The sequence below is a fragment of the Sceloporus undulatus genome, chromosome 5, assembly GCF_019175285.1.
Source record: "Sceloporus undulatus isolate JIND9_A2432 ecotype Alabama chromosome 5, SceUnd_v1.1, whole genome shotgun sequence".
NCBI lineage: Eukaryota > Metazoa > Chordata > Lepidosauria > Squamata > Phrynosomatidae > Sceloporus > Sceloporus undulatus.
The window spans coordinates 94,260,842-94,330,720 of NC_056526.1; the positions used below are offsets into that span (position 1 = coordinate 94,260,842).

General features: G+C 39.2%; 2 protein-coding genes across 5 annotated transcripts in view; one reads left to right on the forward strand and one right to left on the reverse strand.

Moving 5' to 3' along the window:
- LCORL (ligand dependent nuclear receptor corepressor like) overlaps positions 1–8,051 on the forward strand; it is an 85,788-nt gene extending 77,737 nt beyond the window's left edge. Inside the window, exon 8 of one of the 2 annotated variants that reach the window (XM_042468023.1) lies at positions 3,368–8,051. In XM_042468023.1, the coding sequence (XP_042323957.1) occupies positions 3,368–3,477 (110 nt within the window). In that variant the 3' untranslated portion in view covers positions 3,478–8,051. The remainder of the gene's footprint in view (positions 1–3,367) is intronic. The other variant, XM_042468025.1, reaches the window with a different exon arrangement.
- An 11,156-nt stretch (positions 8,052–19,207) lies between these two features.
- On the reverse strand, positions 19,208–52,417 carry NCAPG (non-SMC condensin I complex subunit G). 3 transcript variants are annotated; one of them, XM_042469994.1, is made up of 22 exons: positions 52,307–52,417; positions 48,459–48,568; positions 45,839–46,063; positions 44,213–44,441; positions 43,407–43,552; positions 40,181–40,265; positions 39,394–39,586; positions 37,404–37,547; positions 36,411–36,551; positions 35,544–35,667; positions 34,184–34,273; positions 32,826–33,005; positions 32,261–32,371; positions 31,531–31,650; positions 29,450–29,668; positions 27,650–27,831; positions 26,889–27,063; positions 25,023–25,184; positions 22,687–22,882; positions 22,207–22,278; positions 21,104–21,179; positions 19,208–19,713 (listed from the first exon to the last, which is right to left on the reverse strand). In XM_042469994.1, the coding sequence occupies exons 2-22, from the start codon at positions 48,564–48,566 to the stop codon at positions 19,599–19,601; spliced, it is 3,093 nt and encodes a 1,030-aa protein (XP_042325928.1). In that variant the 5' UTR covers positions 48,567–48,568; positions 52,307–52,417; the 3' UTR covers positions 19,208–19,598. The 3 variants fall into 3 exon arrangements, with proteins under 3 accessions (XP_042325928.1, XP_042325929.1, XP_042325930.1); XM_042469995.1 differs by lacking the exon at positions 52,307–52,417 and adding an exon at positions 51,005–51,302; XM_042469996.1 differs by lacking the exon at positions 52,307–52,417 and adding an exon at positions 48,688–49,629.
- Positions 52,418–69,879: the final 17,462 nt, after the last annotated feature.

Consider the following 69,879-nt stretch of genomic DNA (forward strand, 5'->3'; position numbering starts at 1 on the left):
GAGGAGGATCTTTCCCAGAGATCCGGCTGGAAAGGAGTCCTGGGGGGATGGAGGCTCCTCCTCTGTTTGTTTGCCCCATCGTCCCCAGACAGCCCAGGGAGTAATGGAGCAGGAAAAGGGTCCCGGGGGGATGGAGACGACTCCTCTCTTTCCCTGCCAGGCTGCTGCTTAATCAAAAAGGAAAGAAACGGAGTTGGCTCCTGGGCTTTTTTTCCTGAGAAAAGACCAGGAAGGAGGGGAAGAAGGAATGCCCAGACAAGTGGCCTTGGCCTCGCAAATAATCAAGACAGCAAGTCTCAAGACTGCGAATCTGGAGGGCCAACTGTATACCTCTCCTTGAAAATACACTTCGTTATATCTAACCTCTTACCAGGCACGTTCCTTACTTTGCTCCCTTCAAAGTGAACCCCTAAACCCCCCTGGGGTTTCATGAATGTCTCTTCTATCCCCCTTCCTGCAGTTCTGGTCATTTCTGGCATAATACGAATTCTGCAGGACATCACGGGATGGAATAATGTTCCCACAGGGATTTCTTTCAACTTTACAGTGTTGAATCCTTTTATTTTTATAATGCTGTGACTAGTTTTCTAGACATCAGACCAGCCACTGTTATACTTTTTTTCCGACATTTTCACCAAACACTGCACATTTTCATGCTGGTAGCCTAAAACATTAGGTTTAGATGCAATGTGTCTTGTGTGCCATGGACAACTGAATCTTGCAATCTTCTCACTGTTCCTTGTTGTCAACGTGTTGTTACAGCTAGACGAGATACTATTCTTCCTCTACGATGTCCAACATAGTTCCAGAAATTGTTACAGGCGTTCTTCAGTTCGACGCCATTAGGCTCTCTCTGGATGGGATAGACTTTCCAGACTTTGTAGTATGAGCACTTTCTTTCTGCTGCCTTTGCTGGTGATGCCCAACCATCTCGTTGCCGAGCACACATTGTCTATTTCACACTCTTTGTTAAAGAGGATGCTTAGCCCTAGACTACTTTAGCCTTCTAGGTTCTGTCTGTTGATGCCATAATGTTTCATACAATGGCTTTGAGTGGTTTTATCAGGTCCCTTTTCCCAATTTGAAGATTTCTTTATTGATACACCTTCATTTTTTTGAGGGCTTGGTAAGCCCCTTTGTCCTGATTACTAATGTAACAACATGTGCAGTCTCACATAGTTACAAGTCTATTGCCCTTCTTGTTGGCATATATTTATCTTTTTAGATCAGATAGTGTTTGTATACCATACCGTTTTATTTTTTGTATTTGCCTACTATTCCTATAAACACTTGCAGTTGTCAGCTTCTTCCTGCTTTCCCGCCACCTATCTTCTGGATAGCTTTTGGCATAAATCTTCATTGTCAACGAACCTGTGCCCTCTGCTGGGTCAGAGGTCTCCCTTGACCTTAGTTTTACATCTGCCATTCCATTCAGAGGCTACTTAGTTCATTGCTAAACAGTATAGAGAATAGCCATCATTGCCAGTCCCAGCAGCTGGTGAGGCACCCTCCCTCCATTACAACTGCCACTGCTGTGGGCTCTGAGGAAGAGAACAGCATAAAACATCCCAGCAGAGAGAGAAGGAGGATCACAGGGACTATCAGGAGTCCAGGAGGAGGAAGAAGCTGCTGGTTCTACTGGTATTTGGACCTCTGCCTTCCAAATGGATTCCTCTCTTCAGGACTGAGGCCCTGACTCAGTAGGCACTGTGTTTGCCACCACTCACAGCTGCTTTGCCTGCTAGGGCTATAAAACCAAGACATGACAGGTCTCTGCTGCAAAACATCCCAGCAGAGAGAATAGGAGGACCAAAGTGACTGTCTGGGGCCAGGGAAAAGAAGAAGCTGCTGGTTCTACTGTTATTTGGACCTCTGCCCTCCAAGTGGCTTTTAAGGAGCAGAGCCCTCCCTCCAGTCCATCCCATGCCATCCGGCCATGGAGGTAAAGATGCAGGCCCAGCTCCATCAGGCCTGGCCTAGATAAAGAAGCAGAGACCTCCCTCCAGTCCATCTGCCTTGGTCCAGGCCTCAGAGGGAGAGAAGAACTGCTGGACCTGATCCCCTTCCCCACCACCATTCCCTTCTCCTTTTGTGTCATGTATTTTTAGATTGTACACCTGAGGGCAGGGAGCTCCCTAATAATAATAATAATTATAAGCTGCTCTGAGAGCCTTTAGGGCTGAAGGGCAAGGTATAAATACCGTAAATAAATAAATGAATAAATAAATATATTGATTTAAATGCTATAGCTACTGCTCTTGCCCTTTCTGTACTCTTTGTCTGTCTTGGTACCGTCAGGAGCTAGCCTCCAGAGTTAGTCCTTTCTCACTCATCTACAGAGTAGAGATGGCCAGTATCTACAAAGTGTCTTTGTCATCACGGTTTACATACAGGTTAGCAGGCAAGCCTGTTTTTTTCTGCCACTGTGCATGTTCTTTACCTGCATTGCTCACTGTTTCCAATATGTCTCAGTGTTGTATTTTCAGCTTGACTCATGTAGAGTCATATGAGCAGGACTGCTTGTTCTTATGTCCACGTGCCCTTGGGCACAGAATCACAAATAGTGATTCTGTTTGAGAGCAATGTGCCTTTCTTATGTGGCATGGCACTCCCTCCCCCGTTGACCAAAGCTTTTCAGTCTAACCCATTTGTGTGTGTTCACAGAGACCACAAAGAAAGAGGACAGGTTGCTTACCTGTAGCTGTAGTTCTTCAAGTGGTCATCTGTGAATTTACACAAATTCCGCCCATCCTCCCCTCATCGTGCCCTGCCTCTCCTTCGATCCTGGGCTGCTGCTTGGTGTCCATGGAACTGAGGGTTTAGGGAGGAATACAGCTAATAAGGCAGTTGGAGAGTGGGCAGGGCTACCGCCAGAAAGCTTCTAATAGCTCTAGAAAGTTCCGAATATGATCTTTGCAGGCACAGAATAACCCGTTTATGTGAATTCACAGATGACCACTCGAAGAACTGCAGTTACAGGTAAGCAACCTGTCCTTACCCATCTTTATTATCTTTATGATCCTTTTTCAAATAACTGGCAGACTGTTTCTAAAAGTTTAGATAAATTTTGAGCAATGTGTGGCCAAAGTGAAGCTCTCAAGCCCCATTGCTCCAATGGAAGAGACTGAAATGGATGCTTAATTTTCCCATTAAAATGACAAGAACCTCAAGAGCATTTAACTTTGCAGGAATGTGTCTTTAATTTCTTAAAATAGTGTTTGACAAAAGATGTACAATAAAAAGAATGAACATATTATTATAGATTAAACATGAACGCTCTAACTGTCTCCTAACAGATGTGTAGTTATTGTTAAATACACAAAAGTGAAACAAGTCAAAGTTTTAATACCTTATTTCTTTTTTGTAGGGCCTCTTAAACCTGTTGGATTGCCTTTGCTGGGTGGATTTGCAAGCAGAGCTGTTGAATACTCCATGATCCCATTTCAGTTGCCTCTTCATGGAAGCTCCCATGTCTGACAGCAAAACTCATGAATTATCAAGATGAGTCCCTTTATCACATAGTCTTTGATTAGCATGCAGTACTGTGAATGATTGTAAAAACTTGAGCAAGTCATTGCTTGTAGTAACTAAGCAAATCTGCTTCAAAGAGCTAGACACCTTTCTGGAAAGAGGTAAAGAACTAAATTCCTTTCTGGAACCTGTGATTTAATCATGTTCCTGTTGAAAGTCTTGCAAGGCAGCATGATCCACTTGGGTAAGATCTTCTGATATTTAGGCACAGTCTACTGGAAAGCTGTCCTGGGAGATTGGGCCTGTTCCTGTTACAGGAAAGCATCTTATGACTTCATTTCTGAATGTGCATGCCAAAGTCTCTTAAGGATGGTTAGCCATTCCATTGTGATGCCCAGAAGTTGCATGTTTGGCAATCTAGTTTCCAGATTCCCCCCCCCCCCCCCCCATATGATTAAATTGTTGTCAAACGGTTTTTATGTGACATTCTGCATGCATCTTTAAGATGCATGTCTGTCTTTTAAAAAGAAAGATGAAAATACCCGTGCTGAAGGTATTTGTTATAGCAGCTTCAAAAATCTTTCTGGTGTAATTGAGACTGCTACAGTGAGCCCTTTGTTTTTATATGTATATTTCCTTTGTGTTATTATTAGCTTTTGGTCTGCAGAACTTCCTTAAAATTTCCCCTTTGGTGGGGAACTTGATCAGCAACCTGTTTGCTACAAGGGATCTCTAATTGACACTTCTGCACTGTTACCTCACCTGAGACAGACTCACAGGAATCTAACTCTGGAAGCTGTTGTTTTACTAGATACCACAGAGAAGACAACTTCAGCATTCCTGAGAGACTTAATGGAGAAAGTGAAGATAAGATTTTGATTGGGATTAACCTTGTTTGAATCTTATTTTCCAATGCTGGGTTTTCTCTAACCAATTTAGTCAACCAATTCAGTTTGTCTCAGATAAGCAAGGCTGGCCCAAGATGTTTTGCTACCTGAAGTGAAGGGCAAGATGACACCATTCCTCTTATTCCAAGCTGCTAGCAGTATCAAAGCTGTTGGCAGTTGCATCTTACTGCAGTCCTATCAGTGAAACAGCATTTTCCACTGTACTTGAGGATAACAGAGCTTAGGAAGTATAGACCACATGACACACATAGCTCTGTTTATCAGTACTTCACAATTCCAGCCCAGCACCTGTTGCCTGAAGAAGCTGCCTTACTGCTAATGGTTGGCCTAGTCTTGTTTTGGCTATATTAGCAGAAGCCTGCTTCTATCCAGAAATCTCCTTTATTGGTCTGGGACATCCATCTGTTGAACAAAATATGACATGTAACTAGGTGCAGAGGGAGCTGGAGTCTCTTAAACCAGGGCTCTTATCTCCTGGTGATGATCTTAGTGGAGCTTGAAATATGTAGGGCTTCCAATAATAAACCAGCCCTTGCATCCAATTATCAGTTTGCTATTCATGGCATAGAATAGCAGTCCATAATCATGTGCTTATCTCCTTTCATATCAGTTCCAGAGGACAGGAATCATGTGGTTTTTCTTTCATTGTGACTTTCATCTAAGTGGGAGCCATAAAGGTGGGTGAGGTTTCTTTATTCATTCTTGCTCCTATTCATATTTGTATATCTTCTGTATGAAGGTTATATAATAAAACCAAGGAACAGAGAGAAAATTTAGTGATCATAGCTAAACAAAGGCCTGAAACAGACAGGCCAAAAGTGCCAATTTCAGTCAAATCCGAAGGCATGGTGTTCAGATGACGCACACCCCAGATGCACTGTGGCTGCCTCAAGTGGTTCACACCCAGCACAAATAGGAGCGCAAAAGAAGCACTCCCTTCTGGTAGTCCATTGTGGACCGCGGAGGCAGCCAGACTTGGGACTGCGGCATCTGGTTGCCACAGTCCCATGCTGAACAAGTGATCCTCTGGCTGATCCTTTTGCCCCATCTGCTCAAGGCCAAAGATCACGTGACTCCTGCATCTGGAACTGGCATGAAAGGATGCAACCCAGGTGACTATGGATTGCTCCTCTGCAAGTTTGACTATTCACAGTGAGTACCAACATCATATTATGTATCTCATCTTGGTTGTGGGGCACTTTGGGTGGATTATACAAATTTCCAAGAGATTAGTTTTGGAAAATTTTCTTAGGCTCAAGGGAAAGATGAAATTCTTCCATGAGGTTGAAATATTTCCTTCTCTTGCCCACCCCTAGAACCAAACTAGTGAAGCCTACAACTAGCAAAGACAATCATGTATATCTGGACTCATGGTGTAGTCTGCAAGCCTTTCCTCCCAGCCTGAGATATCTGTAGGGGAGCAAGAAACAGTGTAGCAAGAAGAGGTGTATGCACATGTATATTATTTGAATGCTTCTTTAGTACCTGAGATATACAGTCTGTTGTTTAGCTTTGCTTGATAAACTGATTATTTTAAAGGTCATGGCATATTATATAGCATATAATAAATAATACTAGGCAGTTCTTAAAAGAAGTCTGTAATTATCTGTTCATCTGCTCATTTTTTCAAATTATATTTTAAATAAATGTATAAAAATGTCAGAACATTTTAATGATTTGTAATGATACAATGTAAGTAGAATAGACAGCATATTGCAAAGTTACAGCTGGCAAAAATAACTGTAAGATAAATCTATTTTAGCTGCTTGCTACATTACCTGTTCCAGCTGAGCTATGTCAAACCTTTGCACTATAAGGTATAATTATGCCATCTGTAGTGAAAAAAGGCATCTATATACCTTTTTAAATTGTTAATTCCTTTGTGTTACTGCCTTGGGGTTTCTACATGTGCACCCCATATTCTTGCTGGCCCAATAATTGATAAGAAAAAAGAGAGAGAATTGCCTTGATTGCATTCCTTTTCCCCAGAAGAGAGGATGATGACAGATTTCAGAAGCACAATATGCACAGGTATAAGGGGGGGGGAATAAAAACAAAAATAAACTACACAGAATAAGAATAAATACAATAATGGGAGTAAAACAATTATACACTTCAGTTAAAGGCATGAACATTTTAAAAATATTATCCACGTGGAGTTGCTGTCTGTATGACACACAACTAGATGCTGAAAGGGTTGAAAAAATAAGGTCCTCAGTCAGTTGAATAATAGGAGATGGACATGTTTTCTAAGTGCTGGAACATATGCCTTTTACTTATAGTAATGGCATGAAAAATGCATTACCACTGACCACTAGTTAATTTCCAAGAAACAGGCAAATAGTTTAAAAGCATAATCAAAACTCAAGCTGACTTTAAATTCTCGAATCCAAAAGCTGTTATAATTGGACATATCTGGATTGTGTTTAAAAGCTGTACCAGGTGATTTACAATGCCAGCAATAAGAACACTTTACTGAAAACTTTACTGAAAAGGACTTAAGGTATCAACATACCGGAATATTTTTGCTGAGTAAGAGGCTGTACAGACTGGCGTTATATGCTGGCCTCCGGGCAGAGTGAGGACATGGCATACGCATGATGCACACTCTAATACTGCCATCATGCCGTGCGCCTGACTACACAGTGGGTGGTGTCACGGCATTCCTTTGGCGCTGCGTCCAGATGACACAGCACCAAAAGGAGCAGCTGAAAGTGCCACTGCGGCAGCAAAGGCACCTTTCCCCCAGCACAAAAAGGAGCGGCATTTTGCCGTTCCTTTTAGCATTGGGGAAAGGCCAGATTGGGTCCGCAGCATGTACTTGCTGTGGCCGTGATCTGGTGCTGAAAGGGTCGGCAACAGGCCGCTCCAAAGGGGCAATCTGTTTAGCCACTCAGTCACAACTTAAGATTGAACAATAAGTATAGAGGCCAAGATCCCAATCCATTGATTAGGCAAAATAGGGTAGTAAACAAATATTTATTTAAAATTTTGTGGCTGTTGTTTTTCTGTATGGATTTCCAAAAGCAAATTAAAAGCAAGGTGTTCAAGGTTACCAGGCAATATTTAACAATGTGAAGTCTCTCCTCTTCTACTTCTTCCTTTTCCCAATTTGCTCCAAAGACATGTTGGCTATCAATTAATTCAGTTTAGCAGAATAGCCCTACAGATTAATATTCCACAACAGGTAATGACATCTAGGCACCACCAGGATAGACAGGCAGCAAATGAATTGTGACATATTGTTTTCCATTGGCATCAGCTCCGATTTTTATCAACTAATTAAATACTTAATTGATGGGTCTCCAAAAGCATTAATTACCTGAATGTTTGAGACTGAAAAAATGAAAAGTAAATTTCATCTCCCTAAAGAATAGTTAAACATTCACAGGAATTGTACACAAAGCCATGGATGTTACTAGTCTGTCTAATGGCATAGATAAAAGGTCCTAAACATAACTCAAATATACAAGTAGAAAGAGAACAATCCTCTTTCAAGGAGAAATAGTGGAAAAAATTTGTAAATATCCACATCTTGGAAGTGAATGAGGAATTACAGTGGGCCCTTGGTATCAACTGGGATTTGGTTCCAGTATCCTGCGTGGATAACAAAATCCATGAATGCTCATGTCCCATTATATTTAGTGGCACAGTAAAATGGTGCCTCATATAAAATGGCAAAATCCAGGTTCGCTTATTGAAATTTATGTATTTTGGGGAATATTTTCAAGCCGTGGATGCTTGAATCCGTGAATAAAAAAATCTGTGAATATGGAGGACCAACTGTATAATTCATTTCAAAAATTACACAGGAAAATATAAGTAAGCCAATGTAGTGAAGATGAATTACCAATTTTTTAAAATCAAAAACTGATTATTATTATTATTATTATTATTATTATTATTATTATTATTATTAGACAACCATACACTCTGATTCAAAATAGCATCAACATATAGGTACCGTAAAAAGCAGAGAAATGTTAACATCTTTTTAAAAAGACAGAACAGGTTTATGTAAAAGTTTCTGTAAAATCTGCAAGCAGCAACCCCTGCTGCATTCACTGTCAGAGCAAAAGGACATGAAATTTGATTGATGAGCAAGACCCCCAAGCTGAGAAAACCAGGCAGACACAACATTATGTGAAGCTAACAGTGGTGCAACCCATTCTTCCAAAGCAACTATTCTAGTCTCTGCCAATTGAATCCACCAACCTGTCAAACTGTTGAATCAAGTTATTGATAGTCTTGTTGTTAGTTGAAAGTTTCCTATGATCCAAGTCATAGGGAATAAAATAAGCTACAAATAACCCAAAAGAAAGTAAAGCCAGTTACCAAAGAATCTAGAATCTAAATCCAGAATCTAAATCAAAACTTAAGAAAGGAGACACATAAAGCTCTTCTGATTGTTTGGCTATCTTCAACAAATGTCTTCTATCATAGATATGATAGACACTATAGGATTTTTTAGTGAATATTAAAACTCAACAGTTGCTTTTTTTAATGGCAAGTAGTTGCATTACTAACGTAGCATGTAAGCGGTGAGAGAAGAAACTGGAGAATGGTGCAGTATTGGTCTTATTTATTAAGAAAAATTTGTTTCTGCCTCTCCCAAATCTTGAAGTGGTTCAGAATATCTTAAAATCACGAACTAAATGTAGTTGTTGTATACCTTCAAGTCATTTCCAACCTATGGAGACCCTAAGGTGAACATATCACAGGTTTTCCTGGGCTGAGAGTGTGTGACTCACCCAAGATCACATAGTGGGTTCCCATGGCTGAGCAGGGAATCGAACCCTGATCTCCATAGTCCATTGTTCAAACCACTACTCCACACTGGCTCTCACTAATAAATATGCTTGAGGGTTGGCCACAACTAGATCTCTGCAATCTGACTTCCACATGCATTAGCTCTTCCCACTCCCTGAAAATACAATATAGATAGCTAGAGCACCCTACTCCATATAGTGATCCATGATGGGTGTAGATGAAAGGAGGTCCATGGTGCCTTAGAGAAGGGGAACCCTTCTGTACACAAAAAGCAGATTGTCGCTCCAACTCTGTTGGCATTGGTGGCTTAACATGATTAATGTGCATTTTTAAAAATACTGTTAGCAGAGTGCAGTATAGTCAATGTCTTTTCTATAAAGTTTTAACTTTGGATTTTCCTGAAGGGCTATCAGAGCAGGTGCTTACAAAGCATGTTGTTGTTTTTTGGGTCTCACCCACAGCCAATATATTCTGAATATTGTCTAGTAAGCAACATTTTTAAGGGAGGAACTGCAGTTATTTTGGCTCACTTGATTATTGCTTCTAGCATCCTGTCAAATGACAAACACATAGTCATTCGTGATAGATGTGTGAAATTATACAAGAAGTTTGGACAATTTCCTGTAGTATAATCTCTATATTTTTGAGCAGCGCCTTTTGTAAGCATGTGTGTTGATTAAGAGGATGCATCTCATATGTTGGATTTGTATCACAATTAAAATACTAGTTCTGTCTCTGATCTATTCAATAGCAATTTTCAGTAGGCACTAGGCTGCATGTAGGTGTTGTAAGTGTCATTACAAGCAATAGAAAGTGCACAACAACCAGCAGTGGGAATCCCCATATGGGGATGTGCATCCCATTATTCCACATTGCAGTACTTGTTCCCACATGGAGTTCCTTTGCTCATAGAGAAGCACAGTGTCTGAGAGAAAATAGGCATAAACTTAACCTCCATCCAAATTGTGTCCCTAACCACCTTCCTGATGGAGCCAATGTCTGGCATAAACAATAGATGTGAGGTGCCGAGATTTAACTCAGTGGGAGATGCTGTCTTGTGGATCTTCTTCATTGTTGCAATTTATTTTAATCCTTGCTACTGGTAACTGTCATTGAGGTCTTTTTGGAGTATATCAATAAAGAACTGGGAATGTGTGCTAGAAGAAGGTATGTAGAAATGCATTCTATTTTTAATCACTGGGGTTTTGAACAGGCTCAGTTACCCAATGTAATTTGCAGGCTGCTTAATCCATTGTGCCACCTGGGCTGTCGCTATGTAGAGATGCATTTTTAGAACACTTGATCATGGCCTTAAAAACACCCAGGCTTTTGACCTACATTCACATTCCTCAGTTCCAGCTCAGCTTCAGTTTTTATGTCCTGCCAGTGTTTTTACTTAAGTAGGTAGAATGGTACAACTGACCTTTCCATAGGACCTCTGGAGCATTTGCAGCAATCACATTCAGGAAATGAACTCTCAGATCATCAGTCTGTGCAACTTAGATTAGTTGCAAAGAGAACTAATCATTCTCTTCCTCTCTGAGCTACTTCCAACAGCTCAAACCAACATGGTAAAGGCAAGGTATCATCAGCAGATTAAAAACTAGAGGCACTGGCAAGATAGGCCCTATGCTTAAAATACCAAAAGCAAAATACAGTAGATTTAGTTTGCACATGTCAGGGCCAGCAAGAAGTATTTTGTCACTGCCAGCAAAACAGGTTCTTTGGAATCAGGGAAGTGTTGAGGATTTCGGGACAGATGACAAGCAAAAAGACACCGAGAGACCAAATTTGGTTTTAAATCACAATGCATGTAACATTTATTAAAACACAGAAACTTTAACAATCATTATCAAGAGCTCTTTTATACACTCACACATTCACCCAATACTCACTTATACGACCCTTCGCGCTGAAGACATTGGCCAAAAGCTGCCAGATCAGGAAACCACAAAATGAGGCTGGAAGGATCCTTTCTTTATACTTTTCTCCTCTCTGGCTTTTTGGCTGCTGCAGTTTCACAATATTGCAGCCCATTACTCAACTTCTTCTTTCTAAAGAAGACATGTTCTTCTTGTTCAAAACAGTCCATTGTTCTGTCAGTTCCTCATCTTGTTCCCCTGCATTGCAGCTCAGGGTATAGCACACACCTGGCCATATCCTTTGTTTCGGTCACACTTGCGCAGTGCCTCGCTTCAGCTTCCAAGTTAATCAGCATTTCTTGTTTTGGCTTCCAAGTCCCTCCTTTACATTAATACATTGCACAGAATCCAGTTTCTTTGGTTCTTTAACTTACTTTAAGGCCACGTTATCAGTTTTTTGGTTCAGTTCTTTGGTTGTTCAGTTCTTTGTCCAAGCCAAAACCCATTCACTCCTCTTTCACACGCATATTTATAAATATATTATTTGCACTTACAAAATTGCACCCTGTGTCTAGGTGTTGCACAATAAATATACTAAAATTTCATATAAAAGAAGGATTCAAATCATACACAATACACCTTACAGTGAGCAATTAAAGAGTGTCCAAAAAAGTTAGAACCTTTGGCACAACGGACCAGTTTTTACTGCCCAGGTAATGCAGAATGGGGGGCGGGATCTGACCTCCATCAGGAAGGAGATCCACAACTGTAGCTATTCAGTAGCAGTCCTATTCAGTATGCACTAGTCTATAGGTCTGGGTCTGAGAAATAACTAGATGGGAGATGGTTCCAGTGTGCACTGCATGTCATTTTGAGTCCCATCATGGAAGGAAGGCAGGTTGTACATACATTAAATAATATTTCAGCTTCACTGCATTGATTGAGAAACTCACAGCCTTAATAACATAGTTGAGCTATCAATATTGTTGAGCACTGTCTAGAACCTGGATGAACTAATACAAGTAGTCTTGACCTAATGGAGGAATATTAACCAGAAGAGGTAGACAATAGGTTTATGCTTCTAGAATACCCCATTTTGAACTTACCCTAGTTTTTAAATGATTAAAATTATCATTTAAACCACTACAATTGCAGCCTCTTAGGTTTATTCTATATAGACCAGAGCTAACCACTTGTGAAAATCCCCCTTTTTACTGGAAAAATAAAAATGTATTGCCCAAATGGGGCATGTGCATACTGACATAGCTCAGCCCAAAAAGACTATTTTCTACTAAAGCAGCTCTTTGAAAAGCCAATAGGGATAATTCAAGATGGATTTAGTTTGGATTTTAGACAATGCAATAAAAGTCACATGTGTCTATGTCAGGTTTTACTAGTATGTAAATTGAACTGTCCTCCTAAAAGCATTCCTATAAGTGAACGTTACTGAGAACTGGAATATATTTGACACAAAAGATAACCAACCAACCTTTGAAAGTAATGATGTGCCTTAAATATACCCCATGGATTTGAAGCTAAGTTCTGCAACAGCATCTCTGGTCAGCTGTAGTTTTTAACCAAAAGCTCAAAAACGAAGAGAACGAGTAGTTTTCAGCTCTTCTTGCACTATTGTTTTGTACATTGTGTGCAGTTTTACTTTTCGGAAACAACATTTTGGGGTTATAGCTTCATAGTAAACCATGAACTTTATTCATTGGCTGTACTTTTTTGCATGTATATACACAACACAGCTTCAGTATAGGTCACATAAGAATCAGATACTGTCTTTTTAACAGTATGTTGTAATTTTTCTATCTTTTTGCCGCTAATTATATATTCTCTCTTGTTTTACCTTGTGCACAGATGTTAATATATTTATGTAATGTGATGTATAAAAGTTATTCATGAATTCAATAGTTTACCATGTTGTAAAGCTGTATAAAATGCAAAGGGTTTTTTAAAATCATGCAAATTGTAATTATCAGACCATATTGTATGCTTTCTAAATCATATTTTTCATTTATTCTATGAAATACCTGTGTGAATTGTTGTTGTTTTTTTAATTCTCAGAGGCCATTGATTGTAAAGGAAATAAACTCTTAAGGAGACATTTAACAAGCCTTTGCTTTATCAACATTTTACTAAATGTTTGGTGGTGGGGCGACACTTTCTAGGAAGTTCAGATTAAAATGGTTGTAAACTACCTACTGTTGCTATTGCTGTTTTTTAAAATTGGTTTGGTTCTAAGTATACTCTGCTGATGGCTATTGTACCTTGATAAGGAAAGTGATACAAGTTTTAGTATTGGGACTTTCAAGTAACTCAAGGAAAAAAAAAAGGGAGGGGGACAGGAAGGTAAAGATAGCTCAGATAACTATGTTCTTAAAAAAACAACACCAAAACCAAAATTAGCAATGTCAGGAGTGTGTAGGAACTAATTAAGAGGGAATGGGAATCTCCAATAAATACAATTTTTTTGTTGAGCATTTCTCAAAAGCAGCATACATTTGAGATAAACTGGAGTGAAGAGTTAGAGCACATGGTGGCAGCAGAGAAGCAGCCGCAAAAAGAACCTTTCAAATTTGGGACCCTGATCAAGATTCATGAGCTTTGTTGAGACTTGGGTAGCAGGTTGGAACTGTGCTGCTGCTCTTGATTTCTTTTGTCAGACAGGCTGAGAAAAGAAAGAGGTAGCAAAAGAAACTGTCAATAACAACAGATCAAACGGTGTTGCAAGTGCTTCAGCAAAGTTAGAACATACTACTTGCAAAACAGATTGAAATACAAGTAGTTTTCTTCTCCAGTTCTAAGAAAAACAGCACATAGCAGTTGGGGAGACATACAGTGCTCCCTTGCCTTATGTGGGGGATCTGTTCCAGGCCCCCCTCCGTGTGTAAGGCAAATACCCCATATGCTGCAGCCCCACTGAAAATAATGGGGCTTGTACATGTGGTGCGGTGCATGCGCCATTGGCGGTTCCGTCACATAGCTTTCAGTGTACCCGCATATGACACTGTAATACCTTCTGCATATTGGAGCAATAGAACAAACTCCTATATTTCTTGAGGTCTTATGGCGTTTACTACATTTTCTTTGTTGTCTTGAAACACAGCAAGGATTTTCACCATTTGGGGTTTGAAATGTTGAAATGATTATGTGAAAGATCAAAAAAATTCAAAATGGAATCCCTTGAAATTATCAAAGACAATAAGAAAGAAAACAATTATTTTGCATCAGTCACTTTGATGGCAGCATGTTTATATTTTCCAATGGCAACAACATGCAGGAGGTTTCAGACATTTTCAGACATGACTGAGAATTCAGAGAGAGGAGGAGGAGGATAAGGACAGAAATACAGAAACTGTCACTGATTAAAGTGACAAATTTCATGAACTTAGCAAAGAGTTTGGGCCAACAATTGTGTGGTTACACACAAGACAGCTTCTATTGCAGCTGAGACCACATGAGATGGCAGTCATAAAAAAGTATAATAAACATTTTGAAGGATGTGAAAGAGGAACTTCTCTGGTGAATTCAAGGAATGTTTTCATATTTTTAAAATATTGTGATAACCACCAATGCAGGCTCAAGTGGTTTGAAGTTAGAATTCAATTCAGACTGAATTGGTAAAGGCCAGAGATAAATCATAGCATGAAATTTCTGGACTTGTGAGGCTACCACTTCTGAAGTGTGTAAAGAAGATTAGTGGGAAGCATGAGTAAATAAGGATAAACAGCAACATAGTGGGACATCAGTAAACAAGGGGTCTCATTTCCAGGGCCAGATGGAGGAGGCATACAAATTATCATATTGGGTGAAGTCTCTACATCAATCACTGCAGTTTATTTCAAAGGCTCTCAGAATATTCAAGCAGATTATCTGACTTGACACAAAATTCATCCAGTAGAGTGGCTGTTAAATCAGAAAGCATTTCAGCAACTACAGGATCCACTTCAGGCATATGTTTGTATCAAGCATGAATCTGAAACTAAAGTGTTGTTTTTCAATAATGAAAGTCCCAGTACAGAGGTGCATGACCCGTTGGCAATGATATTGCCAAAACTTTGTCTTTATACATTCCCACCAAATTCCAATTCTTTGAAAAAGTAATCTAAAAGATGTCAGTGAAAGCTGAAGTTGTATTAATAACATGCAGTTCTGGTTTCCGGAGTTTCCACAGCATATTCAGATGAAAGAGAGACCTCCAATTCAATTACTTCTGAAGGCCAAGGCCTACTGCTGCAAGGTATGATTGCTCATCCAAATCCTTCCTGGTTTAAATGGACTGTGTGGGTACTGAACATAAGCAACTTACTCAGCTATCTCTTCTGTGACATAACCTTGGCACCAAAGAAGGAATAAATAATAATATATGAAATAGCATTTAAGCTGTGGGGCAACATGTATAGTGTCATGTCATCAATAGGAGTTAAAATGGGATTTCTTTCCTTTTTGCAAGATGGTATTTCAAAAGTTAAAAGCATCAGGTTGCTGATTAGTTAATAATACGTCATGTGGATGGGATGTCAGCACATCCACATGTGATTTCTGAGATGAGCAGTTTTATAGGTTCCTAGAACTTTACATAGATTCCCAGTGTGATTTCAATGTAATGTGCACTGTGTTATCAAGAGCACCCTTTGAATCAATGTGTCAGGCCTAGGACTACTGAGCTGAAACATGGTTTTTAGGTTGTCAGTAACCTCTGCTGTAAATGAATACTTGAGTAGAGGATAAACTAATTTTGATGATAGACCCAACTTCCTTCTGTAAAACATTGAAGCAGCTGCTGTTTATACTTTGCATTTGACACCTCCTGTCGAAAGCCATCTCTTCTGCTACAGAAAATACACAATCTAGATGTAAAAACAGGGAAAAACGTATATTCTGAGAACTAAGGTTTGCCAACTCAGAAAGGCTTTATTTCCTACAATCCACAATCTATGGGAAACGGCCTCTAAACAAATGATAGAAAAGTGGTTAAGGTATACATATTTTTGTGCTGTTCCACAAAGCCAAGGCCTGAGAATGAAAGTATGCCATAAATCAGTTTGTCTTGTTTCTGGTCACTGTGGGCCTCCCTGAAATTGGTCACATTGGTTGGGACAGTGTTTGGAGTTAGCTTATGTTCAGAGCTATATGCCAGTGCTAAAGGGGATGCAGGCACACTCCACTCATAGTGCTGCTACTTCAGCAACCCATACTGGAGATTTGTAGAGCAGCCACTTGGATTTCTCCATCCTCTTTGTCAAACATAAGATCGACAAGTTAGCTTCAGCAAGAGTGTCTTTTGGCATACATGTTCTGGAGCAGGTTGTGGCTCCGCAGTAGGTTATGGTCTGCCCTGGGGTATAGCGACTTTTTGTTTTGGTGCCAGCTTGAAGGATTCTTTCCGCACACTGTTGGAAAACAGCACACTGGTAGTTACCATGAAGGTTCTTTTTCAGCAGAGAGGAAAGAATTTCTTCCCACTCTAGTTGGTGATTTCATATGGTTCCTTGCTGCAGGTGGCAGATTTCTTCCTATCCAGAGATTTCTCATTCTAACACTGGGAGGGGTGGGACTGGTTCTCCCCCTTAGTGTGATGGATTTTGACAGACAGGTTAGTTACCCTGCCTATGAGGAGTGAGGGAAGAGTTAGACCTAGCTTGAAGGAATTTCTCCCGGTCGCTGCTGGGAAAGAACCTTCACAGTAAGTACCAATGTTCCAATTTGATTTATTTTAAAATATTAGGCTGAGTGAACCCAAGCGTTTTCCTTAAACTTTCAAGGTCCTATGTATATCCAATCTGTGCCACTCTCTTCTGTGGAACTCTGGGATCCGGACAAATCAAGGCAGGAGAATCTGTAAATGATGAAATGTGAAGTTTACGTTCGGAACAAGAGGGGTCCAAGCACCAGGAATCCTGATAGAAACGGACAACAATCTTATATGCTCTGTGAGATGAAGCAATGACTCCCAAGAATAATACCTTAAAGGTAAGGAATTTCATGTCCACCAATCTCAAAAGGCTCAAGAAGAGACTTCAGCAGTGCCTGTAGCATCACATTCAGGCTCCAGAGGAAAACGATGGCTCATACTACTGTTGAGTTAGGCTACCCCCTTCAGAAAATTCTGCACGAGGATGGGAAGACAGTGGCTTACCTCTCTTACCTTTCAAGCTAGAGCTTAGGGCAGATATGTGTCTCTTGAGAGTGTCTGTGCTGGGTTCCTTATTTAGCCCCTTTAAAAAGTCAAACCAACTCCTGATGCCATTTGTAGGTATGCTCCCTTGCACCAGCACCATTTGCAAAAACAAAGGTGACACATACAAAGTGACTCATACAAGCCCTTCATAGAAAGTCTGGTCACCAGGGTGATCTGAATGACTTCCTCATAACCTCTCTTTATCAGCTCTTCCCACTGACCCTCCAGGCATGTAACTGTAGCCAACCTAGATTGGCATGCAGGAGAGCTCTTTGCTGCAACAGATCCAGCCAAGGAGGTAGTGGCCAGCCTTCCAGTCCCTGCATACTATCTTGGAGAATCTAGGCCCTCAAGCTGTCCGGAAGCTATCAGGATTGCCTTTGCCTTCTCCATGCTGACTTTCCTTAAGACCTTGGACAGACCACCAAAAGAAACGAATAGCATAACACCTTGGGCCAATCCAATGTGAGGATGTCAGATGCCAATACCCACTCCATTCAAAACCGTAACACAAAATGAAACGTGATTCTCTTGTGGGAGCACAGAATGCCAAATCTTTATATTATTATTTCATAAACTAGTGAATCTGCCTGATCCAGATTCTGTCTTAGCCAATTGACCTGAGAGTTTAAGTTGCCTTTCAGATACTCTCTCTTGATGGTAAAAAAAAAGGCAAATCTCCCCCATCCCTTTAGACAAGTTGCCTTGTGCATTAATGGGCGGCACTGCATTCTTCCTTGCCTGTTTATGTGGGCCCTTGCGGTCACGTTGCCCATCCAGATCAACACATTTCTTGCTCTTTGGGACCAAGAAGGGCTGAGAGTAAAGGGGAGAGGGGGGTTACTGGTTCTATGGCCCTTATCTGGTTCAGCTGTTCTACTATTGGTCAAAGCATTTTTCATGGTTCTTCACCAACCTGGGACTGAGATTGAATGAAAAACTGCAGGGGCTTTTGAGTTATATCAGCGATATAACCCTATCTCACTGTTCTGCCCACCCAAGTGTTGGAGGAAATTGCCTCTCAATAGTGAGCTAAGTGAAATAAGTGAATCTCTACTGGGAGCTGGTCCAAGTAAGTAGAAATGCCTGCTCCCCCCCCCACCCCCACAGTTTGTTGGCCAGAATGGAGCTAGCTTTATTAAACCCTAAGGGCTGATGCTATCTGGTCTGCTGCTTTAAAGTATTTGAGTTTTGTCTAAAGGGTCTTTACTTTATTATATTTCTTGTCTTTCGCCCCACACTGAGGGTTCAAGGCAGTTCACAAGATTGTTGCTGCTGTATGCCTTCTTGTGTTTCTAGGTTATGGTGACCCTACAACAGGGTTAGCAAGATTTGTTCAGAGGGGTTTGACACTGCCTTCCTGAGGCTCAGAGAATGTGACTTGCCCAAGGTCATCCAGTGGGTTTCCCTGGCTCAGTGGGGATTCAAACCTTGGTCTTCAGAGTTATAGTCCAAGTGATCAAATAATCACTACACTATGCTAACTCTCACAAGATTACAATATAAATAGAAAGGTATTATATTTCAGCACTGTTATATTAAATACGCATCAGTAAGTAGTATAATACCAGCATTGGCAGAAGCACAACAGGAAAAAAGCCACTCTTCGCCTCTTCTGCATGGGAATTTCACAGGTTGGGAGTAGCTGAAACACATATCAAATACATCTTGAATGAGAAGTATAACATTTAAGATTTTTTTTTTGAAAAAGGGGGGAGGAATAGAACTATTGATAATGCTATAATTCTAAAATAGTCAGATTCTACCAAATATGTGGAATATAACAACCTAGTTCATTATCTTTTATTTAAAACATGGCATTAAAACATGACAATCACCCTTCTCAGAAGCCAAAATAATCTTCACATATTAAATATTTGCCAGTAAGGAATATTTTTAAAACTTGTATTTTACATGTTTTATAGTGTTTTAACTTGGACTGTTTTAGATTTGTTGATCGCCTTGAGTCCCTGTACTGGGAGGATGGTGGGATATAAATAAACATAATATAACCACTGAATAAATTTTATTTATTCTGTTCTTTCAAAGTTTACTTTCAAATGCATCTTTCTTTTGCAAGATAAAATACATTTTGCAGGGTAAAACTCAACTGTAGTCCAAAGGCAGCTTTCCATCTGTGCCATATGTAAAAACTATGATGCGGCCTCAAATTAAGCTAGATGTGCAGTAAAGGTAGGATTCTGATGCATTATGTAGTACAGCTTAATTTATTTAAAAGATACACTGTCAGAACAAACACTAGTAGCAAAGGACAATACAAAAGCAAGTCTTCTTGGAAGCTCTAAATCCAGAGATCTTGTCTTTATGGAGAAAACAAAGGTGTGGGGTCAAGGAGATCAACCAGAGAACCTTCGTTGGTCTCCTTTTCAATTGATCAGTTCATTCTTTGTCAAGAAACTGAGATAGATTCTTTCTAGTTTTTTCAAAAGCTGATGTTTTTGCTCTGCGGGATGGTCTTGAACTTGCCAGTGAAACAGGTTGATGAAGTTCTTCACTGTTGAAGAAAGATGTATTAGTTCCAGGTGATTACATTCCATTGTTTTAAAACTAGAACCTGCCCCAATTATTTGACTAGTTATCACAAATCAGTGTGAAATACTCAACCTTCTTTACTTAGGTACCACTCCTCCCTCTGCTCATTTTCTCTTCCAATCCTATATCACTTCCCACTCCACTAGATCTACTCCCTTATCATGCTTCATAGAATCATCCACTTCTGGGCAGTTGCCCTAGTCAAGAATCACAGCAGGTTAACCATAGTCAAAGTGCTTCTGCCTGCTCCATTCCAGACTACCCCAATGTTTACGTCCAGCACCTTTCCTTGGTACTGTAGTAAATCTGAGGACTAATTAACAAAACAGAGATCTAAAAGAAAGACATACACTGAACAGGAAAACACAGTATACTAAGAGGGATGCCTGAGTTATAAATATATCAGAAATGCTTAGAAACCAAAACGAGTATTTTAAAAACCAAGCGCTAAAAAGCTGCTCATGTGTATAGGTGCAGGCACAGTTGCTTGTGCATACACTGTTGTTATTTAACTAAAGAAATCTTTGGTGTTGGCTAGATCAGGGGATGACAAAGTGTTGCTTTGTGGCCCAAGCCTTCCAAAAGAACCATTCCTTTTCTGGTCATAAAAAAAACTTACCCTGTTTTGAAGAGTCCAGGAATAGCAATTCACTTTTGAATGTTACAAGGGCTTAGTATCATAGAATACCTGTTTTTTAAATATCAAAGGTGGATCTTTGGTCCCCTCCCCCCCCGGTGTAGGTTTTAGGAAAGGGACCTTTGGCACCTGGTCGTTCCCAGGAGCAGAAAATCAATCCCCCAAATTGCCAGTTGCCTGACATTGGACTATATATGAAGCGCATTTTTACTTCTACCTCCCCCAACCTTTAGTATAACAGATGCATAGAAGAACAAGACTGAGCACACAGTGTCAAAAACTACACAGAGAGCATCCCAAAGGTTGCATGTAGTCTTGGGATTTCAGGCTGTATACCCTTCATATTATGGTGTAGGGAGATGAAAACCTCTTCTGTTTTGATTGAGAGTGATCTTTTACAGCAAACAGCAGCTATAAAAGGGCAGTTGTCCTCCATCATCCAGGTAGTCAGCTGGATAGTGGGGGAAAGTGACTGTACCTCCTTCACTCTCACAGGGAACATCCAAATGCCAACCCTGGTCCCAGAAATCCAGGCTGTATGCTCCTGATGTAAGCAAATGACCCAGTAGGTTAGTTTAGAGCTATTTAGTTAAAATCAGTTGCCTTCCTTGGAAAGGGAAAGAGAAAGTAAATTGGAGTATCTCTGTAAAAGTTTAATTCATCCACTTAAAAGAGTAACAGCAGGAACAATCTTTGCTCACACACAAAAAGTTACCTTTCACTTTCAGAATCTGCAGTTCTACAATCTCTTCTTCTTCTGGGCACAGATTTTGTTTCCATTTCTCCTAGATCTTAAAGTAACAAAATTTATTTTCTTTCACCAAGTCCATCCTCAAACTGTAGAGTTGCTTATTCCACTCATGTTTTCATGCTTCTCCACCCCCCCCATGCAATTATTTTAGAAAGAGTCACTGCATTTGATGCACCTGACACAACAGTATCATGAAGATGCCTTTTCAGACCCTTTGAGGGTGCCCTACAACTCCATTACCATCCAGAGAATAGCAAAAAGCAACAAAAATGGTATTTCCTTATCCTAAATGGCTGATGGATATGGAGGCCTCAATTAAGGAGTTTCCAAAGAGTGGAACAGAGTGACTGATCCCTGATGAATTGCCTGAAAACAAATATACATAGCCACATATTTGGGTGCACTGAGCAGCATGCTTACAGTTACTGTTTGTATTTATATCACATTTTATCCCTTATAATTAAGAAAACTAGCAAATGAGCATAAGGGCATATGTTCCTTTGAGGATTTATCCTATGGATTCATCTTCTTTGGAAGACTGTCATAAAACTGATGTTAGATTGAGGAGGGAATGAGGTGGAGAACAGGAAGTAAAATCACAGCATGTACTGAGTAAAACAAAAGTAAAGCCTGTCCACAGAGAATCTTGAATTCACTGTAACTTGTTTACATACAGAAACACAGTTATGATCCCATGACACATAATTTATTCATACAGCGTACAAATGAAAACATTATTTGGCATAAATGAAGTGACTAATTAACCCCATATGCCAATTTGTGCTTTGAAGTGTACTGCTGCGTGTGAAGAAATATCCTACAACTTTTACAAGGCCTCATAAGACCTCTCTGTTTTCATGCCTTAGTTCATTGATGCAGAAAAGGAAGCAAGAATTATGCCAAAATTTGTTGCTTTTCAATTGGTGGCAAACCTCAGACTATAATGACAAGTATTTCAGAAAGTAAAAGGGTGAAATTTTTTAGTTCCTACACACTGGTCTCAAAAAGTAAAAACTTATTCACATGCCAAACTATTATTATCTCTTCTTTAAACTATCATTAAGTACCTTTCATAACTCTGCTTCTTACACGTCTTGACTTTGTAGTTGTGTTCCCTCTCTGTTCAATGGTTTTATTTTCTGTTTATCAATGAGCAGTAAAAGAATTCAAATCAGTGAGGATTAATGCAAACACATTACTTACAAATTCCATTAGGACGCTACACATGTAACACACATAATGCTTCTATATGATATGCCAATACAGAGGGACCTGTCCACATACAGCCTATCATTTTATATATTAGATTTATACCCTACCTTGCTAGCAAAGAGTGGCTCAAAGGAGAATGGAAGCAAGCTGTAACCCAAGGAGGATGAGCACCCTCTGGCTGCACAGATATTGTTTAACTGCAACTGATAATGCCTCATCACTGACTATGCTGGAAATGGCTAATGGGAGTTGAAATCCAAGCTTTCAGATTTGACTATTTCTAGAACCTGGCCTATGTAAAGAATTCTTAAAACGCACTAAACTCTGTTCTCTACCTTCTTCATGCTGGTCAGGGCGAGCAGATGTTCTGTCACTTTCATGTATAATGCTGGAACTACCAGTGTCTTGAGATTGGCGAGAAGGATCAATTTCCTGTGGCACTTCAGAGATATCCCCACCATTGTGGATTCCCCCATCTAAGTTGTTCTTCACTTTTTCAATCATTCTTAAACATGCTTTATCCTTCACTTTCTGCAATTGTAATATGGATCATTAGCAAAGCTTTGATGTAGACATTTACTGTATAATAGACATTTATGAACCCCCTGTCATGCATTTTTTTCCATCCTAGACTCCGGATAGCATAAGGTACCCTCAGATTAAAGAAACACATTAACATAAAGAAATGTGAAGAATAAATTGCTATTAACAGTAAACAGCTACAAAAAAAAAAAAAACCAATTAGAAATACTACAAATGCATAAACGATGCCTAAAAAGACTTTTTAAAAGACATTTTAAGAAACAATGAAAACATGTTAAAAGGCTATCATATTTTTAAAATGTCACTAACTTTTCTGAATAGATTTTTCTGAACAGATACAAGAACACATCAGGATGATGTGGGTCCAAAATACACCTCTGTTCTTGAGGGTTTAAAGGGACAGTATTTTGGCATACTGTAGTTTAGGTGGCTGTATTACCAGAATCTTGGGACTTAGTGCCAAGACTTCCTTAGAATGAGGTTTCCAGTTGTGTACAGGAAACATTCCTCTTTTATTATTATTTCCTTTTTCAGCCTCCATTTGAGCGGATACAAATAATCCAAAATTTCATCCAGTAACTTGGCCTTAGAATCTGTTTCTGTTTGTTTCTCAGTGTTCAAACAAACAAACCAAATTTAGTAATTCTGTGTTATGAGCCTTGGAAACAGGCATAAAACATCCTCTTGTCACAGAAACCAGACCCAATTGTTTATACCCCCCTGTAGTGACTATCACCATGCTGTAAGGAACCAAAACATTAAAACTTAATCAGCTTAACCAAACCCCACTAGTAAAACATAAAACCGATAGCCCTACCAGAACCTGCCACTGCTGTTGTTAGCAGTAAAGAAAAACAAAATGAGAATCTAATGAACAAGAAAGTAATAAACAAAAGCAGACTCAGATTGTCAAACATTTAAGCAAGTAATTATAATGCCTTAACAAAAACATTCTTTAAAATTCAGTACATACATAAAACAAAACAAAACAAAAGTTTTCACTTTAAAATAATAATTGTAATAGAATACTTATAAAAGCATTAGGCAATTATAGGAGGACAAACCTAGTTTTATATTTTAATAAGTTATTTTCAAATATGGAGTCATATATTTAAAATCAAATTTAATGTGCAATTATTCTTCTTTTGTCCATTTGATGATACACTTTTTATGTCTTTTTTGTGAGATGGAGGACAGCTTGATTGTAATAAGCTACATCTTGCTCCTAATAGCAAATCTTTCACAACTCAAAATTATTAATTCTTAAGGGGCTTAAAATTGTGAAAGTGTGCTTTCCAAAACTTCTGTCGTGCCAGTCTGTATCACACTGGTTTCCTGATATAATGCTATGATTTGAATCACTGACTCTAAGGCAGCTTTCCTTAGTGAGCACTTTCAGGAACCCTATGAGCCACTTAGAATCAATGAATAAAATAATAACGTTAAGACTCATCATCAACCAAGTGTGCTCTTAAAATGAGCTCTTCCAGGAACCATTCACTAGTTACTTGAGTCAAAGAAATACTGGGTGGTTGGGAGGCGAATGGAGTAAAGGCCCTGAACCCTTTTGTGATAACATTTATTTCAGGGGCCCAGTAACAAAGGAATAGTCACACATGGTCCTATTTCTGTAATCCTGATCCTGTTCCAAAGGAGCTCCAGCTTCTAACCACATTTGAACTCACTTTAATTAAAGAGATCCATGTGCATCCTACCTAAAAAGAGCCGTGGTTTTATTTATACCATTTTCTGCATGTTTACTGGCTGGGATGCTGTCCTTTTCTTTCCCCTAGACTTTTGTCTGGAATATTATTATCAGTGAAAAAGAAGTTATCTCAACTTCAGGCTCAGAATTTCATTCACAAGATCAGCTTAGAATGCAAAATTCTAAAATGGTTATCTAGGATGTGCTAAATTTAAGATAAGCAAATGTCTTCTTCTTCTCCACCTGCTAGGTACAGCAAAGTCATATTTCAGATAAATTGTATTAGTGACATAGTTTCTGCACACCAATAATTCCATATTTAACATGGAACTTGGCTAACATTTAAATACTGTTCATCTCACATCTCCATTTTCAATACCAAAATTAAACAAGTTCAGAAAAGGAAGCAAAACTATTATGTACCTCAAGGACCTCACCAAGCAGGACCAGGAGATCTTTTGTCAAATCTTTATTGAGTTCTAAAGAACTCAGTGCTTTTGCATAGATACGGACATCTGGTGCACTTGGATCCTTCAAAATTTCATTGCATATTTTTATTGCTAAATTATCATGAACTGTCAAATCCTGGAAAAAACAAAACAGTATTGTGATATTTGGCTGCAGATCTTTTAAGGAAAAATCATCTATGGCCTGAAACGCACAGGCCAAGAGGTCTGGCTTCCGGCTTCTTTGGAGGGGGGGGGGGGGGGGAGGTGGTGTGCAGATGATGCATGCCCCAAGTCTGCCAAAGGTGGTCCAAAGTCACCAGAAAAAGGAATGGTAAAAAACGCTCCTGTTGGTGGTTCATTTGGGACTGCGGCGGCGGCCCACTTTCAGAGCAAGCCATCCAATTGCTGCAGTCCCTGGCAAATTGGGGCTAGAGTGGCCAGAGGCCACTCCAAGCCACCAGTCTACTTCATCCCTGTAATAATAATAATAATAATAATAATAATAATAATAATAATAATTTATTTACACCCCACCTCTTCAATTAGATTTGAGGTGGCTGACAACACTAAAAGAACATTAGAATACAATAAAACACAATATCCCACAAACCCACCCACCTACAATAAAAACAATACAATTAAATTATTAAAACAAAGCAGGCAGTTGATGGGAGGCAACTGAGATGCTAATCTGGAAAGGCCTGCTGGAAGAGATTCATCTTCACTGCTTTTTTTAAAGCAGTCAAGATTAGCAATATCCCGGATCTCCTCCAGCAGGCGCCTCTCTCTCTCTCTCTGTCGCACTCTCCACTTTTCAACATGGGGTTGAGCCCAACAGGCCTTGGGAAGGTGAAAGGAGGAGAGCTGGTCAGACCATCTGTGAGGACACCATAGCCCGCATGGGGTCTGTGGACCACAGGTTAAAAATTACTTATGCAGATCCTTTTCACTCTGATTTCAGGCCTGGTTATTGGACAGAGACGGCTTTGGTAGCCTTGGTGGATGATCTACAGCAGACAGTAGGGATATTGGAAACTGACCAGCAATTTTCCAGTACAGTGGGTATGAGGAGAGCTACTTTAGTTAACAGTCTCGCTACTGCCTCTGAATGCATTTCTGCTCTGTCTAAAAGAGCCAGAAACTGGGGAGCATTCAGTGAAATCTACAGAAGAAACGGTAGGCATGTGTCAAGATGCTCAAAAAGCCAAATGCAGTCTGGCCTGTATATATTCTTAAAGCCTTCTCCAAAGGCTATTTAAAACCAAACTTGAGAAATTTCCTGACCAGAAGCTCTCAAACCCTTTACTGGACAAGTGAAAATGAAGCATTCACCACTCCTCTTACCCACTCGGACACTCCTGACTGCTTTTATGGTTTTAGGTCCAATATGCAAGTCATGGCTCTCATCTATCCTATGATCCTATCCACATCCTTAGGATGCATAGGCTGAGATGTATCTAAAGGCACAGGATAAGCAGGAGCCAAGGTTACTTTTACTGGACCTATATCAACTACAGCACCCATGTTAGAGCAGACACAAGCCATTTGTCTGAAATATATTGTGCAAATTCTACACAGCAAGTGATGTGTTCCCTCCTTATTGAATACAGCATAGAAGACCCCTAAGCACCATAGACAGCCCCATTTGATGACGCTGTGCAGAAGCAATGGTGGCAAAAAAGTATAATTTCTTTGTTGCCATCATCACATCAAACTGCTGCAAATATCAAGGGAATCTAATACTAGCAGAACGTTAATAGACAAGAAACCAGTGGCGTTTACCAAAATAAAAATATACAACTCAAACAGAAGAAAACTCAATTGATAAGATTGAACATACTGGGAAATTCTGGGAACCTTTAGTATGTTGATTCAGTCCACTTGGTCTTGTCAGATCAACTAACAGCTCAGCAACATTAGTGACATCAACTTCAGATAATGGTGATGATGCAGGAGCATTGAACAATATTTGCAAAGTTGGAAGAAAAGCTTCTTCAAAGCATTCTTGATTAGCCCTGGATTTTTGAAATATGCAGGATGAAACATTAATATAATCCATTTCACATTTACCAAAATCAATTATATCTAAACTTCGATTAGACCTTTGAAAGTTCATGTCTTTTAAAGCCAATAGTCAAAAAGCAATGAAAACCCAATATAACATTTTGATCTGTAACAACACATGGCAGTAGATATTTGCTTTGCTCCAGGCACAGTAATGTCCTAAGTATGGCAAGCAGAGAATTGTAGGTCTTGCTGCTAAAAAAAAAAAAAAAACTCTTCCTTTTCTAAAAACAGGACAGAGAGATGTAGAAAAAATGTGGCAGGGAGAAGATACGTAACCACAGGCTTGGACTGCAATCCTACATGTGCTTATCCAGCCCATTGAACACAGTGGGATTTACTTCTGAGTTGACACATGCAGGATTGCAATGTTAGGCATCTTTTATTAATCAAGCAAGAAAATGACAAGATCTCCCCCCTCCCATTTCTGTTCAATTAAATTCAGTTCAAACACAAATTAAATGTCTGAAATATTTCAGAGGTAGAAAAAGAAAATGCAGGATAGCAAAAAAACAAAACAAAAAACCAGAGCCATACCTATTTGAGTAAGCAAACAAAGGGAAGAAAACTCCCAAAGAATGTCGGAGGCGAATATCTTCTTCAGTTACTGGATTATACCATAACAAAATAAGTCGAGAAAGAAGCTTGGCGCTGATCAGCCGCCCAGTGAATATGAGCTTGGCTAGGCCCTCAGCGGATACTGTTCTAAGTTCTGAAAACTGATGAACAAAAAATTGTTAAAAGTTGCTATCAGTATTTGAATTTCATTCAAGATTAAAATTTGGGATCACTTATGTGATATGTTTCTTGTAGCTATAAAATTATTGGGTTCGATGTAGACTGTCATAGCTAAAAAAACCCACAGAAATCAGTGGGTCTTATGTTAGTCATAACTAACTAAATATATTTATTTTGGTGGGTCTACTGTATTTTTGTCTACGTCTTAATCCAACCCTTGCACACACATGCAAAAATTATGGTAATTCTTCTTCTTCACCATAATAGCCAAAATAAAGTTAATCATGCTTCTTCTATGGACAAAATAGCAGCACTGCAACCAGTTACTGTTAGTTGGCACCTCAGTTTACTCATAGTTGAGATCACCTCTGGAAAATCAGGGAGGGAGTAAAGGGCTGTCTGATTCCATCTGCTTCTTCTCTGGGTAAACGACATTCTCTTTTCTCATTACTCTCCTGATCTCAATCTGCTTTAAGGAATATCTTAAGCCACTTTTCAAAGGCCTGTTACAGACTGCCAAAATAAAGCTGCTTTGGGTCTCTTTGGAGGTATGCTGTTTAAATAATGCATGGGTCCTAAGAGTCCGGAGGTCGCACCAAAGCCACACTCCATTCCTAAGCACTGGAGTGCAGCTTTGGTGCAGCTTCCGGATTCTTAGGATGCAGGCATCATTTAAACAGCATACCTCCAAAGAGACCCGAAGCAGCTTTATTTTGGCAGTCTGTAACAGGGCAACGTATTATGAATGTACTGTAATATATTGTATTTTATGAAAATAATGTAGTCTAGTTGCCTCTCCATTTTTAACTTCCTTCCCAACCAGTTATGAAAGAAATGGAAACATTTTTTCACAGAACTACTGTTACCTTAACCCCAAGAAATATGGCAGGATGTAAACCTAAACAAAAATGAACAGCTAGTCTTCATTAAAGTTTATACACAAACATATAGCTGATATTATCATTGTACAGTGGTACCCCGGGATACAAATGCACCGCCTTACGAAATTTCCGGGTTACGAAAAAAATCCATTTAAAAAAACTGTTCCGGGTTACGAAGGTTTTTTCGGGTTACGAAAAATTTTTTGGTGCTTTTCGGCGCTATTTCGCACGAAATCGCGGCTTTTCCCCATTAGCGCCTATGGCTTTTTCGGCTTACGAAGCATTTCGGGTTACGAAAGCGGCGGCGGAACGAATTAAATTCGTAACCTGGGGTACCACTGTATTCATTAAGGTGTGCCATACCTCAGGTAAAAAAAAAGAGTATCCCTCATCTTGACAGTGTCATCTTTGCTTTCTGATTGTTCAGTGTACACAAACTTTGTTCCATGCATAAAATTGTTAAAATTATTGTATAAAATTACCATCAGGCTAAGTGCCTAAAGCATATATGAAATGAAATTTGTGTTTAGATATCACATTGCGTGTGTGTATGTGCAAATACAGATATTCCAAAATTCACCACCCCTCCAAAAAAATCCAAAACCCAAAACACTTCTGGTCTCAAGTATTTTGGATAAGGGATCCTCAACTTGTAGTATGCTAGAACTTTCTCCATACTAATCCTCAAAACCAGTATTTCTTGGTTTCAGTGCCTTACCTCACTGTCTAGGAACCCAGAAAGAAGATGAAGTAGACTATGTGCAGTAGCAGTTTCATCTTCAGTTTCCAGAGTTATATCATTTTCAGTCTCTTCGTTTTCATTTTGGGAATTTCCTTCTTTTTTTGCTTTGAATGGTTCTATTCCAAATGTCATAAGCTGATCAAAGACTGCCTTCAAAGCACTTAATTTTATCTTCATTTCATCAATTTGCAAGACCTGTTTGGTTTTAAAAAGACAGCAGGAAATGTGAATATGCAAGACAGATCTTAAACTATAAAGTGGACATATTGTCCCTGGTGTTCAGTTTATTTCAAAGCTTGTCCAAATGATGGTATAATGCTGAATTTTGTAAGAGCCTTGTTTTTCTCACTTCCATGGTATAGAATTTATTGGAAACTACAAAAGCTTATGTAAATAAATTAAGCTGAAATAACACTACAGTGTCTGGTTGTCTTGGTTGTTTCCCCTCAAAGCAACTCGGAAAAAGATAAAAAGCAAAGGCAAAACTATTCAATACTGAATCAATACATGGCTACAAAAGCCAAGTATAAATTCTTAAGCACAGTAATTATTACGCAAGTTGCTAGTAGGTCTTTCTAAGAGTAAATTTTTACACTTGTCCCAGGAACTATACATTCAGCAGCAAGCACTTCCATGTAGACAGCACAATCTGAATAGGGGTTGTTTTCCAACAGCAGTAACTCTCCAGATCAACCATTTTGTAGACATATTAGCTACAAAGAATGAGGGTACATACTAAAACAATGGCACTTAGCAGTAGGGAGTGATAGAAATTTCCTGGGGTCAAGTTTACTCCCAAACACCTTGTGACCCAACATTCAGCAGAAACAACCTACAAATAAATCAGCTGACAAATTAATCAGAATGACCTCTGCCATTAAAAGGGTTTATTTTGTTCTTTCCCAATATTTTTTTGTTAAGGAGCCAAACATTATGGTTGGAGATCCAATTTCCAACTTTAATTCTATGCACATGTTCATCCCATAGGATGTGTCAGAAACTACAAATTCTGTATGTATTCCTATATAAGTCTAGAAATTTTAGCCAAAAAATCAACCCAAAAACCTAGGTAGACTTATCCATGATTCAGTGTAAGTACTGTACTGTATTTTAACTCTTACCTAGAAAGGAACCTTCCCCATCTCTGAATAAAGTGGCAAAAGGGTTAGTCCATCTCCAAACCTAGAAGCAGCACCCATCTTCTAATCTCTCCATCACCTTGCAATTTCTGGACTTTTTGAATGCCTGGATGTGAAAATGGCAACAGCAACTCTCTGGCACTTTAAGGAGATGTAAAGGAGCGCAGAGAGTAGAAGGGATTGGCCCTTCTTTTAGGGTTATCCCAGGAACGGATTACACTCTCGTCTTTTGCCAGTCTACTCAGAAAAGGGGATTGTTGCTTTGTGATAAAAGTTAATACTGTAGCTTAACATTAAAAGCAAGGAGAACACATGGAGTAGCCACCTCTGCCTGGCAGGGAGAGAAGAGCAGGGAAGCTTGCTAGATCATGGGCTTCCAGTGAGGTCTATCCCAAGCTGCTGCTGTTTCTTCCCTCGCCTGTTCTGTCAAGGCTCTTGTTCTTGGGACGCAACACTGCTGCAGCCCCAACCAGCACACCCATAAAGTCTAGCGTTCCCTAGGTGCATTGTGGCTGAAGAAGAGCCAGCATCATTTTGGCCCCTGGTAGAAGAAGAGTCTAGCCTCTTGCTTGAGGCCGCCGCTGTCCCCCGGTTCTACCTGGGCCACCTCAGAGGTAGAGGAGAAGCAGCCAAGTGTGCTTAAACAAAACTGTTTGAATTGTGTTATTTCCTTATAAAATGTTTAAAAATATGAATGCGAATGTATACTAAACAAACAACATATTTTTATTCATATATTATGTCAAGCAAGGGGTTGCGACTGAATGTAGATGTAAAGGGGGTCACAAGGATAGAGTTCAAGAACCATGGCATTCATTTATTATCTAAGCAATACAAATCCTTATTACCCAAGTGAATGACAAAGCTTCTTAACCTAGAAGTGATATTATAAACACATTCCAACACAGAAGCCTTTACCTGCAATATCAATGCAAGATGCTGGCTGGCAAAGTCTTTGCTCTGCAGACCACAGCAGCTCAAACATAAAACTGCCATATTTCTTACAGCTGGATGAATATTGGTAACTCCTGGAATTATCTAGAATGCAAACAAATTGCAACAATGCCTTTACATTTCAGGTCAAAACAAACATAACCAAAAACACCATTCCATTGACTATATGAGGTGAGTAAGAAGCTCCTCCCTGCAAACAAGCAGGGAAATGAAACTTGATTTTCTGCCCTATCCCATCTTACCTCTACTTCTTTATCTTGCCAAAGTGGTATAACCCAGGTAACAATTTATTTGGTATACTGAAATGTTTCTGCTACCATAAGGGCAGAAAGAGTTTTTACTTAAGAGATTATGTAAGACAGCAACTAGAATTATCTTGTTTTTGTCTTTTAAGTATCTGTACTAGACATAAGCATTTGACATTGTATACCATCCTGATGATTCTTATTTATTATTTTTGATTGCATATTATTTTATACTCTAAGTTTTATGATGGCAGAAAAGCTATCTATTGCTTGCTACACTTTGCTGATTTAGGAATACTTTGGCAGGCAATTTATCCGATAAATTCCTGGAACAGCAACTTTTTAAAACCTTTTTGCAAGTCTAACATATTGAGAACAGAACTAGCCAATGTCAGAATACATCTTCTCAACTTTCATGGATGTCAAAATCCGTGTTTCTTGCCACCTACCAAGGATTCAATCATTCCATCCATTGTTGGGCCTAATCCTTTGGAACTGGAAAGCTGTTTTAGAAGTTCATTGCACATAATGAGACATTTCAGCAGAGTTTCAGGATCATTCTTTAAAATAAAAATAACAATTTAGTTCAAACTTATTGCACCCAAGATTATTTCAAAAACTATAGTTAATAACCAGGAAGCAAATGATTAACAGCTGAATTAAGTCTGTTTCTTGTTAAAAGTCAAACAGAAAGACTGTGTCATCACACGGGTTACCTCTAAAAACTACTCGACTATGTGGACACACCTGCAGGTACCTCACATTAAAACACTAGAGTGAACAAGCATATGTAACTTGGCACCTGTCACTTTCCCAAACCCTTCTTAATTAAGAAATAAGAATATGCTTATGACATGATCAACCTAGAAAATGTAATTTCAAGACAAAAGCATCAGCGGTAGAACTGCTGTATAATTCACTTTAAATGTAGTTTACAACATACACACATATCCTCACATTTGTTTTAAATGGGGAGAGAGAGGACCAGAGAGTGGTAAATGTAAAATGCAATACCTTTTCCATGCATATTTCTTTTGTTTGAGGCTCCTCTACCTCTTTCAATAGATTGCTTTTAACACTTTCAAGCTCTGTTATACTCTCTTTCAAAACTGATGCTTGGTTGAAGTCCTGCAGAGCCACACATTTCTCCAGTGTATCCTTTGCTTCCATGAGTTTCACTTTAACTTCAGCCAACTGGAAGAAAATTATGATAGAAGGCTAATTTGTATTACACTCATCCCTCCACATTCACTGGGGTTAGGGGCAAAGGACCATGAATGTGGAAAGACTGCAAATAACAAAAACCTATGTTTCTACCTGAGAGAACACCTCTCTAGGAACCTCTAGATCCTCCAGTGTATCCTGTTTATTCCCTGCCTGGCAAAGGCCTGATGCTGAATGAACAACCTTCACTTCTTCACATGATGCTCCTTTTTATAGAAATACACCTACACACAGGGGCCACCATGCTGAAAATACTTTACAGATGCCAAGCTATTACAGGTCCAGTGAAAATGAAAACTCAGGCTCTGCATTTTATATTGCACTAGTCCAAGGGAACTTCAGTAAAGTACAGTACAGTTACAAACAATACAGCTGAATTAAACAATGAATCCCTAAAACAGCAGAGACAAGGCTGTTTTGTGACAAGCAGAGACTTCTGATGGCTCCCTGCCTGCCCTCCCCAAAGACAGGCTGAAAAAATGGTTTTGGAGGTCTTGGAGTCTTCTAGGAATGTTGGTTTTGTGGGGTTGGAAGACCACCAAACCCCTCCTAATCCATCAAAATCTTTTTTTAAATGGCAATTTAATTTTTATGACATCTTTGGCCTAATGCAACCTGCAGAAGAGGCCAGAAACCAAAACTATGACCACAGAAGTGATGTGTGTGTGTGTGGGGAAATTAAATACGTTCTACGTCTTAGCACAGTGATGGCGAACCTATGGCACACATGCCAGAGGTGGCACTCAGAGGCCTCTCTGTGGGCACATGTGCCATCATCCCAGCACAGAGTTTGCCAGAGTTTGTTACTAGAAAGCCAGAGGGACATGGCACTTTGCAATAAATAAGTGGGTTTTGGGTTGCAGTTTGGGCACTCGGCCTCGAAAAGGTTCACCATCACTGTCTTAGCACATTTGATTTAAACATGTATTTTTACATTGAAAGTTCTACGTGGACTTTTTTTATTAGAATGCTCATAGTAACATAAATAGAATAGCATATATTCCCATTATATTTAACAAAAAAATGACAACAACTGAAAGAATACTTTTTTAAAATTCCATTTTGGAAAAATTCTTACATCGCATCTCTGCACCCCAGATCTAGAAGTTGCCCACCTTAGCTCTAAAAGGCAGAAAATATACACTTACCTGAAGCTGTTGCTTTCTTATTTCAGTAGCATCTAGTGGCTTATCTACTGTAATAACTTCTTCACGAACCTCTGAAATGATTTCAGCAAGCTGGGAATGCAGATAAAATTAGCACCAAGTTAAAAATTAGGAAGGAAAGGGTACTGCAAATGTTTTCTCCCCAGAAAATTGAAAAAAGAAAAGAAAAATACCCTCTGTTTTGGAAAGATGAAAAAAGCTAGTCCATTTACCATTACCAACCCAAACAACAACAAATCTCAACAAATACTGTCTCAACCTAGCAGCTCCATTAGCATGTTTTTCCCCCAAAGCATTTTTCCAGCAATGATAACAGCAGCACCATGACTGGCTATGTGAGAGCATCACTGCTGAATGAAACAAGACCAGCTTGATGTAGTGTTAAACTTTTATTTCCCATGAAATTCCATCTCTCATACTGAAAAATCCTGCCTTCACAGAGGAACTTTGTGTGGCACTAGATAAAACACTGTAAGCTGGCCAAGCTAAAAAATATAGTAGACAGCCCCTACTCCACCAGTCAACTACCCACATCTTCCCAAGGAAAGGCAGGAGGAATATGAGTTATTGGGAATTGCTACCCCAAGGACCTCTCATTCCCCATGTCTTCAGGAAGTCTCCCAGACCAGTCTTTCCCAAGATGATGGGCAGAGCTGCATATATACAGCAGAATTAATGCAGTTTAGCACTGCTTTAACTGCTATGGCTCGATGCAATGGAATTCTGGGATCTCTATTTTTGTAAGACATTTAGCCTGCTCTGTCAAACAGCACTGGTGCCATAAGAAACTACAAATCCCAAGATTCCATAGGATAGAAGCATGGCAATTGAAGTGGTATCAAACTGCATTAATTCTCCAGGGTGGCAGCAATCTAAATAGAGGAGGAAGTGTGGTCTCTTGGATGTTGCTTTTACAGGCATCTTCAAGTTCTAGCATCCATGAAAAGGCTGGGAGGAAAAGGAAGTACGTATTCACTGTGAACCACCCTTGTAAAAATGTGTGGTGTATGTTCAGGCTATAGAGATCAACACTCTTCCTGTGTTTTCCAACAGAAAGGCTGGGTGTTGCTGTGCACTACTTTATGAACAGTTTTGCTCAACTAGTCTTTCTCGCAAGGAAAACTGGGAGCATTATTATTATCCTCCTGTACACATGAATATGTATAAATTGAACTATATTCAAAGTGAATTTCTTTGAAATGTATGAAAAAACAATTAATAGTATAATATGATGTGCACAAGAACTAAATTCAGTGGAGGTGCTTTGCTAATGCAACTGCTATAGTTCTAACTATCCATACCATACGTCCTGAAAATTCAAAAACTGTTAAATAAAACGTACAATCTGGATTCTTCTGTCATCATCTTTCAAAATACGGAGTAGGTTTTCCATAAGTAACGGTACAAGAGATGTGGAAGTGGTTGGAATCTTGAGGATTTCTTGTAAGACAGTCAACAATCTCTTCCTTAATAAACAAAAATACACGTGAATTTTTTTCCAACACTGTCTAGTATTAATTAGCTAAAAATAGCTCTGGTCTCAAGTGTGTGTTAACTGCAGATTATTACTTTATTACTCTCAGTCTCCTATTATATAACACTCTAACCCCAATAAGCATAATTTGACTCTGTAAAATGTTTATGTTTTGCAAGAAGATGAATCAATATAGCTCTTTAATCCCATGACGAAACAATTAGGGGAAGACTCGTTAATCATTTACATTAATTTCAATGAGTTATTTGGATTGCTCAGATGCATATTATCAGAGAATGGCCTCTGAAGTCCACCAATGTATATTGTTTAAATAAACATGTGTTTGTGTGTGTGCACATGTGTGATTGTATAATACGATTCCATCATTTGAAAATGTATGTAACGTCACAGTAATTTTTGTACTTGGCAGATTTCTGGTGTAAATAAGTAAAACTTGCATCTACATTTAGTACTAACATTAACCTAAATTTGATCATTTAACAGCCAAGACCCACTATATGGCTGACTACTGTTTATGCTTAATTTTTGACACAAAAGAAAGTAGCCAGAAGTCTGAATATAATTTGAACTGAGTAGTACTAGTTAATATTTTTCCATTCAATTCCAGATCAACAAGCAAACAAGGTAAACATTAGAAAGAGGCAAGAGGCTTACACCGTAAAGGCCAATTCAGCAGAATAGCAAAGATATCAAGCATCTGTTGCTAAGTCTTACCTTCCTCCCTCTTCAGTGGTATCCATACAGCCTAGAATAAGAATCAGCTGCTGACCTATAAATTCTTTGGTCATCAAATGTTCAATACAGGCTATATCTTCCTTTTCTTCTTCACTGAGAACTGGCATATTCTCAAGGTAGCTTAATAGAAAGAAATAATTATTCTTTGGGATTTGAAAAATATATTTATATTCCTCTCAATTGTACACCACCTTTACCAGCTCACGGACTAACCAGTTATTGATTGACTCATTCTGCAATGCTGTCTAAGGCCCATTACAAACGGGCCTTTGCGGCGTCCCTGTCACGTGCTAGGGGTTGGCCGAGGACCTAGCGTCCATACCGGCCTCACCCCTAGCACGTGACGAGAGCATAAAGATGGCGGTGCCCTATACACACGGGTGCTGCCATCTTTACGTGCTGGACGCTTAGCGTCCGCACGTCGCACCCCGGATGTGACGCCGCGAGTGTGCGAGTAGTGCCTCGCGGCGGCCCATCTGGGGCGCAAGAAGAAGCACCATTTTGGTGCTTCTTTGCTGCGTCCGGGAACCGCGCGGTTTGGCTGCTGCGGTTCCTGGACGCAGCAACCGCCGGAGGCGGCAGAGCACCGCTTTTCAGCGGTTTGTAACCCGCCTTAGTTTCCACTAGCTGTCCCATGTTGCTACCATTTTCTTTTTCTTGTGCCTTGCAAAATGGCTTTTGTGTTTAAATGTTTCATGTTCTCCAAGATCATGTTCTACCTTGTCACTGATGGAAGAATCTCCGTCCCCCCCAAAAAGTCCACCAGAACTTTTTTTTATCCCACAGTAGTATTTCTACACCCTTCTCAAGATACTAGCCAAACAATAGCAAAAATAAGTTTTAAAAAAAACAAGGTAATTGCTCATTTTTATATCGTAGCTATAGATCACATCCAAAAAATGGTAACCATAAGAGGGAAAGCAAAGTATATATTTAATTAACATTTTAATTTCTAATTCACTATTAATTTACCTTAAGAGATAATCTGCATATACAGCAGGCTCTGGCAGAACATACTCTAAAAATTCTTCTTCTTTGTGAGATTTTAAGTACTCACAAAAAGCTTTCCAAAATAAGGCACTTTCTGCAGTTAGTTTTTCTACTGGAATTACTTTCCTTTAAAACAAAACACAGTATTCATGTTCTTGTCAAGTTGAATGTACATTATTAAGCAAGTTAAAAAACAATAACCTTTACAGTCATTGCATTTGCACATACAAACTAACATTCCAATGATAAACCAATCACCCTAAAAGTAAAAAAGAGGCAAGAGCTGCTGAAACACACTTGCGTATTTTTTTTCCTTTAAGGAATCCTCTTAAAACAATGGTGAAATTGATGAATTAGCTAAGATTCAGATATTTTGACATCTGTTATCCCATTATTAACACCAGGTAATACATGTATATGCAAACGTTACTCTACATTACTGGTCACATAGCAAACCAATACTTTTCTAGTAAGTATAGAAGCTTTGTTCTAAGTCCATGCTATCTTTGTATCTAAAAGCCAGATCTCACTGTCACACTTCGGCATCAATAAAGCTGCAATCTTCTGTACATCTACTTGGGAGGATAACGAAGGCTGACCTTCATGCATCTCCCACTGATATACGGAACATATAAATAGGCAGCAAACTGCAACAGAAGTGAGGGAAGGCCAAAATCTTTTGCCCTTCCTCTTCCTACCGCACACATCATCCTTCTTCATCCCACACATACTTGCATTCTCTGTGAGCCACTAAGATTTGGAGAAGTTTTTCCTGCAAAACATCCAACTCAAAGATGAGGATACATAGCAGGGTTGGGCAAATGAGGGCCAAAACAGACGGCCTGTTAAAGAAGCCTTCCTGGCATCTTGGGAGTGCAGCATTTACACGCTGCACACTCCCAAGCTGCCCAGACATGGCCAGTTTCAAAATGCTCTGGTGGCACCGTGTTTACACACTGCACGCCTCCAAAGCATCTGTAATCTTGAAACTGTCCTGCGGCTGCTGTGCAGCCAGGAAAAATGGCTCTTTCCCAATCCAAATAGGAGCTGATCTCTTCCGCTCATATTTGGGCTGGGTTCAAGGTAGATTGGGGCTGCAGTGTGTGTTTGTTGAAGTCCTAATCTGTCTATGATGGGGGCGGCTTCAAGCCGCCCCGTCTTGCTGGTCTATTCCAGCCCTGAGTCTGGGAACCAATCTGCTGTCCCAAAAGTTGAAAGGCTCTACTTGGAGGTTTCAAAGAGAGGCAATTAACCATCTTAAAAAAAAAAAAATCAAGGAAAGGGCAATCCTGGGAATCTGAAGGGGTTGATGGCTGCCAAAAAAAAGCCTGTGGGTGTTACATGAACCCCCAGTGGTGTATGCGATGTACTCCTAAAGTACAGTGGTACCTCGGGATACGAAATACCCAGGTTACGAAATTTTCAGGATACGAAAAAATCCCATTGGAAATCATTGTTCCGGGTTACGAATGTTTTTTCGGGATACGAAGAAAATTTTTGGTGCTTTTCGGCGCTTTTTCGCACGAAACGCGGCTTTTCCCCATTAGCGCCTATGGCAATTCGGCTTACGAAGGCTTTTCGGGTTACGAAAGCGGCCGCGGAACGAATTACTTTCGTAACCCGAGGCACCACTGTAAAGGCAGCCCCCCCCCCTCTGGTGGCATCTATACTATCGATATCTGTGTCTTGTAATGACTCTTACTTTGGCTGTATATTACTGATGAATTATAGGACTGGAGAGTTTTAAAAAATTGAGAAAAAATGTGGCATACAAATGCTCAAGCAGACATATTACTCTCGGAAACGAAATTATGTGATACATCACTAATCCAAAACAAAACTGAAATTGAGTTAGAGTAGCAGAAAACGTTGGCTTGCTCCTCTACTGCTATATGTAGTTCCTTTTTAGTCAGATTAAGTAGTTGAAAATCTTAAACAGACATATAATTTAAGGATATGACCACAAACATACCTGTCATCCAGTTCTGTGAAGTTTTTAATCACATCATTTAGTGGAGACAATGAGAACACTGCATTAAGTGCTGAAATACCCACTTCAGGGCAGCTTTCCACATCCAACCTGTGAAGTAATTCTAACACATTTCCCTCCGCCAGACGTAGCCAGGCTTGAAGAAGCTGCTTGTGTACTACTTCTTTCACACAGTCTGTTAGGCAGAGGAATTACAACCCAAATATAATTTCTCAAATTAGCATTCTGGAATGTATTCGGAAACTGTGGGTTTATGTACTCCATTTTCACAATGGTCTATTCCAAAGCTAAATTCAAAACAACTTGCACACTGGCACCTCCCCATACCCATGAAAAGCCCTCTGAAAATGTATGAGGTGTTAACTAGTAAAATGGACCGCCTTGTGCAGGTTTCTATATGTCTGTGTTAGCCTATTGGTTGGTGAGAATTAGTTTAAAAAGCTAAAGTGTTGGAACAAGCTTCTTACGGTGAAACGTTACAGAGGAATAACAACAACTGATGTTAATGATTTCAGTGATGACCTTGTTTATAATGTGCAAGTCGTTTTGAATTTAGCTTTGGAATGCTTATGCACTTGCATTTATGCATACAAATATACAAACTCAGATTTCAGTTATCTTTACTCCTAGTGCAAAAGCCTTTACCTTAGTGAGATAATAAATTTCTTTTGGTAGGTTGTGCCAAAAGGGGTTGGATACTGAAAAAGGGAAACAAGTAGCATATTTAACAAGAATGCAACAAAATAAGTGTAAAATAGTAATATTGTACCTGATCTATCGTTAAGCCCTTGCTGCAACAGTTTTACTCTCTGGCCAATTGTCAAGGCTTTCATATGGACCTTTTCTGCCAGAACCTTTTAAAAAAGATGACAAAGACTTTAGCACTTGACTATTAATGAATTTCTACAAATCAAAACAAGTGGTTCTAGATTAGAATTGTGGGCATCTAGATGCCAATTCATTTAACTTACATTAAGCAATTGCTGCCAAATTTTTACCAAGCTCCAAAACTGTATGCCACCAAATATAGTATTACACATCTCTATCAGTCCCCCAGTCACATTTTTCCTACACTAAGAATCCCAAACATAGGGAAAATATTATAGCTCCCTGATCATTTGCTTCCCATTTTTGTATTCGCTCCAGCCCAAAATCTAAAACAATGAATTTGTTTTAAAGATCATGTACAGATTCCTCTATATTGTGACACTTCAAACTAAAGGGGCACATGGCTATCATAGCTGCCTTTTGTCTGCTATGGTTATTTTGTAACAATAAATCAGGAATCTATAAGAAGAGACTTTATTTCTGCAATGAAGTTTCCATTTCTCACTCTAAATATACAGTGGGCATTTTGTATAGATACAAAACTCCATGGATGCTCATATCCCATTAAATACAATGGCATAGTAAAATGGCACCTCTTATATAAAATGACAAACTCAATATTTGTCTCTCCAAATCTATATATCTTTATATATAGATTCAAATTGTGGATGATTGAATCTGTGGATAAGGAATCCACGGATACGGAAGACCAACTGTACCCCCAAACACTAGAAGAAATTAAAGGGAAAGGAAATATATTAATTCCATCACATAATCTGGGTATAATTTGTTGTGTAAGGAGACAAACTGAAAACCACAGAGAAGGACTAACTTATCTGATGGGTTAGGGACCAGAGCACTGGTAAAGTGGAATCAGTAGAAAAGCGGAACCCAGGGTTTTTTTTAGCTTGCAATTACATTTTGGCTGCCAAAAGTGTAAATTACACACTACATTTCATTTCTGAATGTGTGCAAAGGCTAAATAATACACTACATACTACACATACACACACACACACACAGAGTAAAGTAAAACGAATAAAAGCTTATCTTCAATGTCCTGCTCTCAACTTCCAACAAGATTAATAACTTTAGTATGCACTGGTATAGTTTTTTCAATTTCATCTAACACCTTGACTATATTCTTAATGATTGCACTAACTGTTGAATGGAGTACACTTAGCTTGAAGCCTATTATCACCTGTGGACATGCCTTTCTCACTAGGTTTGATTAATTCTAGCTTTTCTTGCAAACTGAGAATCCTATAGACTCTTTTAGCTTTATCACTGGCACTTAGTTACCATTATGAATACTGTACTACAGTAATACTGCAAAAGACGCACTGCCCACAATCTCAGAAGCACCACAAATGAATTAACAGATGTAAGGAGCCCTGTCCAAAATCTCAGAAGCACCACAGAGTGAATGCAGACTGGAGGCTATTTCCCACAATCTCAAAAGAACTACGGATTAAAGACAGAAGCACCACGCAAAGAAAAGGGGGGGAGGAGGTGCTGAACTTTGGGCTGCTCACATGCATGCGCAAAAACTGCTTGGGAAGCCTTGGGACTGGGCACATGCAGACAAGCATTTCCACAAGCATTTCCAAACAAGCCTTGTAGGCAAGAAGAACTAATGAAAGAATAGACCCCTCATCAAATTAATGGAATTTATCCGTAATTTGCAAGGATAGAAAAACCAAACTGTCCTGGGCCCAGTGCTATTCAACATCTTTATCAATGACTTACTTGGATGAAAGAATTGGGGGCATCCATATCAAATTTGCAGATGACACCAAACGGAGGAGTAGCAAATACCCCAGAGGACAGGATCAAAATTCAAAATGACCTTAATTAGAAAGCTGGGCTAAAGCTAACAAAATGAATTTCAACATGGAGAAATGTAAGGTACTGCACTGAGGCCGAAAAAATGAAATGCACAGATATAGGATGGGTGACACCTGGCTGAATGAAACTACATGTGAAAGGGACCTGGGAGTCCAAGTAGACCAGAAGTTGAACATGACTCAACAGTGTGATGCAGCAGCTAAAAAGGCCAATGTGATTTTAGGCTGCATCAATACATATATAGTGTCTAGATCAAGGGAAGTATTAGTGCCACTCTGTTCTGCTCTAGTCAGGCCCCACCTGGAATATTGTGTCCAGTTCTGGGCACCACAATTCAAAAAGGATGTTGAGAAACTGGTGTGTGTCCAAAGGAGGGCGACTAAAATGGTGAAGGGTCTGGAAACCATGCCCTATGAGGAAAGACTTAGGGAGCTGGGGGTGTTTAGCCTGGAGAAGAGAAGGTTAAGAGGTGATATGATAGCCCTGTTTAAATACTCGAAGGGATGCCATATTGAGGACGGAGCTAGCTTGTTTTCTGCTGCTCCAGAGACCCGGAGCAATGGATGTAAGCTACAGGAAAGAGATTCCACCTCAACATTAGGAGGAACTTCCTGACAGTAAGGGCTGTTCAACAGGGAGACACACTCCCTCGGAGTGTAGTGGAGTCTCCTTCCTTAGAGGAGGCTGGATGGCCATCTGTCAGGGATGCTTTGATTGAAATTTCCTGCATGGCACGGGGTTGGAATGGATGGCCCTTGTGGTCTCTTCCAACTCTATGATTCTATGAAAAAGCATGGGTTTCCTGCATGGCTTTTATTCCACTGAGCTCTCACTTTGCCAAAGAAACCAAGGAAATCCCTGAAATTTTGAAGGTACTCACTGATACCTAGAACTAAATTCCTAAAACCTTCAAAAAGATATCAATTCCAGAACCTATTATGGCTCAGGGTGAACACAAGATACCTCTACTCTTACCATAAAAACAAATAATCATGTGGCTCAAATTCCCATCTAGTAAAAGATATCTAAATATAAAACAGGCATATTTACAGTTAATGTAGATGACTGCCTATATACATCTTTTAATGTGAAAGCTACTTATGTACTGCATATCTAGCTGAGTGGTACTAATGTACAATGTAGCTCTTAATGTTGATCAAAAACTAACAATTATAGTTATAGAGATTTAATACACATTTTTGTGACATGTATCCAAGAGAATACACTTTTACCTCAAGATGAAAAAAGCTTAAAATATCCAAACAGTGTTTGGATATTTTAACCTAGTAAGTTAACAAGAGTAACAAAAGCCAGCTTACCTGATATGCTAATTTCCTGACTGTCTCCTTGACATCCATAGTACGACCTACAATTTTTGGCAAAGTTTTAGCAGATGGACCAATGCATGACAAAACAGCACGCCTGACTTCTGCGTTGGAGTCATTTTCAATTAAATTGTTGTAAACTGAAAAGAGAACATCATAGGTTTATTTGTGAGTGAAAATATGTACATAAATACAACAAGAGGAACTGAGAGGTACCAACAAACTTTGTTGTGTCTGTGTTAAATGCAAAATTTATTCTAAACATTCAGGCCCACATACTGGGAAACATAGCCTGCTAGAAGTCTGAAATATTTATGGATAGTGTAATTTCTTTGGTAAATTTCTAGTCCCTGAACCTCAGCAGAATATGAACACACAAATAACTGTCCAGTATGACAGGAAAAGCATATCTTACAAAGAAATTTATTCTTTACCAAAATAATAACAACAACAACAACAACAATAATAATAAAGCAATCAGCTTTTTAAAGGAGGGTCGTGAATGTAGTTTTACAATACTTATACAGTAGGTGCATTAATTTAAGCTTAAACCAGGCTATCTTCATGTTATTAAAGTTGAACCTCCACAAAATTTTACTTTGCTGATTCAACATGGCCTGCAGAACCTGTCAAACAAAATTCAAAAGTAATGTGTTCTGTAAATTTTTCAGGATGTAGCATACCCATGACAAGGTGGTAATTATTATTTCACCGAAATGTGCAACAATTACAAAACAAAACAAAACAAAACCCCTACTTGATTTAAAATATAAAGCTCAACAACAGGATCATCAACTTACCATTAACCACAGGGCAATCGTTGTCTTTTGGGTCTTGAAGTCTAGACAATGCCAGCACAGCTTGTATTCTCACATTTGGAACTTTGTCTTTCACTCTGAGCAGCATGGCACTGTTAATCTGATCAAACAGCTCATCTTCAATCTGAGCATTCTCTGGCAGACTTCCCAAAAGCTTATTAATAAGTTGGCATACTCGAAATCTAACTGCATGGCTGTTAGCATTATGGGACTTTAAAAGAGAGAAGTTAATTTTGTGTAAGTATACTTGTATTACTCTTATGTATATATTATGCATGTAAAAGTCAGAAATTAAATATACAGGTTGAATATCCCTTATCCGAAATGCTCGAGACCAGAAGTGTTTTAGATTTTGGAGTTTTTCAGATTTTGGAATACAGCAGCTCTGGGGAGTGCCTCACAGCCATTGCACCTCCACCCAGCTGCCATTGCCACCACCTTCAGGTCTCCAAGGGCAAAATGAGCTAGTGTCCAGTGGGGGCTCATCTCCCACATGCAGCAGTTCATTACCACCTTTGTGTTCTGCTGGTGGTGGTCCTCCACTGCTACCCACCCCATCCGAAATGAGGTCTAGAGCAGTATGCAGCATTGGCACAGAGAGTCCCATCTCTAGCCTTGGCACAGAGATTCCCATGCCAAACAATCTCGCCCCTTCCACCTGGATCCCAGTCAGTGCTTTTCCTACCTAAGTCCTCTATGGATAGGAACCCAGTAATTGCAGCCAACTGCAGTGGTGGGGCTGTTTTCTCCTGCACTCCCTCCACACAAGGGCATCTGGCAGGTGCCAGAAGGTGGAACAAAGGTGGTTGTGATTACTGGATTCCTCTCCACAGAAAACTTAAGAAAGGCACCAACTGAGTTCTGGCTGTGGATCGCAGTGAAAATCCTGACTGGGATCCTGCCATGGATCCCTCTGAAAATAGGAGGAGACTGGGTTTTGTTTTCAAATGGCATGGGGCCCCCTCCAGGCTAAGGCTGGAGATGGTTGCCAACAGCTGCCTCTGCCACATCCTACACATGAGATGCAGGGTGGCAGTGGAAGAGCACAAGCAACAGCTACCCTCCTTGATAGCCTTCTGCCAGCAAGTTAAGGTTGACAGAGCTTTTAAGGAACTGTTATAAGAACAGGCTGGGATGTTGTACCATTTCAAAAAAAATTGATACAGATATATATATATATATATGGAGAGAGAGAGAGAGAGAGAGAGAGAGAGAGAGAGAGAGAGTGAGAGATTGATTTATCTTTTTAAAATGTGTTTTATTCTTTTAATAACTATGTTTTAATTCTGTAATAATTTAATCCCTTTTTAATGTACTTTTTCCTATGTTTTTAATTGTACTGTTTTTTAATGACGTAAAGCCGCTCTGAATTCCAGTTCTGGGAAAAGAGAAGGATACAAGTAAATATAATAAATAAACAAACAAATACCATATGGGCAAAGTTTGGCTGCAAACTGTGATTTGCCATATCCCTCCCTCCCACTCACTGTTAAGAAAATAACTTAAACACATGTATAACTACTATGCAGACTGCAAAGGTATCCATAAGATAATAGCGTTACTAAGATACTATTCACTATCAGCTTTCCAGCATCATTACTGTGGTACCTCAACCAGAAAGTTGAACAAATAATTCAGGAGTGAATTTTCTATTTCTTCTTCTTCTTCTTCTTCTTCTTCATCTGCATCATCTTTTTCTGGCTCATAAAAAGAAGCAACAAACTTGGCCACAAAATTTATCACTTGTTCCACTGCAGGTTCTCTTTTGTAGATTATTATGGCATACTTAAGGTAATGAATAAACTCTTCATGAAAACAGTTTTTTTCCTGCAACTAAAAGAGTTATACAATACTCAATGATTTCATTTCAATATGACTTCATTTCATAACTGAACAACAGTGGAATCTAGATAACACATTATCCTTGTGCTATCATTCACATATCCATGTGAAGAAAACAGGCAAGCCCATCCCATCCCTTGTCTACTACCAGCATTTTCCTCACAAGGAGAGCTTCTACTACACTGGCTTCTGGACTCTTAGGACACATGCATCATTTAAACAGCATATTTGCAAAGTGACTCGAAGCAGCTTTATTTTGGCCTGTCTGTATCAGGCCATAGGCACCCTCCATATAATCCATAACAGGTGGACCCCATCTGTGTTAACAGCATTCACACACAAAGAAAACGATCCTATCCATACTTGAAGCTGTCCATATGATACCAACTGAATTAGAGAAAGGTTGGAGCTTCCCTGCTCTGCAGTTAACATGGTAGGTAACAAGGGTATATTTTAACAAACTTAAATGTAGCAGTCCTTTCATCAAGCATATGTGTACTTCCACTGGGGTTACTGTTTTTTGAACAGGGATGGAAAAATTCCAGCTAAGCCTAAAAATCTGAAATATTGTTCAGCCCCATGCTTATACCCCATGAAATTGGTTTCTAAATTGTTTCAAGTCTAGGAATTTGAAATATCTTTTCAAGCTCTGTATTATGATGTAAGCACTATAACCGCAACTGGCATGTTACATTGTTAATAAGAATACAACCTTAATATACAGTCCTCTCACCTCTTACACGGGGGATCCGTACCAGACCCCCCCCCCCCATGTAAGGGGAAAATCACGTATGCTCACGCCCCATTGAAAATAATGAAAACATTCACAACATTGTACCGCGGCTTCAGCATATGCTGAAAGCCGCAGAAGAGAAGCCTACGTATGGTGTTGGCTCAGTGTATTTTTTAGATCAGCTTTCCAAATTGCTTTAAGATGATCAAAAGGAATAGGTTTTTCAAATGTTATATTTTCCTCTGCAGTCACATTTGTGTGGGCTGCTAACTTGTGTAGTCTGATTTACAGGAAGTGAGCTGTGAAATTCCTGATTCAATGTCTGCTCTGTCATAAATTTGTTAAGTGACCCTGAACCAGCCACTATGCATTTCTTCTGAACCCTCCACATGGATACTGGCTGAGCTGACCGGAATTATATTAGATTTGCTAAGATGAACAAGACTGCTTTGAATATCTAGGGCCTGTTACAGACTGCCAAAATAAACTTGCTTCGGGTCTCCTTGGAGGTATGCTATTTAAATGATGCATGGGTCCTAAGAGTCCAGAGGTCGCGCCAAAGCCACACTCCATTCCTAAGCACTGGAGTGCAGCTTTGGTGCAGCTTCTGGATTCTTTGGATGCATGCATCATTTAAACAGCATACCTCCAAAGAGACCCGAAGCAGCTTTATTTGGGCAGCCTGTAACAGGCCTAGGAAAACTATTACAATACATACTCTTCTATAAGTCAACATCATGTATAAGTCAAAGGCAGGTTTTGGGGCTTAAATTATGGATTTTCCTGTGACACATATGGATAGGTCAAGGGTAAACTGTAGGGGCATTTAACAAATCTTTTCCTCGCCTTTTAAAAATGCATAGACTATAAGCCTCTAAAGAGAGACTGCCAAGCCTCACAAGGCTTATATACAGTAATCCCCTAAACGATGGTCACAGTCATTCTTCAGGCTCCTCCACATTGCTGCTGAATGCTACTCAAGCTAAAAAAGTAGGGAAAGAAAGAGACCTGCCTTTCAAAGAGGCTTGCCTTTCTCCAGTTTAGACAAAGAACACTGTTTATATGCCCTGCCACATCAAGAAAGACTTCTTGACTCACTGCCTTTGTGCTGAGTCTATTGGCTCATGTACAAATTGACTCAGGTTTTTGGGGTCAATTTTGTCCATCCCCCCCCCCCAACTTATACATAGGTATATACAACACATAAAGAAACAAATTTTGTTTTCATTGCTACAAAATATATTATTTGGAACTAAACATAGCTCACTTCTTGCAAATCCACATGGATATGGTTGCCCATGCTTATTTGAGGGGGAAAAAGGCAAGCAGGTAAAAATACCATCGGATTACTGTTACAGCATCAGCTACCCTTCTCCTTTTGCCTAGTACCCAGAAAAATGAACACTCTCCAGAGGAAGGAAACTTTTGTTTCTCCCCCCCCCCCCCAAGTTTGGTATTTAAAAGTTCTCTTTTTCAATGTGTTCTCTTCTCTATTCACCAATGTCTTTCTTGAAACATCTTTTACCTGCATGGTTTCAGTGTTTAAAGTTCATGATCTGTAATGGTGTTGCAGTATGATTGGTGTCAACTCTAATTTAAAAAAAAAATTTAAAATAAAAGAAATTAAAATCAAATTAAATGTTTACGATTTACCTTGTCATATGTGTGCTTTAATGATGTCACCAGCTTTGCATGATTTTGGTGAAGTTTTTGAGCTTGCTGAAAGGCCTCCTTTATATGGAGTGTCTTTTCCCCTTTCATAGCTGCAAAAAAACCAGGCAATATAAAAAAAATGAATACTGTAATACATCCACCGAACCCTACTATATAATAATAATAATAATAATAATAATAATAATAATAATAGGTTTTTTATATATACCGCCCAATCACTGGGAATCCAAACGGCATTGTCTTGTTACAGGTATATTTGCAAGCTGTGTTTCAAAGAGATCTTGTCTATTTCCCACTAGCATTACTAGCTCTCAGATAAAACTATGGATCACAGTGTTTGCACTGAGAACTACTACCCTGCAGTCTAACTATTTGATGCATACCCTCGCTTTCCACTACTGGTCTCCATAGTGACTTACAAACAAGATTGTAATGATAAAGCTAAAACAACACGCTGCAGTCTTTTAAGCAGCTTCAGGTGGAATAGCTTGACTGTTAAATGCTCTCGTGGCTCCTTCGTTTATTTATAAGCTGCCTTTTGGAGCAAACCTTCTCATTTCTTTAGACCCTTTTGAAATACTCATTTATACTCTACAAATTGATGCGGTGTACCAAAACCACACAATGTTGCCTTATAGTAGATCAGTTATTTGTCCTTCTACCCAATATTGAATCGTTTAGCCTGATTTTTCCAGAGCTCAGGGAAGGCCTTGTTACTGCTTACTTCTAAAATATACCTGATCTTTTAAAAAACTGATCACTGCTGTTAACAAGGACTGAACCTTGTACTTTTGCCATGAAAAACGGGTGGTCGACTATTATGATATTCCCCACTTTCCCCCCAAAATTGGGACACAAAACTATGAGCTACAATTACTGGATCCTAAGCTACCTGTAGCAATTCTTATTTCATACACATTAAGTTAGCTGCTACTTTCTCACTATGCATTCTGGTTGCTTTTTGTCTTAAACATATCCTTGATCTAAAGCCTATCTCTTTGAGAATCAGAGAAACAATGAAGTATTCTCTTATTTCAAACAAATATCGTTATGTTACTGACATTTCTTAGATTTTAAACGTTTTGTGACACAACAAAAATATGGTCCTGAACAGAGGCCTGTTACAGACTGCCAAAATAAAGCTGCTTCGTGTCTCTTTGGAGGTATGGTGTTTAAATGATGCATGGGTCCTAAGAGTCCGGAGGTCGCGCCAAAGCCACACTTCATTCCTAAGCACTGGAGTGCAGCTTTGGTGCAGCTTCTGGATTCTTAGGATGCAGGCATCATTTAAACAGCATACCTCCAAAGAGACCCGAAGCAGCTTTATTTTGGCAGTCTGTAACAGGCTGTAGTTTAGGGAGCTGCATTTAGAAATCTCTGCAAGTGTCTCTAGTTCTTCATTAATGTAAAACAAAAACAGGCTTCCACAGGATGCAGCCACAGTGCTACAACGGCATATAATTATGAAAGAACCTCTCATCTCCATCTTATGATCTGTTCATAAAAACAAGCATACAGTATTTTCTCCCAATTCAAACAACTGGCCAACACAGCTACCCCTGCAAGTATTTTCTCCAGCCTGGTTTGCGGTAACTTCAGCATTTGCATTTGGCTGGAAAGTAGAAGGAACTGACCTTCAGGCAAATCGTAACAGGAATAAATTGTAGCAATCCTTGGACTTGCTGCCTTTCTTCTTGTCCACCCACGAATGATTAGATTAGGATATAAACCCACTTCTTTGGATGCAGAAGAGAGTGGTCATAAACTCCCACAACAGTATAAATATGCTTTGTCCCTGAGCATTTATGATTGCTCTGTACTGCATCCAAAGTGAGTCCATATATTAGTGGCAAGGACAGTGCATAGTGGAGGATGGAAAGAGGAAGAAAGCCCAAAGGTTACAGACTGGATATGTAAGACGCTCCATTATATAGAGATTGATAAGTTGGCAAACTTGATTAGAAACAAACTAATAGATACGTTTAGAAAAGAAGGGTCAGAAACGGCTGAGCTTCTGAAAATAACATTAGCAAACTCAGTAATTAGTAAAAGAAGAAAATCATGAAGAGGCTCAATAAGGAAAAGAGATGAAAGTTTGGAAGGAGATAAGATAGTATAAGAATGAAGAACAAAAGAGAGAGAGAGAGAGAAGTGATAAAGGAGATGTAAATGTCGGAAGTCTTTTTTATTTGTAGCGTTTAATATGTAGTATTGTGCTTTAGGATAAGCAGGTGTTAGGGATGTAGTAGAGTAATATAATCTTATGTATGGAGAGTATGTTGTCTATTATATTAAGGTTGTGTAAATGTTGCCCTTATGTTTTGTTTGTTAAGGTAAGTGGCATGTAAGAGAATAAAAATGGTTCAAGAAAACCAATGTGGGTTTATATTCAAAAGCTCATGTGAAAATGAAGATGTGTTAAAGATTCTGCCACTGTTTCCTTTCCTCCCTTCTCTTGCCTTCCTCCTTTCTACTCTGGAAGAATATGTAACATGATGGTTAATGACAGAACTATAGCTTATTACCAATAGATGCAAACAATGTAATATGAAGCCCCTTTAACTCAGGGTGGCCAGATGTCCTCCTTTCCCAGGATGTGTCCTACATTTCAACCTTCTGCCCAGGAGGAGCTTCAAAATGGCCTCTTCCATTGTGAGCAAAACTAATAGCCATCGGTTTATATTTATATGAGGAATTTTTAGCTTTTATGTTGTAACATCCTCCGCTTTTTCTTGGGATGTCCTCCAATTTGTGACGCCTCGTCCTCCTTTGTTTCTCAGCCACTGTGCTCCAAATTCAAAATAAAGTATTTTTTAAAAAAGTAATAAACACCTGTAAACATAAACTCATGTTTCTATCATGGTTAAAATTCAAAGTACTATATATCTCTATCTATCTATCTATCATCTATCTATTATATATATAAAACAACCACCTATACATATCAATTCATGTTCCTCAGTTCAAAGTTCAAAATTCAAAGTATTAAAAGAAAAATAAAGAATGGAGGGCATTCAAGAAAAATGGAGGACAAGACCAAAGAAAGGCTTTTGAAATAAATATAAATAAATAATAGAGTATAAATACTGTTAAGAAAGAAAGAAAAAAGAAAGGAAGGAAGGAAGGAAAGAAAAAAGAAAGGAAGGAAGGAAGAGAAAGAAAGAAAATAGAAAGGAAGGAAGGATGGAAGGAAGGAAGAAAGGAAAAGAAAAGAAGGAAGGAAGGAAGGGAGAAAGAAAAAAGAAAGGAAGAAAGGAAGGAAGGAGAAAGAAAGGAAGGAAGAGAGAGAGAAAGAAAAAAGAAAGGAAGGAAGGAAGTGAAAGAAAGGAAGGAAGGAAGAAAGGAAGAAAGAAAGAAAGGAAGGAAGAAAAAAGAAAAGAAGGAAGGAGGAAAATAGAAAGGAAGGAAGGAAGAAAGAAAGGAAGGAAATAGAAAGGAAGGAAGGAAGAGAAAGAAAGGAAGGAAATAGAAAGGAAGGAAGGAAGGAAGGGAGAGAGAAAGAAAAAAGAAAGGAAGGAAGGGAAAGAAAGGAAGAGAAAGGAAGGAAGGAAAAGAAAAACTCTTCCATAAATGTAAACTCATGTTTCTAGGCTAATATATATATATATATATATATATATATATATATATATATATATATAGTGTGTATCTATGTAGAGACACGTCGTATGATATATATATATATATATACACACACATACATATACACACACAAATTAAAGTATATATGTATATGATGCTGTACATTTATACAGAGTATAGTAGAAGAACGGAGCACGTGAACCAAGGAAAAGGGCAAAAGCACTCAGAGACGCAGAAACTCATACCTTCTCCCTTCGCGCCGTTTTGTTCCAAATGTTTATGCTTGCTTACTGGCTTGCGAAATCGCGCCCTTCGCCACGGTTCTCGCGAGACTGGCGGAAGGCCAGCGGCCAACGTTCTTCCTGGCTTTTGCTGAAAGGGGCGGGGTTAAAAAATTTGAATGGCGAGAGAGGCGGGGAAAGTAAGGGGGCGGGGAGCGCGTGCGCGTCCCTCGGAGGGGAAGGCTCTCTCTGTTTAAAAAAAGAGGGCGGAGCTCAACGGAAAGTCAACCTTGGATGTTTCTCAGGGCCTTTCTGGTTGGTTGCTGCAAATACTGAGGAAAGCGCCGTTTCGAAAAGTGCGAGAACGTGGGCAGTAGTTTATGTGCTGCATGGCAAATATACACAGTATATGTGTGTATATATATATGCGTGTGTGTATTGTATTATATTATATCATAATATATATATAAATATATACAAATAATATAGTATACAAATTGTATTACTGTATATATATATATATATGTATATAAAATGTGTGCATGTAATATAAATACCATATACAAATATAGTACTGTATAAAAATTGTACAATATATATACCAATTATATTACACACATTATATATATATATATATATATATACATACTGTATATACACACACAAATAATATAGTATACACTGTATATTTTATATATATATATATATATACATATACAAATTATATTGAGAGAGAGAGACAGAGAGAGATAAAAATATGTGCATGTGTGTGTATATAATATGTATAAATACAAATATAGTAACATATACAAATTATATAATATATATACCAATAATATTACACATATAAAATAATATAGTATACAAATTGTATAATATATAGATATATTTTTACAAATTATATATATATATATAGTGTATATGTGTGTATATAATATGTATATATACAACTATAGTATTGTATACAAATTGTATAATATATATATATATACCAATTACACATAATATATATATACGTGTATATACAAATAATATAGTATATAAATTGTATAATATCTATACAAATTATATTTCACACACACACAAATTATTACATTATATATATATATAAAATATGTGTATATATATAGTATATATAAAAACATACAAATAATATACTATACAAACTATAATATATACAAATTATATTACAAATGTATTTATACAAATAATATACTATACAAATAGTATAATATATATATATATATATACACACACACACATATACTGTAGTGTGTGTTTCTGTGTATATATATATATATAATGTGTGTGTATATATATATATATATATATATATAAAATATATACAAATAATATAGTATACAAATTGTATAATACATATACAAATGTTATATAATAATAATAATAATAATAATAATAATAATAATAATGTTTATTTATATACCGCTTTTCCAAATTAGATCAAAGCGGTGTACAACAGGAATGTATATATAATGTATATATGAGAGCGAGTGTGGCGTAGTGGTTTAAGCATTGGACTAGGACTGGGAGACCAGGGTTCAAATCTCAGCTTGATCATGGAAACTCTTTGGGTGACCCTGGGCAAGTTACACTCTCTCAGCCTCAGAGGATGGCAATGGCAATGGAAAACCCCCACTGAAGAAACTTGCCAAGAAAACCCCATGATAGGCAGATGCCTTAGAGTCGCCATAAGTCAGAAACTACTTGAAGGCATACAACAACAACAGATATATTTGTGTGTGTGTGTGTGTGTAATGTCTGCAAATTATTGTCCATGTTATTCCACTTTCTGAAACTGCAATTTCCTATATTTGCAGAGAGAGCACAAAAAGAGGAGGAGGAGGCACTGTTAAAATGTTGGACATTCGAGATAAATGTAGGATATTACAAAATAAAAGGTAAAAACACTCATAAATATATATTTATGCTTCTTATGCTCAAAAAGGAAACCATTTTGAAATTATTCCTGGACAGAAGGTCAACCTGTATATTTGGATACTGTGATAGGAGTTTATGCCATGGGAGGCAAAGTCCCCAAATCCCATGAATAAACAGGGATTAAATCTGGGAATATCCCACAAGGCCATTATCCCAGACTTAACCCATAATTAAAGTAGCCAAAACGCACCTCTTTTTACTTTCAGGGAAATAAAAAGTGGCCGAAAGCGGACAAAACAAACACTTTAATTCATGGGTTTAGTCTGGGATAATGACAACATCAGGGGACATCGTTTTAAAACAATCCCGTTTTTGAGGGATATTCATGGATTTAACCCCGTTTATCCACAGGATTTGGGCACTTCCCTCCAGTGTGATAAACTCCATAGTGTTTGTGGTTATGTCCACATGTATTTAGATATAAGATGAGGTACTTAACAACAGTACATGTGAAAGGGATCTAGGAGTCCTAGTAAACGGCAAGTTGAAAGTGAGTCAAGACTGTGGCACATGAGCTGTTGTGATTCTATGCCATTCTAGGCTGCATCAATAGAAATGTAGTGTCTAGATCAAGGGAAGCAACAGTGGCACTATTCTGCTTTGGTCAGGCTGCACCTATCACAGGGTTTTATTGGCAAGACCTCTTCAGATCGGGTTTGCCTTTGCCTTCCTGTAACAGTCAGAGAGTGTGACTTGCCCAAGATCACCCAATGGGTTTCCATGGCTGAGTAGAAATTCAAACCCTGTTCTCCAAAATCATAATCCAGTGCTCAAACCACTGCACCATGCTGACTGTCTCACTTGGGGCTTACTATCATGTACAGTAAATATTCATTGACACAAGTTACATGAAGGTTAAATACACTTTTTAAAAATATATATATATAGCTTAATGGACTATTCTTCAGTGGTAAGTTTCTTTTCCAGAGGAAAGGCTGGGAGTGTCCTGGTTGTAGGAAACTGGCCCTCCATATCAACAGATTCTTTATCCATGGATTCAACCATCCACAGCTTGAACATATTTTTAAAATTATAAATTTCAAAATACAAAGCTTGATTTTGGCATTTTATATAAGGGACACCATTACTGATTGTATGTACAGCGCTGTGTAAATCTACAGTGCTATATAAATAAAGCATAATAATAATAATTTTACTATGCCAGTGCATTTAATTTTACTATGCCTGAGCATCCATGGGTTTTGGTATCCACAGAGGGTCCAGGAACCAAACCCCAGCAGATAACAACAGCCCGCTGTGCCACATTTTGTCTTCTAAAAGGTGACAAGAATGAAATTGAAATGTGTTTCAATTGCCTTGTTTTTATTCCTTTTAAATTCCACAAACTGTTAGTTAGATCTGCAGTCTGGTACATTTGGTGTCCAGTGATTTGATATGTTTGTACATGTTTGTATATAAATGGAAAAACATTTTATAGATTGATATTTTAGAACAAATTAGGTAGGGTGAGAGCAGGGAAGAGATGCTGGCAGATACTAGACACTGATTAATTAGTTGATGGGAGATAATGAATATGACAGTTAAGAAAAGAATTAAAAAATGTGAGAAGGGTTAGACTTTGAAAGGGGAAGATGGTTTGGTGTGTACAGAACAGGATTTCAAATCTTTGAGCTCAACTTTTTCCATACACCTCAATTTGTCCATGATTGTTAGATATACAGAGACTGGTGAAGCAACATATATAAATTAAAGACATGGCCATGTTAGTCTGGAAAATCAGTATGCAAAAAGTTCTTGTAGCACCTTTGAGATTAAACGAAATAAAGACACTGGTAGCATGAGCTTTCATAGACTTGAGCCTACTTCTTCAGATGCATGCATTTCAGGTATAGTGTGTTTGCTTTGCCTTGTTATAACAAATACATTATCTTAGGGAGAATGTTCATTTTTCATAAACTCTGGTGATTATAATTTGTAGCTATGTAGGAATATTGTGCGTAAGTCTTGCCTTTGACTATGCAGGGAGGGAGGATATCATCTGGGACGGCCGTCACATTTTCGGAAAACACCTTTCAAAGATTTGCCACTAGGCGTCAGTCTGGTCCTAGATTTCAGTTTCCTCCGTTGTTTCCCTGGTCAAAACACCATAATTATTTTGAAATGTTGGCTTGGCCTATGAGTTCCCCCCGCCCAAAAAAATCCTTATGAATAATGAAGGGTTTGGTTACGAAAGGAAAACTGCCTTCAATACATAAAAAGTGAAAGCACTGTAGCAAACCATGCTTATGTTTCCTTGAGTGTCATAATAATAATAATAAGCTTTATTTGTATACCGCTTCATAAAGAAGCTATGTAGTATGTCAAACATTAATTGTTGTTAACTGCCCTTAAGGTGATTTATGATGACTCCATGAATGAGAGACCTCCAAGTCACTCTACCACCAACAGCTTCAGTCTTGAAGACTCGGGGCGTTGGCTTGCTTGCTTGAGTCCATCCATCTGAAATGTAGGCTTCCTCTTTTCCTACTGCCTTCTACTTTATCAAGCATTATTATCTTTTCTAGTAAGTCATGTCACCTCACGTTATGTCCAAGTTACAACAACCTCAGTTTAGTCATCTTGGCTTCTATGGAGGGTTCAGGTTTGATTTGTTCAAAGATCCATTTATTTGTCTTTATATGTCCACAGTATTTGTAGAACTCTTCACCACATTTCAAATTAGTTGATTTTCTTCCTATCAGCTTTCTTTACTGTACTTGTTCAAACCATACATACAAATGGACGCATGACGACATGGACCAACCTAACTTTATTATTCAGTGATACTGTTTTATATTTCAAAATCATGTCCAGTTCCTTCATAGCTGCCCTTCTAAGACCTAGTCTTAATCTGATTTCTTGACTTCAGTCTCCATTCTGAGTAATGACTGAGTATGGAATATTTTGAACTACTTCAATGTCTTCATTGTCTACTTTAAAGTTATGTAAATCATCACTTTCCGTGTACCGATGTCTTGTGTTGTGTGACTTCAGACTTTCCTTTTGCCTCTGAGCACATCAGCAGTTGAACATCTTTTTGGCTTGACTCCACTTCCGCATTAGCCACAGTGCTACTTGTAGTTGTCTTCTGCTCTACCCCCATAGCTTGTTGAATGTCATTCAACCTGGCAGTTTCATCTTCTGGAGCTGTCTCATTTCATTTTGGATTGTCTCATCACAGAGTTTTTGTGATAAAAGATTTTCAAAATGAGGTTCCTCCATCCACACAGTACTAACAAGCATTAACAAGTATTAGCTATGATGCCCCTGCCATTGTCTGTAAGAGATCCTCCGCCAGTGTCACCCTCCACTGTTGCTGCTGCTCAGTAGCTGCTTGGCACATTTAGTCTGGTTCCTCAGCAAAAGCCTGTCTGACATGGGAGCACTGCTGCCATCAGCATAGCCTCTTGCCTCACAGGAGCACATGGTCTCCGTGGAAAAGTAATGTCATTAGTGGTATGTCAAACATACACTTTAAAAAACAACAACACCCAACTATTGTCAAAACACACTCAGAATGTTATGTACTGGTTTAATTCCACGGTATTAACAAGATGAACCTTAGCATCCAAAAGGATTATACAGACTTCTTGCACAAGTCATTCTCCCCCTTTCTGATAGAAAGTCAGACACAAATGCACAGAATAAAAATAATGACACAGCTAAACACAGGACAACAGCAAGGATATCATGAAAAGCATGTGTCTGGGGAAAAAACATCTTTGTATAGCATTGACATTTGCTGGCTGGAAGATTTTAGAATGGCGTAAAGGTTCTTCTCTACCAACAAGAGAAGCATGCCTGATATGGATATCTAGTTGAGGAGTGTGTTATGGGCTCTAGTGGTGCAGTGATTAAAAGTCCGTACTGCAACCACAAGGTTGTGAGTTTGATGCCAGGAGCTCCTTGCATCCTTCTTTAGGTCACTAAAATGAGTACCCAGCTTGTTGGGGGCAATTAGCTTACATATTGTAAACTGATTAGAGAGTGCTTAAATGCTATGATAAGCGGTATAGAAATGTACTTGCTATTGCTACTTCTATTGTTGTTTGCTTTCAAGTCATTTCCGACTTATGGCAACCCTATCACAGTGTTTTCTTGGCAAGTTTCTTCAGAGATGTTTGCCACTGCCATCTTCTGAGGCTGAGAGACTGGGACTTGCCCAAGGTCACCCAGTGGGTTTCTTGAGAGTCATAGTCCAAAGCTCTAACAGGGTGACCAGATGCCATAACTGCAAAGGAGGACAAGGCACCACAAAATATGAGGCGTTCAAGAAAATTATCAGGCTGGAGCATTGTGGAGACTGGGCAGCCGTTCCTTAGAGATCTTTAGCATCCAAATCCCCATCCTTTCTCAGCTGCCAGACTGGAACTGGAATTACCACCACAGCCCAAAAACTCAATGGGAGTACATTAAGTGTAAAAATTATCAGAGCAGATCTGCTGGACTTTTCCCCTTCCCTATTGTCATTTCTTTTTTCTTTTGTGTCTTGTCTTTTTTTAGATTGTAAGCCTGAGGGCAGGGAAATGTCTAATTAACAAATTGTAAGCCGCTGGGATACTTGGCTGAAGAGCGGAGTATTATTATTATTATTATTATTATTATTATTATTATTATTATTTGGACATGGCAGATTGTGTATTCTATCCCAGTGAGGATTGCTCTGCAAAGCTGTTACAGTACTGTACACACTTAAAAATAGATTCCATTGAACTCAGTGGGGCTGACTTTTGAAGTACGCATAGACTCATAGAATCATAGAGTTGAAAGAGACCTCAAGGGCCATCCAGTCCAACCCCCTGCCATGCAGGAACTCTCAATCAAAGCATAACCGGCAAATGGCCATCCAGCCTCTGCTTGAAGATGAAAGAGACTCCACTACACTCCGACGGAGTGTGTTCCACTGTCGAACAGCCCTTAATGTCAGCAAGTTCCTCCTAATGTTGAGGTGGAATCTCTTTTCCTGCAGCTTGCATCCATTCCCCCAGGTCCTAGTCTCTGGAGCAGCAGAAAACAAGCTAGCTTCCTCCTCAACAAGATTCCTTTTTTTAGTTTTCTTTGTTAATATATTTGTGGAGCATCTATTTGCAGTCAAAAACACAAGGTTGCCTCAAAGGTAGGGCGGCGGGGGGATGTTACATTTATTTCATTTCATTATTCTTCCCTTTTTCTCCAATGTCAAAAGGTAGGTTATAGATTTCTAAAGTTAGGGTCCTGCATTGGGGAAGTAGTTGTCATTTCCAGGGTGAGCAGACCTGTTTTACATCTGGAGAGGGTTTCCTATCCCTCCAAAACTGGAAGTGTAGACGGTTTCTTTCAGCCTGAACCAGATGCAAAGGGGAGGGGAGGAGTATAGTCTCACAGGCCACTAGCATCCTTGGAAACATCTAAGAGTATGACTGGACAATCTAAAGCTTCCCTAAAGCAGTGTATCAGGGTGGCCAGTACAGAGGTTGAAAACAGTGGAGTGGGAGAAATGTGGTCCTTTTAACTCTCAAAGTACGCCAATCTACGGACACTGCCCACCCCTATTACAGATGCAGCCTATCCCTGGATGCCTGCACACATCTGTCGTGATGTCCGCCGGTCTTCCTGACTTTTTTAAACAAATATTTTTAATTTTTATTATTTTTGATTGAGATGCTGGTTTACTGCAATTTAAGATGCCTCCGGTATCATCTTTATTTATTCCAAGAAGGTGACCGGGTTACATATGAATCTTAGTAACACTCTAGGAAATAAAAATAGCAGGCGACCCAGCCCAGAAGGGAATGAGGTGGAATCTTTTTTCATCCAGAATGGAGGCATCTTTCTTCATATAATGATTAGAATCAACCAGTGAATGTCTTGGCTGCAGCCTTCTAGTAATCAATTAGTGTTCTCCAAATGATTTACATCCAGTGCCCTGCCAGCTATGAAGTAATGTTTGCTGACCTCTGAATCAGTCAGGCACAATAAATGGCTGCAGCCTGAAATCCACACAACACTGAGATGTCCTTGTACAAATATATCAATAGAGGTATGCTATGGAGTGCTTAACTGCTGCATTTACAACTATATATCCTAAGGCACTAGAACATTTCCAAACAGACTGTTTGGTGTACTGTATATGAAAACTATACAGCGTTCTCTTGAGGTTGCACTACAGTAGGAGTTTCTGCTCTGCTAACAGCAACATGGAGAAAGTCAGGCAAGAGTTTGGAAAAGTTATGTTTTTGGATTATGCTGTAGTAGTGTTCAAGGAGACAGTCCTATTAGTCTCAGCATACAAAGGAAATATGATGTTTTCTCTGGAACTGCAACTTTCTTAGGGTAACCAGGTGCCCCTTCAACCTTTATTTCTTCATGATTTAACTACATAGCAATGGGATGTAGATGTGATTTTGGCTATATTATCTAAAATGTATTTCACACTGGTGAAGCATTATCCAGCCATTATCACTTATTTACTATATTTATTAAAATATTTATATCCCACACTGTATCATGAGATTTTAGGGCAGCATTCAAGTAAAATAAATGCTACATATCAAGCCATTTAAAACAATACGATTAAATAGATTAAAAACATGTTAAACAATTTAGCAAATTGGGAACAGGTTTAAAAGATTAAAACAATTTACAACCATATATACAGATATGCTGGAGTGTATCTATTTGGGCCCAATGGGTTTTCTTGTACTTGGCACTGAAATGAGTACAGTATTGTCCCCAGTCGAGTTTTTAAGAGGAGGGCATTCTGTAAGGCCTGCGGGGGGGGGGGGCACAGCCAAGAAAACCCTTTTCTGTATCCTCCCACACCTTAGTGTCCCATTGGTGGAAAACAGAGGGCAGTCCTCCCTCTGGATTTCAGTCTTCATGCAGGTGTATATAGGGGGAGGGTCTCTATCAGGTATCAAGGTCTCAAGCTGCTTAGGGTTTTAGATCTAATTACTAGCATAATTGAAGTATACTGGCAATCAGCACAATTTATTTAAGACATTTGTTACAGTTTACAGACTATAGCATTCAATCTGACAGCTGCATTTGACACCAGTTGCAACTTTCAAGTCATCTTCAGGGGCAGTCCTATGTAGAGCTCATTGTGTATGCACCTTTAAGTCGCCTATTGACTTATGATGACCCCATTAATTTTCATAGGGTTTTCTTTGGCAAGGAATACTCAGAAGTGGTTTGGCCAGTTCTTTCTGCTGAAATATACCATATATACTTGACTATAAGTCGAGAAATTTATGCCTCAAAATTGACCCTAAAATTTAGGGTAGACTTATATAAGGGTCAGTACATCAGTGGTGCTTAGAAAGGTCCTAAAGCAAGCAAGTCTGATGCCCCAATCTCCACTGAACACCAGTTCCTCCCCCCTCCAGTCCATTTTGCAAGCCTTTGCTTCCTATTGGAAAAACCTTTCCATTTAAATTCACTTGTTTTTTTCTCTGCTCCTTTTGCAAGCCTTTCCTTCCTAGCAAAGAATCTCCCCATTTAAATCCACTTGCTTCTTTCTCTGTTCCATTTTGCAAGACTTGTCTTCCTACAGAAAAATCTCCCCATTTAAATCCACTTGCTTCTTTCTTTGCTCCATTTTGCAAGACCTGGCTTCCTATGGAAACAACTCTCCTTTTAAATCCACTTGTTCCCTTTCTCAATCTGATGTTAAAACCTCTCCTCTAGCATCTGGGAATCGGTTGGGAGAGGTCCAGAGAAGGAGAAGGAGGGATGGAAGTGGTATTTTCCCTTTTCCATCCTTTCTTATAGCCACCAAAGTCTTATCCTTTATCCACGGGTCATACCAAAATACAGGATTTTGACCCTGAGACCTTCCTTCGACTTATACATGACTTGTACACGAATATATATGGTAGACTACAATACTTTGTATTCATTGGTAATCTCCCACCCAAGTACGACCCAGGGCTGACTGTAGGTAGCTGCCAAGATCAGACAGGATATGTAGAACTCATTATAGAAGTCTAATTAGGACCTTACCTACATGAACTACTGTAGCTAGGTTATCTCAGTCCAGTAGCTGGTTGATCAATCAAAGCTGATTCCAAGCACTCTGAATCATTTGAGTCCACTTGAGCCTCCAGAGACAAAGATGGAACCAGACGTACTTCCAAAGTACACATCTGCTCTCAGGGAGAGTGTAACCCCATCCAAGAAAGGCTGTTTACTCAATTTCCAGACCCAAGAATCACAAATTAAAAGAGCCTTCATCTTATTGAGATTCAGCATCTGTTCATTTCCACCCATACAGCCCATTACAGCATCTGGGCACTGTTCCAGCAATGCACAGTCTCAACCTATTCCAACAACAAAGGCTTTAGTGCCATCAACAAATTAGAGCTGAGTGTATCATCAGCATACAGATGGCCCCCCAAATCCTCCATGACCTCACCCAGTGGCTACATATAGAAATTATAGTATGGAGAATAAGATGGGACCTCAAGGCACTTCACGGCTTCAAAGATATGGGTTTTAAGAAGGATCTCCCAATGCTGCTCTCTGGAACCTGCTTCTGATTTCCTGACAGATCTCCATTCTGACTGATGACTGAACCAAGATTTAGAAAATATTTAATTATTTCAGTGTCTTTATAATCCACTTTAAAGTTAGGACTGATTCATAGGCCAACAATGTCAGTATACCTACCAGTGAATAGTGAAACTAGATTCAGGACATGGATTCTAGAGGTTGTCATCAACTACTTAAAGATGGGACTACTGAAATCATTTTTATTGACTCACCACCTAAAATTAACATCCAATTTTGATATTATTACCATATAGCTTTTTATTTCTGTCCCTCACAAAGGACTCATTTGTTTTCCTGAGTTTGGGCTATGAATTTGAGTAATTACCACTGTTTATATTTATAATATAGGGCATATGTTTCCCTGTCTTAGTAGCCCTTGCTGAAATTTATTTTTCACTTGGTTAGGGCTATATCAAATTAATAACAATCAGGTCTCATATGATTCACTCACTGGAAATCAGTGGAGTTTATCAGACAAGGGAAATGGGAAGTATAATCCAATGGCAATCCTAACACTATCATGGGGTTTAACGTTATTGTGTGATAGACTACCACACGCAATTTTGGGCAACGGGAAGTCAGTCTGAATGTAATCATGGGGTTTCACATTATTGTGTGATAGACTACCACACGCAATTTCGAGCAATGGCAAACTATTTTCGGGCAATGGGAGGCCAGTTCAAACACAATTCGAATTTATGTAAATTCGCTGAACTAGTGAATTCACGTGAATGCGTTCTGGCCCCACTTTCTTTTCATTCAAAATTAAGAGAAATTTCTCCTGTGTGATAAACTCCAGTGTTTTTGGTTTGGCTAGGTCCAAAACACACTGCAGAAATAATCCAGTTTGAGACTGCTTTAACTGCCCTGGCTCAGTGCTAGGGTATCCTGGGAACTGTAGTTTATTGTGGCACCAGAGCTCTCTGTCAGAGAAGGCTAAATGTCTCAAAAATTACAGATCCCAGAATTCCCTAGCATTGAGTTAGGGCAGTTAAAGCGGTGTCAAACTGAATTATGCCTGCATTGTGTTTTGGACCATAGTCTGTCTGAAGGATTCTTAAACTTTTGGGGTTAATAAGAGCATTTAAACATCTCAGAGAGTGTTGTAGATGGTTTCACAAAATGGATACCATGGGAGGTGCTGAAAATTACTATGTCTACTATGGTAACTAATCAGAAAATAACAATTTGTTAGAACAAACGAGTCTAAAAATGTACAAGTACAAATCAGATGTGTTACCATAACTGAAAATTACAATAATATCCACATTTTTTTTTGCTCCAGTGCCCATTTCACAGAATGCAGTTATGAGTTTCAGAGACAAATAAGTTGGAAATAATGCTGAGCACATATGGATCTGAGCCTCATATTCAAACCATATATTTGGCTCCACAAAGTATAATAAAATCACCCATTTGACAAAATGCAGATTGGAGATGCTCAAAGGAAAAACCACATCAAAAGAAAAACTAGCTAACCAACACACACAGCAGCAAGAAAGAGAATAAAGTATACATACAGTAAAGACAAAACTAAGCAAACCCCTTTAGCCTTTCAAATGCTCCTCTCCACCACCATGTCAATGTGGGGTTTTTCCCCCCAATTTTTGACTAGGTACACTTCAAAACAAAGTTCTGTTTTTATTTTCTAGAAGTGCCATTGGAACCCAGAAGCATTCTTGGGATTAAAGATGATGCTGGAGGCCAGTGTTTCATTTTGCAGCAGATCCAGCCCATGGCATGAAGAGAGAGAGAGAGAGATCAGGAATCATTGGAATGAGTGCAAGAATGAAAAGGTCAGCAGAAATAATGTTGGGCACTTTGCTGGGTTGCTGTGAGAAGAGTTTGCTGTGGGGCATTTTTGATCAGATCAAAATTTTTTATTGCTTTATGGCAAATTTTATATAAACACACATTTACACTTGTTCTCTGTTTTGCTTGATTAATTTTATTTTCCTTTCTTAACCCTCCATCTTTCTCCATTCTTTTTTGCCATTATACCTTTGATTAATGGTTCTGTCTTTCTCCTTCTAACTTCATTTTTAAAATTTATTACAGAACAGTGGTAGCTTATATAGCATTACTAATGGGAATCAGTTAATGGGAAACTATGAAGAAACATCCTTTTCTGCACTTTAATCAAAATGAGCTTCCCTTACCTTTTCTTCAGCCATCGTTTTTTGAGAATGTCTTTGTGTCTCGTAATAAATTACTGAAAACTGCTGCCACCCTTTCCTTTTTTCCTTAACCTTGAAGCTCTGTTCATGCATTTAGTGCCCAAGAATACAGTGGGAAGATGCAGGGTGAGTCTCAGCTCAGCCACAATCCCTAGGCAAGCCAGGCCACAGCTGACTTGTCAGTGGTCCCTGGAAGGCTCATCTTCTGCACTTCCCATAGAGGAAACCCTACTGCTCTTTAGACTGACACTGGTTACATGTGAGCAAGCAGTGTGCACATGAAGGAGGGAGTGAGGCTGGTATTCCAGTTCCCATTGGCCTCTTCACACAGTCAATACCTGGGTGACAAATATCTGAACAGTAAGCATCACCTTGTTTAATCTCTTCAGCTACTACAGATGCATTCAGAAGATGGCACCAGAAAAGGATGAACCCGAGAGATGAAATAGTTTTTCAGTGAAGCATAGAATCTGATTTGGATTTTTTCTTCTCAAGTGTCATGCAGCTTTGGAAAGATAGGTTTTAATTTTTTTTTACAGACAATGGCAAAGATAGGAGAATCTAAGCCAGTGATTCCCAAACTTTGCCCCTCCAGATGTTTTGGACTTCAGCTCCCAGGATTCCTGACTGTTGACCAAAGTGGCTGGGGCTTCTAGGACTTAGGGGCTAAACAGACTGGCAATAAACGCCAGCATCGGGGCAGAGTGGGGGTGTGGCAACCACATACTGCACACCCTGATTCCTTCCTGATACTGGTGTCATGCTGCCCACTCAACCAGACAGTGGGCAGCATCACCACATTTTTTTGGTGCAGCTTTAGATGCACTATGCCAAAAAAACCCTGAAAAGCCATTGCTGCTGCACCAAGGGTAGCTTTTCGCTGCTTTAAGATTGAGCAGCCTCTATCAGGGCAGTCTATTTAGCCCCTTAGTTCAAAACACATGCAGGAACAAAGTTTGGAAATCACTGATCTAGGCAGTACAGAGAACCAACATAAGTTATTGTAGTGGTATGGAAATTTAACTATAAACTATATATATTTTTAAAAATCCTGTTTATAAATACAAATTACCTGGGGACAGGCTGCAGTTGTTCAGTGGTAAAACAGAAAAGGGGTTTGTACATAGGAGTCATTTTATTTGCTATGTTATATCATTGTCAGTTTTTCTACATTTATATTGTGGCTGTAAAAAAATGTTACTGGTTAAAAGAAAGGAGTATAAAATTATATAACACAGCAACAAAAACAACAACAGTAAAAAAGGAGCACCAAAAATGAGCACTGCTGGGAAAGCAAGTCCCCATGCGGCCGGCATGGATTACAGGCCCCAGCACCAGGGGGGAGGGGGGGAGGCTGGGAGGACTTGCCATCCATGAATGATCAAAACCGTGAATAGCAAATTCCTTGGATATCAAGGGATGAGTGTAGTAATATAATAAACAGGATTCAGTTTTTCCATCAAAACGTTAATGCAAAAACAGGTTTAAAGAAAAAACAACAATCCCATTTTAACCCCTCCCCCAAAATTGTTGCTTTGTTTTTAAAACTGTTCCCCCCCAACCTCGCGTTGCCCATACCATGTAAAGTTGTTCACAGTATGGACAGCTGAGTATGGACACTTCAGCCACATCATGAGAAGGCATAGCTCATTAGAATAGACAATGATGCTAGGAAAGGTAGAAGGCAGAAGAAAGACAAAAAGCACACCAGATGGATGGATTCAGTCAGGGAGTTCATGGGCTCGAACCCACAAGACCTGATCAGAGAGGTTGAGAATAGGGAGACATAGAGATGTTTCATTCACAGGGTCACCATAAGAATGCTGACTCCAAGGCAGCTAACAACAAAAATTTCTTACAGCACAGTCCTACAAAGAAGTGAGATTACTGAATTCAGTGGGATTCCCAGGTAAAATGGGCCATATAGTCTTGCAGCCTTACAGGTCATAGTCCTATGTACAACGACTATTGTATTTCCCAGTTAATTCCAGCTCAGGTCATAAGCATGAGATTCAGCAGTACTGGGACTACACTCATGCTTCCCTATCTGATACCTGCTTATTTGCAAGAGTACCTCCTAGGTTCACCCACTGAAACACCAACCCAAGTGAAAGTGCAAAGGACAGCAACTTTAAAAACTTTTAGTTGTCTTTTTCACCAGTGAAAACTATGGCTGCTAACTTGTATAAAAGGGCATAGGAGGATGAGCAGTTGACAGACTAGCATATACTCTGGGCAATTGGCAAGGGTTTTGGACTCCCATTTAATCTCAAAAATAAGAAATTTACCCCTCCAGATTATGTAACTGGAATGAAGAAAGCCTTGAATCCCATTTTGGGAGAAAAGTGAGATTAAAAAAAAAATCCAATAAATAAATAAACATTTATTTTATCAGAGAAGTGCATTTACAGTCCTTACACACAAAAATCCAAAGTACTGGGCTCTGCTATTTTAAATTTATGTCTCTTACACTAAGGTCCAGATGATATTTTTTGGAATTCAAGTGTATATGACTGTGGGATTATTTCACGAATGATTGCGGGTTTTGTATTTTATATGGAAATAAGCTATAGATTTTCACATCCTCAATGTTAGGTGCTCCTTCAGGGTCTGGCAGAGCAATCCTGAGCAAGGTTACTTAAAAGCAAGTAACTAAAATAGGTTTTGTTGAATTTAGCAGCAAGTGTGCGGTGCTGTTCTTGAGCGATGAATCTTCAACTCTTGCATTCTAAAAGCCTTGTAAAAACAGGGAAGAAGGGAACAATTGGCATTTTTGAGTTGGCAATTAACATACTTACTGAACCTGTTTGGTTTTAAATAATATTTTCCCCTTCCACCTGTGGAAAGATTATACTTCAAAATCCTCCTCTGTTTCCTCTCTTGGGTGCTGAGTCTTGCCTCCTCCAGTTCTCTCAGCTGGCTACCCACCTGCTGGTTGGCAACAAGACAGATCACTTTCTTCTCTAGGTTGTAACTGATTCTATTTCAATTGAGAAGTGACCTCAGTTTGCCCTCTTCCATTCAAGGCCTGGGACTGAGCCAAGTGGGCTAAGCATAGCCCTCCAAAAATGGATTGCTAATCGCTGGCAACCCTTACGAAAAGGACACAACCAACTGTGCGTTTTGCTTGGTGTGAACAAAGCGGGAAGAGCTGGTGTAGTGGTTTGAGCTCTGGACTAGGGCTCTGGAGACAAGGATCTGCATCCTGACTCAGCCATGGAAACCCAGTGGGTAACCTTAGGTGTCACACCCTCTCAGCCTCAGAGGATAGCCATGTCAAGCCCCTTCTGAAGAAACTTGCCAAGAAAACCCCATGATGAGTTTACCTTCGGGTCGCCATAAGTCAGAAACGACTTGAAGGCACACAACAACAATGAAGAAAGTGGACCAAGAGCCAACTGCCTCATTTTCCTCTATTCCTACTTGGAGTCAGCCTGTGAACCAGGCGAGCATTTTGGACAAGGAACAGGGACAGAGTAACTAGACATCCTCATTGTCCAGGACATGGCCTACATTTCAATTTTCTGTCTAGGAGGCATTTCAAAATGTCCTCTATTTTGAGCATCACTAAGAAGCATGAATTTATATTTCAATGAGTGTTGTTAGCTTTTTATTTTGTCATGTCCTCCATGTTTTCTTGAATGTCCTACATTTTGCTGTGCTGTGTCTTGCTTTTCGCTTGGAACATCTAGCTACCCTGAACAGGAGCACTGGGGAAAGAGAGGCATGCAAAACCACTTGTAGGATTTCTTGTGCCAACTTGTGGAGGGGGTCATCTAGGAAATTGAGACTGAATTTGCACTGCAGAAATAATCCAGTTTAACCGTCACAGCTCAATGGTATGGAATTCTGGGCATGGTAGTTTGTTGTTGAGGTGCCCATAACTGCAGTACTTCAGATGAGGCCTGACTTGCAGTTGGTATTTTTAATGATCAGGGAGTTATAAGGGGAAATATATACAAGAGGATACAGGGAGCTACCTTACTTGCTGCCTATCGTTATTAGCTGCCCTTGAGTCGGTTCTGACTCATGGCGACCCTGTGAATGAGACATCTCCAAGAATCCCTATCCTCCACTGCCCTGCCCAGATCCTGCAAGCCCTTGCCCAAACCCCCCTGATTGAGTCTATCCATCTGATTTGTGGTCTTCCTCTATTTCTTCTTCCCTCTACCTTTCCTACAATTATTGTTTTTTCTAGTAATCTATGCCTTCTCATGTGGCCAAAATACAATAGTTTCAACTGAATCATCTTTGCTTCGAAGGAGAGCCTTGGTCTGATCTGTTTAAGAACCCATTTGTTTGTCTTCTTGGCTGTCCATGGTGTCCTAAGTACTCTTCTCCAGCACTACATTTCAAATGAGATGATGTTCTTTCTGTCTGCTTCCTTCAGTGTCCAACTCTCACATCCATACAGGATGGTTTCTACGGTGTGGATGTAATGGAGGATGGTGTGGGAGGCAAACCCACCAAGCAGCAGCCAAGAGTGGCATGTGCTAAAACAAATGACAGCACAGTCGCCCCTCCAAGTCCACAGACTTGAAATGTGCGGACTTGGAAATCTGTGGAGGGGTGGCCACTATAAACATTAATAGGGCATGCGCCCATAGCGCATGCCCTGCAAGCACATGCCCCATTCAAGCCTATGGGGCTTGAATATATGTGAGATTTTGAACTGGGGGGGGGGGGGGGTCCGCAACGCATCCCTGTGAGTTCAAAGGGGCAACTGTGCTTGCCCATAGAGAAACCATACATTCCCATAGAGAATCATTGGAAAATACTTGCCCATAACAAGTATTCTCCAATGATTTCCTAGGGGCAAATATTCCCCAATGATTCCCTATGGGCAAGTATGGTTTCCCTACTGGCAAGTATGGTTTCCCTACAGGCAAGTGTTCCCCAATTATCCCCTATGAACAAGTATGATTTCCC

Excerpts from the sequence above, each read along its gene's own strand:
- NCAPG (XM_042469994.1), bottom strand. The coding sequence starts at position 48,566 with ATGAAAGGGGAAAAGACACTCCATATAAAGGAGGCCTTTCAGCAAGCT. Across the intron at positions 43,553-44,212 it reads CGATTGCCCTGTGGTTAATG|TTTACAACAATTTAATTGAA; the intron begins GTAAGTTGATGA and ends TTCTCTTTTCAG. Across the intron at positions 27,064-27,649 it reads TTGTTTGCTTACTCAAATAG|GGCTAATCAAGAATGCTTTG; the intron begins GTATGGCTCTGG and ends TCAAAAATCCAG.